This window comes from Phascolarctos cinereus, unplaced genomic scaffold, assembly GCF_003287225.1.
Source record: "Phascolarctos cinereus isolate Bilbo 61053 unplaced genomic scaffold, phaCin_HiC Scaffold_3;HRSCAF=262, whole genome shotgun sequence".
Classification (NCBI taxonomy): domain Eukaryota; kingdom Metazoa; phylum Chordata; class Mammalia; order Diprotodontia; family Phascolarctidae; genus Phascolarctos; species Phascolarctos cinereus.
Genome location: NW_027555736.1, coordinates 134,098,316 through 134,170,404, shown reverse-complemented (window position 1 = coordinate 134,170,404; position 72,089 = coordinate 134,098,316).

The following is a 72,089-nucleotide window of genomic DNA, read 5'->3' as shown; positions in this document are numbered from 1 at the left end:
TCACTTCCATATGCTTTTGAGTTTAAAATTTTTCTCCTCCTTTCTCCCCACCACCCTCCCCAAGATGGCACACAATCTGATATAGGCTATACATTACATACATATTTTCACATTAGTGGTGTTGTAAGTAAAAATCAAAACCAATAGGAGGAACCATTAGAAAGAGGAAACAAAACTCAGCAGAAGAGAAAAAAATAGCAATTCAGCTTTCATAGTTCTTTCTTTGGATGTGGATAGCATTTTCCATCATGAGGCCTCTGGAGATGTCTTAGATCCTTGTATTGCTGGGAAGGGTTAAGTTTATCAATATTAGTCATCGCACAACGTGGCTGTTATTATGTACAATGTTCTCTTGGTTCTGCTCATTTCACTCAGCATCAGACCATACAAGTCTTTCCAGGTTTTTCTGAAGTCAGCCTGTTCATCATTTCTTATAGCACAATAATATTCCATTACATTCATATACCACAACTTGCTCAGCCATTCCCCAATGGATGGGCATCCTCTCAATTTCCAATTCTTTGCCACCACAGAAAAAGCTGCTATGAATATTTTTGTACATATGGGTTCTTTCCCCATTTGTATGATCTCTTTGGGATATAGCCCTAGAAGTGCTATTGCTGGGTCAGAGGGTATGCACAAAAATTAAGAAGTTTTAACAAAATAATTATGTAATACAACTTTGCTGTACAAACAAATGTAATTTCCAAGTAGTCATTACAGGAGAGCATGCATTTATTTCAGTGATCCTTCCACTGCTCAAAACATGATCATAATCTCCTTTCCAACTCTCCTGCTTTACTCTTCCTTATGTTGTTTATTTATTTTTGTGCTTACTATAACTGCTAATCCTTTCCCCCTACCCCTTCTAGTCAATTGTTCCTGTTATGAACTTAACACACAGCCTAGTCTCTGCAATTGACTAGTTCAATTATATATTGCCTTCTACCTTTCTCTCCCTTAGCCCCTTGTCTGAATTTCCCATCAAGTCTTTCCAAGCCCCAGCCCTGGATTACCACAGAATGGTGTTAAACATTGTGATGACTCAGTGTCTCTTTGTTCTAGCCCTACTAATCAATCAGTGTTGGGGAAGGCTCTGGAGAGGAAGGAGACGCTAAGTCTGCAACTTTTTTGTATTACCTGCTCTTTGTCAGGTACCCCTACCTGCAAATTGTCACATTCTTGCTGCCTTGGGGAGAAGCTGAGATGCAAGGGCCCACCTCTTCTGCTGAGGTGGACCTATTGGAATTGACTTAAAGTTGCCTATAAAAGCTGTCTCCACCTTGACAACATTGCTGATCTTCAGTGATCAGCTGGTCTTGACGCACTTGTAATTCTCTTTGTTCTGAGTTTTGCCTCATTAATCAGAGTGAAACCCAAATGAAGAATTTTCTTTCCAACACTGCAAAGTCAAATGACTGAGCTGACTGATTTTGCTAGGAATTTCTATTATTTAATCACATGTGAGCCCTCAACATTTTAAACCAATTCTTTCTTTCCTGAATGGGTATCTGTCATACTCTCCACAGCAGTTCTTTCAGACTTTCTCTTTTTTCCTCATGCCTTCTACTCAGTCCCTTCCTTTCTTTCTAAATAGGACACTTCATCTCCTACTTTACTGAAAAAATAGATGCCATCTGTCATGAATTCCCTTCTCTCCCCTACTCTACCTTTCACATCTCCTCTGTTTCATTCCCCATTCTTTCTTCCTTTTTTCTACTGTTTGAGGAAGAGGTAGGCCTTCTCCATTGCCAAAGTCAATCACTTTACCTTTGCTTTTGATCTTAATCCCTTCTACCTACTTTGGAAGTTTGTCTCCTCAGTCATTCTCCCTTAATCTTTCTTTATCCACTGACTACTTCTCTATTGTCTACAAATACACTTACATCTCCCCCATCCCCAAAATATCTTGACAGGACTTGGCCATACCCTAGAGCTATCATTCTATATTTCTTCTTTCACACCCATATTCCTAGAAATTATCTGCATTCATGGCCCCCATTTTTCTCACTTTCTACTCCTCACCAATTGCTCTCTCCAAGGAAATGCATTGACCTTTTCTCAGTCTTCATTCTGCTTTATTTTTCTACAGGTGTTACTTATTGACCATCTAGATACTCTCTTTTACCTTGATGGCATTGCTGCCATGGTTCTTCTCTTACTTATCTGACCATTACTTCTCAGTCTTCTTTGATGGATCATCATCATTCATCTCCTACATATGATGTGTAGGTGCTGCCCAAGACTATGCCCCGGGGCCTTTACTACTCATTCTCTCTTCATTCTCATTTGCTGATGTCATCAGCTCTTATGGGTTCAATTATTCTCTTTATGAGCAATGTCATTAGTGGTGGCAGTTTTTTGTCTTTTGAATGACTGTGAATGGATTTGATTTGTGGGAATAGCCAACAGTCATTTGAACCTCTCAAATTAACTCAGGTGAGAGGATTTGGGTTCAAATTCCAGCTTTGATTGTTATTCTCTCTAGGTCTTACTTTCTACATTTGTAAAATGAAGGGATAAGAACAGATTACCTGTCAGGTGCCATCTAGATCTAAAACTCTGCTTCTAAATCTGGTGAATTATATGAGGGGTTCAAGTAGATAATTCTGATTTCTAGTTACCCCTGCCACCATTACCACTATACAAACATATCCTAAGTCATGACTTTAAAATAATAAGACTTGTTTTGTTTCCTCTTTCTTGTGGTTCCTCCTGTTGGTTCTAATTCTTCCTTACAACATGACTAATGTGAAAATATATTTAATAGGAATGTATATGTACAGCCTATATCAGATTGCATGCTGTCTTGGGGAGGGAGGGGGAGAAAAATTTAAAACTGAAAAGCTTATGAAAGTGATTGTTAATAAATCAAAATAAATAAATAAAGTTATTTCAAAAAAATAAAACCGAGTTTCTTAGACTTTTGCTTCTAAAAGGAATTCTAAAACAGAGGTGCTAAAAGTACAGAATGGCAGACATTGAAATAATCATAGTTAATATTCTTCCTGGTTGCTACTTGATTTGATCAGTTTTAGTGTGTTTCTTGAAGAATCTGTTCCATTATTTTGTAGTTGAACCTTCTACTAGTAGGACACACTTGTATTCTGGAAGAGTGACACATGAACTTGTCATTCATTTGATCTCATAAGTTTCTTTACATAAATTTCTTTGCAAATACTGATGAAGTACAGACAAATTCCTTCTCTTTGCAAATCTAAAAGTTATTTTTAATTAGACAAAAGTTTTATGGAATCATAGAAGTTTATCAGTGGAGGGCATCCATCTCATGGATTATTTTAATTTGTGTTAATTATTAATTTTCCTCAATTTGAGGTCACAGAAGTAAAATAGTACTTCTTTCTTCACTAACAGCATCACGGGGTTATGGTGTAGATTAGTGACATTTACTGATTAATTATATAATGAATCATAACTGTAGCCAAAAAATTTCTTCTGGAAAAACAATTTCTTTTACTCCACCTCTTTCACATGAAATCTCCATTGGATTATAATCTAGTGTGCAGATCTACAGCTTAATTCCTCATTGACTTTCTATATCCTCTGGCAGGGAAGTAAAAAGATACCCAGTGATGGAAGTTTTATTTTCTTATTTTCTTGAAGTGGATCTGTCATTTGGAAATGTAGCCAAATGACTGTCCAAATCACCAAATTAAGATGTTTCTGTGTTATGTCTTGTTACCTAGTCAAACTTCCTATCCTAGAGAACTGGGTCAAAATCCATTGGTTGAACAAAGGTGCAATGATGCATTGTTTTAGAAACAGGCTATAGAGGAAGGCCAGCTCTACTACCCAACATGTTTTCAGCATATGGCATGGGTGATAGCTCTAGATTTGTAATGTGTCATATATTTTCTTTTAAGAATAAAGCTTAACTTCTAAAGCATGTTACTCAATCCAGAATTAGTGTGTGTGTGTGTGTGTGTAGGGGAGGAATATTTGGGAGGGAGTTATGGGTGTGTGTTTTTGCATCTTGGCAGCATAGCCAGACCATACCATATTCATGCCATTTCAGAAAAGCACTAACTTGGCTCCTCAGCTCTCCGAGATGCAAGAGGTATGCAAATTGTCCTAGAGAATATAGTAATGATGATGATAGTAAGAGGGGAACAATGGCCCCATCATAGTCTGAAATGAAGAGTTTAATAAAAAAATGTAAATATGCGTGTCAACTAATGCAAAATTACTGAAGTGCTGGTCTAAACCTACTCAGAAGCTATTGGGCTTCACAGAATAGCAGAGGCTTAGGCCCTTCCCTTCTCTGATTTTTATCTGTGGCTTCTGCTGGATCTACTGCTAGTGAATTAATGTTGAAGGTAAAAGCAAATGCTTTGCTCACGCCTGCCAGGATAACATTAATCCCTTTCATAGAAATCCTAGCACTAGCTCCTAGGACAACACTTTCTTTCCCAGAAGAATTTCACTTCTTGCTTTATCTTCGCTACCTATCTCAAGCCTGTCAGGCCTCTTGCATACCTGCAGCTGACAGCCTGGAAATCAGGGACTTTGATGTTGTAAAGGATATTTATCTTGGGTAATTTTCACCAATTCCTACATTATTGTGGGGGATGTTCAAAGATGCAAAGAATGAGCGACGGCTTTGTCTGCTCAGATCAGAGCAATTTGCAAGCTTTACTGGGGAACAAGGCCCTATAAAGGGACTTCAGAGATGAAGTCTGTCAACACCACTGGGAATTGGCATGACATCAAACTCTATGATTATTGATAGCTTAAGCATCAGTGGGTATAGAAAAAAGGTTGAGGGGATGGGAAACCCTTTTCAGCAAGAGAAGCAAGCTTTTCAGTTTACTCCTGAGTTAAAAACAACAACAAACAAACAAACCAAACCCACATTAACTTTCACCTATAATATGATTGTAATTTGTTTCTTCATTAGGGAGGTAAGTGTGAGTAAATATAGGGTATCATTTCTCTTAGGAGACATATATTTATGTGCTAATTAAAAGCAGATACAATATCAACATTTATTCTTTCCCACCTCCTTCCCTATCACTAGAGATATTTCAGATTGCTTTGCAAATTTGTTTGTGTTATGGGAAGAAAAACAATTTTCAGATAGAGGATCTAAAGCTAGAATCTTAGATCTCTTTGGCTTACTACCTGTATGTCTCTGCAAGCCAATTATCTTTCTGAGTCTCCATCTTCTCATCTATAAATTTGCATACAACAAAACTGAATCACAGAGAAGTTAAGTAACTTGTCCAAGGTCACACAGGAATTAAATGAAAGCCAAGATTTGAACTCAGGTCATCTGACTCCAAACTCATAACACTTTCTACTATACCACAGTGTTTGGACAATGGTCAATAAAATCTCTTTCTGCTCTAAATACTATAGTGTTTAGTATGTGGAACTATGCTATTTTATATATAATACATATATATATATATATATATATATATATATATATATATATATATATATATATAAAATTTCAAAGCTTGTCATCTTGAGATATTCAGGATGGAAAGTAGGGTCAGTGAGCATTTAGATAAATTCATATCTAACGATCTATGATAGCCTATAAGGGGTAAAGGAATGTTGGGGATACATCCCTAACCTGTAGAGTCTGATCTCAATGAAGGATAGCTGCCACATTTATCCTAAAAATATTACTTGGTGCCTCTGTCAGAATACTGTACCATCAGGCCACCCGGAAGGACATCATTTATATTCTAAAGCAGATAGCATGCAGTTCCATTTCCATTTTGCAGTTGGTGAAACCAAGAAGCTTCAGTTTAGTGGTTTTCCCAAGGTCAGAATCTCAACAGTAGTCAAGCGGGGCAGCAAACTTCCAGAGACAGCACGATAATCACATGAATAGTACTATATTGGAGTTAGAAAGACCTTTGGCTGAATCTGCCTTTGAAATTAACCAGGTAAGGGATAACCTCATTTTTCGGGGTGGGGGGCAAGGCAATGGTGTGAAGTGACTTGCCCAGGGTCACACAGCTAGTGAATATCATATATATCATATGTCTGAGATCAGATTTGAACTCAGGTCCTCCTGACTCCAGGGCTAGTGCTCTAGGTGGGCATTGCAGCACCTAGCTGCCCCCAAGGTTAACCTCATTTACTCCTAGTTTCCTGATAGTCAAAACGAGGCTAATCTACCTCACAGTATTTGCCATAATAAATTGAGACAATGTATGTGAAGTAAAAGCACTTTGCAAACCTTAAAGTACTATATAAATGTTAATTATTATTATTATCAATTATCCTAAGGCAAGTAGTATCTCTCAAGTTTCTCTTCAATGCCAGGTAAACTTTATCCAGAATGCCATTTTTTTTCCATATTGTTTTCATTGAAAGAGACTGTGGTGGGCCTGCATTCTAAGATGATTTCCTTTTCTGCCAAGTGTCTCAAAGGTAAGGCATAGCCTCCAATCTTTCACAAATGTGAATTATAAAACACAAACTGAAGTATACATATACGCACACACAACCTATAAAACTGTAACTATAGTGGTGACTAGGTTCCGAGTAATGGATTTTGATTTGTTTTCCCAGATCTTCCCACAATGACTCAATTTGATTGAAATGATGCAATTCTAAAGGGATTCATTAGGTTCTATTGCTAGGTTACCATTTGCCCTCTTCCAACTTCGTCTCTATGCAGTTGGTCTTTTAAAAAAGTGTTCTTTCATTTAGATTATTGCTTTCCATATCACAAGTATCAGCTCTTGGGTATACATTATTTCTCTTCATTTCACCAAGTCAGATGACTAGAGTGAGGTTTATTTTTATTTTGGGGGAGTTGGGGGGTTGGCTAGGGCATTCTTCTTATTTAGGTAAAAGAAAAAAAAATCACAATGTGTTTTGTATTACATGCTATCAATTGCAACTGAGTTGCAGTTCCACTGGGCTTATGGATGTTTTCAGTTAAATTCTCTCAATTGCCCTCATGAGCATGGCAGCTGGTGGAATTCCTTCCATTGTTTTATTGAGAGAACAGCTAGGATTCCACTAATAAAGTGAACCCAACAGTACAGAGATTCAGTACCTCCTGTTTCTCTCACACTTTCCCTTTAGGTTTTCCTATCTCTCTTCCTCTTCCCTATTAAGTAACTCAAACTTTTATGGTTTATTAAACCTTTGTTGTAGTCCTAGGAGTATAGATTTGGAATTGGCAAGAGCCTCTGAGGTCATAAGATCTTGGAGTTAGAAGGGATCTCACTGGACAGTCTGACAGATCTCACAGTCTGACCTACTCATTTTACAACTCAGGTAACTGAGGCCCAGATATGAGAGGTGACAATATCTGTCCAAGGTCATACAAGTAGCAAGCGTCAGAGCTGGGATTTAAGTCTGGTTTCTTTGATTCTAGATCTCCAGTACTTCTACTCCCTATACGACATTTTAAAAATCAACTCTTCTAATGCTTAATTATGCTAACAAATTCAGATTTGTATTTATGATAGGTCTTATAATTAAATAGATGGCCAATTAAGGGGTCTATCAAGCACTCAAGGTTCTAAAATTTATTTTTTAAAAAATCAAATAAGAAAAGAAAATGTAATTAAAATACAGCATAATATTCCTTCTCAGGAAGATCAAGAATAATTGGCCTAGTAAGAGAATTACAATTACTAGTGCTTTTCCTAAGGTTGTCCAAATATTTTCCCTTTAGAACTATTAATATTTTACTCATTTCACAGATGGATAAATGGATTCAAAATTAGGTTAACTTGGAACTCAAGCTCAAAGGCTTTTGGTCAAATAATCTAGTTTTCTTGATTATTAAGCCTTGTCTAGGGTCAGCTAGGTGAAACAGTGCACAGCCTGGAGTCAGGAAGACCTCAATTCAAATCCTGCCTCAGACACTTACTAGCTGTATGACCCCAGGCAAGTAACTTAACCCTGTTTGTCTCAGTTTCCTCATCTGTAAAATGAGCTGGAGAAGGAAATGGCAAACCACTCCAGTATCTTTGCCAAGAAAACCCCAAATGGGGTCACAAAGAATTAGACACAACTGAATGACAACAACAAAGCCTTATCTCTTTTTAATTTCTACTGGGATTTCTACTTTGTAAATTATATTTAGAAAACAAAAATGCTTCAATTAAGAAAATACAAAACTAACATTTGAATGCAATTTTTCTTAGAATTATAATTTTCTGAATTTGAAATGTTCCATTTTTTGTCTTGTTTGAAAATGTCTTATTTCATTCATACATTTTCCTTATTAAGTGAAATTATTATAATAAATTTTGGACCTTGTTAGAATTTCCTTACATCTTAGAATTTTTAAATTCTAGAAATTTAAAATTTTGGAATTTTAAAAAGTAAAATTTCATTTCACAGAGCAATTGTAAATTCAAATGCTTAAGGTACTTATGAGACATTTTTCACTTAATGCATAAATAGCAAATCAAAACCAGAGATATTTCTTTATTTCTCTTTTTTCAGGATTTAGACATGAAATTATCTTGAATATAAAATATCCCCTTACTTTGGTATCAGGCATTAGCAATAATGTGCAATTCAAGTTGGAATAATTCTGTCTCTCTGCCACAAAACTTATACAGGGCACATAGTCATCTCTTTTATTTGCTATCCTAAATCACTGAGTGGTGTTTTTATTAGGTGCTAAAGACCTTTTAGTTCACATGTTGCACTTTGGACGGCTGTATTTAGGGATGAGCTCATTGGCTCCTGTTTGTGAAATTCCTTACATATCTACTTTTTTTCCCAAAATGTCAATATGAAAAATGATCCTTTGTAAAATTGGTATTTCAGGTTGTGCTGAGTATTGAACAATAACAGAAAATATTCTCTTTACTGCACCCCCCCCTCTTTTTTAAAGATTGTAGTGGGGGAGGTAAGCATTTTTTAGACTTCTTGGAACAGAAAATCTTGAGAGACAGTGATCTGGAACAACAAGGTGGTGCAAATAATTATTTTAATTGAGAGTAAAGGCATGTAACTAAAATAGAGATGAAAGCATTTTTACTTTGCCAGCTTTAATATGGGCAATATTAGGAGCAGCTGTATTTCAACCCATTTTGCAGTTATTTGGGAGAAGTGCTCTCTGAAACCTTACAGTTTAATTGCATGGGTTACCCTATAATTTAGGGTGCTGAGTGTGATATAAGAGGCTCATTAAATCAGGACATTACCCATGTCAGAAAGTAAATCAGTCCCTTTGTTGGATAGATTTTTGTGGGCCTGAAATCACTGGAGTAAATTGTTCATATGAACTCTGTCTGCTGAGTTGTACACATGGGCACATTTGAAAACACAAGGGTATGTGTACAACTAAAAATATATATATATATATATTTGACAATGTGTATATATGCAAAAAAGTTCAAACTTTAGCTAATGTTAATGCTAGTGAGCTAATCTTAATAATGTGCTAGTCCTGCTGTTAGCCAGAGAGCACTACTTAGCACTAAATCCTCTAAAACTAAGCAGAGAAGGAATTCTCCTTAATTGGTTTGGAGAGCTGTCATTGTGAGATGGTAGTAATTGCTATCTTTAATGATTTTAAATTAATGATGACAATATTGCAAATTCAGTCTGCTGTTTCGAAATTTAACATCAGCAGGGTAATCTTATTGACTAAAACTTAGATTTTAACTGTTATATATGCAGCTCATCTCTAGAAATTTTTCAGTATTTACATTCTATAGAATATTAGTAAAATCAGTGCTCCTTTTCTTATGGACTTTTGGAGTTATTTTCCTCCTAATTAATTTAATACTATATTCTAGTTTCTTTCTTTCTTGCCCCCATCCCCTACCCTGCTACTGTAGAGAGGTTTGTTTTAAGAGAGACAGAATGATTTAATGGATAGGGGACTTACTGACCCTAAAATCAGTAAGACCTGGATTCAAATCTTACCTCTTACACATACTAGCTATATGACCATGGACAAGTCACTTAAACTTTCAGTGTCCTAGACCCTTCCTTAAGACTATAAGTTGTCTGTCTTTATCAGTGGAGAGAATTTCCACAGCAGCAATTACTTTACACTGCTAAAATCACAAGTGTGGATCATTGCCACCAAAAAAAAAAAAAAGAGGGGCATGTTTATATGCCAATCATAATAGCAGGCTGCTAAACCATTGCAAACTTAAAGACTGGCTATGTGGTACAGTTATTTATAGTCTGTTATACTAGAAAGAACATTTGATATGAAGTCAAAAGACCTCAGTTACAGTCCTGGTTCTGGTTCTACACTTAGATAACTTTGTGACCTTGGAAAATCCACTTCTTTGGTCCTTTGTTCCTATTCTATAATATGAAGGATTGATCTGGAGTATTTCTAAGATTTTCTGTTAGTGAGGGGGGAAGCCCTCCTGAGGACAGGCTAGAAGTGAGCCCATGTTATTGGGCCAGTCTACATTCCATCCTGGCTGATTCTCTATATACCCTCCCCAATCCTTCTCCTCCCCCATCTCAGGTAGCCCTAGAGCTTTGTAAGAAGGGAAAAGACAAGCTATCATAGTAATTTTCAGTTGATACCTGTAAGACCAAAGCTTTCTTCTTTATTCCTAACTCTAGGTCAGGTCCTTCAACATTGTGTGTGGGCCTATGTGGACCTAGGAATCTTGCATTTTCCAGAAGGGAAAAGGAGGAATTTTTTTTTTCTTTCAGCCTAAATTCTATATGTGGAACTTGTTTTTGTCCCCTTTTCCTTTGTTGGTTTTTTTTTTAATTTCTCTAATTCTCCCTCCTTGAATTTCTCTTTTAGACTTCTCTGTCTGAATTCCTTTTGTCTCATAGTAATTTATATACCTATTGTATGTCCTTCACTAGACTGTAAAATCCCTGAGGTCAGTGACTTTTGTCTTATTTTATCCTTGCTTCTGACCATGTCTATTACAGTGAAGGAAATCTGAATGTAAAGGATCACAAACTAGACTACAGAACTCAATTAATGAGAACTGAGGGGGGGAAAAGGCTCAGACTTTCAAAGTGTGCTTAATGCATTGTAAAGTGAATTTCATCTCAAAGATTTTGCAGGCACATAGGCATGGTGACTGGTTGAAAAGCAGCCTTTACTCCCATGATTTTTTAGTTTCTTCTTGCCTTTCATGATGAATCAGTGTGGTTTTCATTTTCTCTTCTCTGCCCCTCTTTCTTAGCTACAAAACCTGGCCTTCACTTTACTTATCTCCTTTTATAGAAAAAGAATTGCTGGTTAGCTGGGATCCATAAACAGCCCTGAATGATTAGAGTCTGAGGTTTATGTCCTATGTTTGGAAGAGAAGTAAGTAGGGGACAGCTATCTCATAGTAGTAAAATGATATTCTGGTCTCAGAAAAAAAAAGTATTAAACCCTATTACTGAAATGCATTAAACACAAAGGTCACCTCAGTTCAATAGCAAGTATCATTAGAACTAAACACCTCAGGGTAACTTTTGGAATAATCATCAGGAACTCAAATTGAAGTTCAAGTTAGAAAAAAAAGAAAATTGTCCTTTTGCAGACAGAAAATCAAAAACATTACTCACACAGCCTGTAATTCTTTTCTGCAAAGAGTAGATGAGAGTATTTCATTTGGCAAAAAAAATAAGACTTAGATTTCATAGCCCTTAATGTGATTAGGGAGAAGGTTCTGCAACTGATTTGTACCTCCAGGTGATTTTGCTCTATCTTTTTTGGAGTGGGACCAGACACACAAGTCTCTTCTGCTGGACTTGGAGCCAACCAAACTTGAGGAGAATCAGATGTCTGTAAGCATTTTCCAGTTTCCTTTTTACCCAAGGGTATCTCAGTATGTTCAGTTGATCTCACTGGTTGTTAACCACAGGCCTTCTTTGGTGTTCTGCACGTCTCCCTGTTTAATGTGTGCTCTGATGAGGTGCGTGGAACAGACCCGTGCTTTCACCCGTCACCAAAATTGTGAAGTTGGTGACTGGAGAGAATGTTTCTCCCCTGTGTGTGGAAAATGAAGCACTTTATTTTTTTCCTCTAGTTGAGTCACTGTGGAGAGCTTTAGTACTGCAGCATAATATTAGTAATAATAATAGAATCAACAAAACAATAACATTTACATAGCACTTTAAGATTTACAGAAAGAAAGATATTATCTCATTTTGTGACTTGTCCAGGATCAGATAACTAATTAATTAAACAGCAGGCCGGATTTGAATGTAGGTTTTCCTGGTTCTAAGTGCAGCATTTCATGAACTACACCTGGAGATTTAGATCTGGAAGGTGGTCTCAGAAGTCACTTAATCCAATTTCCTTATTTTACAGATGAGGAAACTGAGGATCAGAGAAATAAAGTGACTTGAACCTTGTATCTATTACACTGATAGCAAGGAGCAGAGCTGGAATTCACTTACTGGGACTCCAAATTTATCACACTTGTTGCAGCTAAGTAACGGTGTTACAAAAAGAGCTAATTTCAAGGCTATGGGTTAAAAAAAGTAGTCACCAGAGACCACCCTCACATTTTATGCGTTAAGGATTATAAGATACAAGTTCTGTTTTACCTGAAGACTTTTAATGAAGTGGATAAAGTACTAATATATAACTTTGGTTTGCTTTATTTATCTTTACAATGAAGGTAAAAGGTGAATGAGGTTATTAGAACAATATGTAGGAGAGGGTGGATTCAATGAGTATATACATAGATTATTAGCCAGGTTGTCAGGTAAGCTGTATTCCAGTATGCATGCCAGATCTGGCTGTTGGGTTAGTTTTTTAGTATCCCAGGTTCCTGACTATGGGTCACTATGCCATCGATTCCAAGTGAGTCATTATTTGCTTTACTTGGGCCCAAGCCAGATCTGAGCAGAGAATTTAAGAAGTTATATTCATAATACTTACCATTTATATGTCACTGGAAGGTTATCATATATAAAGCTCCTCTGCTCATCATTGTAATACAGGGCACATTGTTGTATGTGTTTGTGAACTTGGTAAACCTTACAGCTGGGGCCAGATTCCCAAGTGAAGCTGCAATTTCCTTACATTTCTTTCGTTAGCATTGAGAACAGTAGTGCTGGTTTCCCCTCTTCCCCCACCCCCAAACTTTTTAGTTTCTTTGGAGGCACATTCACTGAGCCCCTTAACATGGGTGTCCTAGTGAAATCAGCAAATTGTATCAGTCTAGTTAAGCCAGTGTTGGCAGCTCTAGCAGGGAATCTAGGTATTATTGTTATCTTACTGTGGTTGATAATAGCACTTAGTAAGTCATATTTAATATAATATTTATTAAATGTAAAACAGTGCTTCTCTTAGGTATTACTTGCTTAGCTGTGATATGATGATCTGACCATAATTTATTAAGAATCATTTGCTTCTCTTTTATGAAGGTCTGATTATTTATATGGATTAGGAAGATATTTGTAAGGGAAATATCTTTAGCCTCCTTAGTTATCCTCTTTACACTGTATTGTTTTTCCCAGAATATTTACAATGGTTCTGTCTCTTCTTCCTTAGGGAAGCAATCCAACTTTACCAACACATGGTTAGTTAGTTTCCTAAGTTATATCTGTCCCCAGGTTTCATTGGTTTTAAATTGTACCCCTCCTATGTTTTATTTTACCCTTAGTAACACCCTCTTTGCTGATCTAAAACAGAATTCAACCTTTTGGAAATTTTTGCTTTCAAATCTTTGTTTTTGCAAATCTCATATCAAACAACATTTCCTGGGCTGCTTTGGGCTTGTCCAAGTTCATTCTTTTCCTTATCTAGAATGCAATATAATCGAATTTCCATACTGTGATGGAATCTTAAGGCATACTTTAATACTTTGATCTGTGACCTCATTAATTTGGGTAGCCCCTCCAAATGATCCAAATTACACCCATCATGCTGCCACATCCTGATTCTTCTTCACAAACTCCCATAAATCCTTTATAATGTATACACTCAGCATGCTGGGGGTCTTCCTCATTTTGATAACTACCAATGGAATGTGCTGGTTGCTTTTATATGTGCTTAATTAAATTAAAAGCAAATCTTATTAACCTCATACTGTTGATTTGTACCTCTTTAGCCTGCTTCCCCTACTTGCTACAGGTGTGATCTTGGGCAAGTCACTGAAATTCTTTGAATTTCCATTTCCTTATTTGTAAAATGGGAATACAAATACTCGTGCTGCCTAATTCACAGAGAGGCTGGGAGGATCTAATTAAATAATCTATGTGAAGCCCTTTGTAACTAAAATGCACCATATAAATATAAGCTGTTATTTTTGTTATGAATGAAGAGGTTGGACCAATGATCATATCTATGGTTCCTTCTGTCTCTAAAATTCTAGAATTTATGATGGCTACCTTTGCATTTCCTATTTGTGAATAACCTTTAGAGGATTTTATCCTAGAGAACCTTTGAAATGGGTGCATCTAGGAAGTTAGCTGTGATAAAAGAAAGAAGGGAAGTAAACTGGATTCCTAAAAGAAGAAACACTGGGCTTGGACTCGTAGGATCTGGCTTCAAATCCGAGATCTGCTATTTATTACCTATATGATGAAAAAGGCTCAAGCCTCTGTGGGCTTGGTTTTCTCATCTATAGATGAATTATAAAGTGCTTATTAAGCACAATTGTGTGCTACATACTGTACTAAGTTCTGGGAATACATATGCAAAAAGCAAGTCAGTTTATTTCTTAAAGGAGTTTACATTCTAAAAAGGAAAGATAATACATAGAGAGGAACAGTGGGCAGGGAGAGGTATTTTTGTAAGGGAAGCTATGGAGATGGTGATTAGAGTCATGGGACAATTCATTGACGCATTTTTTTTCCTATGAATAATAGTGTTGTATTGATTATTGTTTTCAAAGTTAGAGGTAAGAGGGGGGAAGAAAGGTACACATGGGTGAGGCAGTATGGCATGAAGATGATTGGGCACATCATGGTAGGTCTGGGTTGGGGCCAGATATAGTATGCATTCAGCTATCCATAGGCCACGGTCTCAGGGTGGGAGTTGGAGTGTCAGATCAGAGATGGAAGCTGGGCAGGAGCATAACATGAGAGGATGGACAAAATCAGTGGTTCTCAAACATGTGTTCTTAAGATCCCCTTTACATTCTTAAAAAATTAGGGAGGATGCCTTCCTTTTGCTTATGAAGGTTGTATCTATGGCTATTTATCATATTAAAAATAAAACATGTCTTAGTATTATTATGAAAATAGTTTTGACCTTACAGCTTCCCTGAAAGAGTCTCAGGGGCCCTGGAGGTCCTCAAACCCCACTCTGAGAACTGTTGAACTATTTTATTTTAGGCCCCTTCCAGGTACAAAATGCATTATACTATGCGCTGTTTCATTAACTTCAGTTAGGATACTATCTAAAGCTTATTTATATATTTGAAATTTATGTTTATTTAAGTCAGCATGAAATATGCTCGTAGAATTCTTGGAGATTCACAGTAGTTGAGAATTATGAGGCAATACAAATAATGCTACAATGCATTTAGAAAAAAACCCAGCCTCTTATTTGAGGTACATTTTATATATAAGGAAGTTTTCATTTGTTGAGTTGCACCCTGAGAATCTGGAAATAATATTAAACTTCTAGAATATCAGCATTATTACATATCATCTTAGAGCTAATGAAAGAAAAAAATTACAACTATATGTTTACATCTTGATTCATATGGTTGACATATTTATCAGCTTCTAAGAGAAGAAACAGTATAGAGTGGAAATGGTCCAATGTTATTTCACCAGTAGAGACTTCTAGGATGACTCCCCAGGCAATATGGCAGCGTGAGAGAATTAAAGGAAGTCAGGCTCTTACATACTCCTTAAAACACAATAGGAAACACTAACAGCAAGGGGAAAAAAAACACCTAAAATAACACACATAAAAAATAAAAATCAACTCAAATAGAAAATGAGTAAAGAAAAGAAAACTTTTAACATAATAATAAAAAATACTAAGGAGAAACTAAAGCAGCTGAAGTAACAGAAGTGATGCAGATGGAAAAAGAAACAATGCAGGATATCCTGAGAAACATTCTAACGGAACATTACAAAATTAAAGAAATTAAGTAATGATTAACCCTACTAATAAAGTCACAGGAAAAGCATATAGCAATAACTGAAATTAGAATTAAAAGATGCTTTAAAAAAGATCAGGAAAATACTGAAGATTATAAAAAATGAATATATAATAGAAAGATTGAATCAATAGAAACAACAGATTTACACAATGGGAAAAGAAATTTCAGACAATCAAAACCAATTAAAAATGCTAAAATACAGAATAATACAGAGACTGATTCTAAAAACAAAACAAAACAAAACAAAACTTGGAAATGTGTAGGCTCAAGTGACAGAGCTAGAAAGTCAAGATATAGAAACCTCAAGATTACTGTTATCCCAGAAATTTAGAAAAGCAAAATAAACTGAACATTTTATTCTAGGAAATCATTCAAGAAAACTTTTCAGAATTACAAAAAACAAGTGACAGTTTATAAATACAAAGCATACCCAGGCCTCAACAAGAAAAAACCCCCACAAAGATTCCATTTTTCTGAGACAAATTATGATTCAACTCCGAGACTGCAATGACAAGGAAAAATGCTACAAGCAGCTAAATGAACAAGTATTAAGCTCCAATTCTGAACAGGGCACTATACTAGGCCTAGGACCTTAATATAAAGCAAAACAAAAAGTTCATGCTCTTAAGGAACTGAGAGTCTACTGTGGGGATGCATACTGATGGATAGATAGAGACTTTATGATTTGAGAGAGGGTTAGGGAGCATTGACAAGTGAGGAGACTGGAAAGGGCTTCCCATGGGAAAAGGTACTTGATCTGAACCTTCAAGAAGACAGTGCTAAAAAACATACTAAGGAACACCAATCATGATCTCAGCAGATTTCTCACTTCCTATCCCCTGCCCATCATCTCCACAATTTCACCAACCAATGTCTTAGACCGTTATATTATCCAAAAAGGGCATATTCAGAATGAGAACATGCAAATTTTAAATATAAATTCTTAAGTATAAATTCTAATAATTCTACAATGAAATTCATAAAGTTTGCAGACTTATGACAAGAAATAGTTAATAGATCAATAATACTGTGAGATTTTTTTATACCCTCCCATTTAAAATGGTAAATCCAACAAAAACAAAGAAAGAAATTAGAACTAAACAGATTATTAAGCTAAATAGATATAATAGGTGCATGCAAAAAAATCAACAGGGATGGTCAAGAATATATGTTCTTTTCAAGGATGCCTCAAACTTGTTAAAAAATTGATCACATAATGGCTCACAATAAAGATACAGGTAAATGTAGAAAAGAAGAGGTTTCAGACACCACATTAACAGATCATAATGCAATAAAGTTGCTAGTAAAGAATGACACAATGAATAAAATAAAACTTACATGGAAACTTAAAATGATTTATTAAACAACATCTGGGTGAAAGAGGAAATTACAAAAACAATAGAAATATATATCAAATACAGCACATCAAAATCTGTGAGTTATAATAAAAAGAAGCTAATTTGGAGAGTTAAGAAACTGAATAAGTTGAACATGCATTTAAATTCTAGAACACCCATAGAAAACAGGAGTAACAAAAATCCAAAGAGGTTAATAAAACTGAAAGTAAAATCAACCTAATTTATAAAATAAATTTGAGTTGGTTTTTGAAAACCAGTAAAGTTGACAAACACTTGGCAAATCTATTTTTTTTAAAGAGAGGAAGCCCAATTTTTAAGGGGGTATCTCAGTGAATGTGAAAGAAATCAGTAACATTATAAGATATTACTGTAACTCCATGCTAATAAATTTGAGAATCTAAAAGAAATGGAATGGGATTTACAAAAGTATGAAATGCTAAAATTAACAAAATAATATGAACAATAATAGTTAGCATCTATATAGAGCTTGAAGGTTTGTGAAGTACTTTACATATTTTATCCTCACAACAACCCTGGGAGGTAGGTGATATTATATCCCCATCTTACAGATAAGGAAACTGAGATACACAGAGATTAAGTCACTTACTCAGGGTCATAGTCTAGTTAAATGTTTAAGACAGTTTTGAACTCAGCACTTATTGATTCCAGGTACAGTGTTTTAGCCAGTGCAGTACACTGGTGCTCCTTAGCTAGCAACTAAAATAGACCAAACTCAGAAGGAGAAATCAGACATGCTGTTAAGTTTTCTGTAAAAAGACAATAGACTTAGTCAAATTTACCAGCTACCAAAATCCTTCAATGAGAAAAGTATATTTCTATATATTTCTAAAGTAAAGGTTGAGAAAGATAATTATAGGCCAATGCCATTAATAGATATTGATGTAAAAATATTAAGTGAAATACTTCCAAATAGAATACTGTGGCATAGAAAAGAAAAAAAATCCATCATGATCAAGTAGGATTAATACCAAAAATATAAGTAGTAGTTTAATAATATGAAAACAATATTAGTCATTAAAAGAGAAAATAAAGGTGATGATTATATCAGTATATGTACAGAAATCCTTTGATAAAATAGAGCATTCATTTATGTAAGAACATTAAAACATAGGTATGGGGGCATCTAGGTGGCGCAGTGGATAGAGCACTGGCCCTGAAATCAGGAGGACCTGAGTTCAAATCCGACCTTAGACCAAACACTTAACACTTACTAATTATGTAACCCTGGGCAAGTCACTTAACCCCAATTGCCTAAAAGATAAAAAAAAATAGGTATGGAAGGATCTTTCCTTAGTATCATAAAATATTGTTTAAGACCCTGGTGTTAATATACACAATATTAGAGAAACATTAAGAACATTTCCACTCAATGATGGCACAAAGTAATATTTTCTGCTGACCACTTTATTGCACATGATTCTAGAATATTTGTAATGAAGCATGAAAAAGGAGCATGAAAAAAAAATTGGCAATTGAAGAAGTTAAAATATCTGAATTTGCCAATGATATAAAGTCTACAAAGCCTCTGATCATCAATAAGTAAATTAACTGAGGTAATATTAATAACTTAGAGGAATATGAGATAAACTCACACAAACATCAGTTTGACTTCATACTGATAGCAAGAATCAAAGGAAACTGCAAGGAGAAACACTATTTACAACAATGACAAATGGATTAATATAGACTATCCCAATAGTCCTAGTTTAGTATTAAGCTAATTAAAGCTTATTCACTTATGAAGACATATAAGGAACCTATCTAAAAAGTGGGCTTCTAGATAATGCAGTGGGTAGCATGTTGGATCTGGAGTCAGAAAGACCTGTGTTCAAATCTGGCCTCAGACACTCACTAGCTGTGTGACCCTGAGCGAGTCACTTAACCTTGTTTGCCTCTGTTTCCTCATCTGTAAAATGAACTGGAGAAGAAAATGGCAAACCACTCTAGTATTTTTCCAAAGAAAACCCCAAATGGGGTTATGAAAAGTTGGAAATCACTGAAATGACTAATACATAAAAATTACTTCAAAAAGATTTCTACAGAAATTGTGGAAAACCTGAACAAATGGGGAGGTTTCACCTGCTTGTGGTTAGGATCAACATATGTAGCATAACAATGATGGTGCTTCCCAAATTAATTTATAGACTTAATACAATACCAATCAAAATGTCAATAGATTAGTTTATGGATTTAGACAAAATCATAAGAAAATTTATATGGTAAAGTAGAAGAACAATAATAATTTAAAATAATTATCCAAAGGAATAAGCAAAGAGTTGACATCCTACCAGATCTCACAATGTCATATAAAGCAATAAAACTGTAAAAGCTGGTACTAGAAAAAAAAACAAAACAAAAAGGAAACCAGATCAGTAGAACAGAACAGAGAATGCAGATGTAACAACCAAGAAGGATGTTTGACAATACTATATCTAAGAAATACTAGGGAATGAAACCATTATTCAATTTTTTTGGTCTTTTTTTTTTGAGGCAATCAGGGTTAAGTGATTTGCCCAGTGTTATGCAACTAGTATGTGTCTGAGGCCAAATTTGATCTCAGGTCCTCTATCCACTGCACCACCTAGCTGCTCCACTATTCAATTTTTAAAAATCTGTTGGAAAAATCAGATAGCTGTTTTTGAAAAACATGTTTGGATCTATAACATTAAATGATATACATCATTTAAAAAACAAACAGACCTGTATTTGTTTCATCAGTGCAGGGAACTCCTAATGAGCATATACTCTCTTCAAATGTACATCTGAAATTGTTTGGCAAACAATCTTCTTTAAAAAGTGTTTGAGGCATTGAGAGAGGTTGAGAAATATATACACGGCCAACATACTTGACAGGCAGGATTTGAATCCAGGTCTTTAGATTTTCACTCATTATGCTGTGTTGTCTCTTATCTCATACTGTTATAAACTATCTGAATCAATGATCCACATAAAGGAAAAAAATAGTAAAAATGTTGGGAAGAAAAAAATTAATATATTTATTTTGACAGAAAAGAGTAACATTTTTATCCATAATATAATGAAACAGATGGGGAACCTGCATTCAAGTTTTCCTCAGTCACTTACTAGCTCTGTTATTACAGGCAAGTCAATTAACCTCTAAGTTTCTCATCTTTAAAATTAGGATAATAATACTTTCACTGTTTATATGATGGGATTATTGTGGAGACAGTGCTTATGTTTTACGTAAATGTGTTATAATTATTAATAAATGAAAGAAATTATTACAGAGAAAATCAATGAGTTTGATTACACAAATACAAAATGATTCTGTGCAAGAATAACCGAGATCTCTAAAATTATAAGAAAATAAATATTTTTGGTGGAAAGTTGTTTTGGTCAAATCATTGTGGGGCTTCATTGGCAATTCATCTGTGATTCATGTCTATGAGGTGTGCTCTTAGAATATTGCCTCAGAGACTTTGACTTGCTCTTGGTCACCTACAATACAACTAATGTGGGTCAGAGGCAGGAGTAACTATAGATTTTCCTGATGCCATTGCTGGCCCCCTTTCTGCTATGCACTCTCTTCTTATGCGCTAGGTTTGGAATCAGAGAACCTGATTTCAAATTCCCATTCAGACATTGACTGTCTGTAACCTCAAGCAAGTCACTTAACTTTTTTGGGCCTCAGTTTCCTCCTCTTTTAAACTAAGGGGTTGGATTAAATGACCTATGACCTTCCTTCCAGCTCTAAATCTATGATTGGGTGATTAGAAAGACAAATGAACCTGTCAGCAACCATTACTAGATGATTTATTTGTAATAGCAAAAAAACCTAAAAATAAATAAAAACAGCAACAACAACAAAAAAAACCCTAGAAACAACTAATATGTTCAAAGATTCGTGAGTTATTGAGTAAATTATGGTATGTTAATGTATTGGAATATTAGATTGCCATACAAGTGACAAATATAAAGAAATGAATTAAATAAGGAAAGACATGAATTGATGCACAGTGAGCTCAGCAGAAGTAGACTTGTACGTACACTGACTACGATTAAATATTGAAAGAAATAGCAAGGCCACAGATTATCAAACTACAGATGCACTCAGAGGGAGCTCTCAAGAAGGTTACGAAGTAAGGAAGTAAGAGACAAGACTAGAATCCCAGTCTCTTGACTCGTAGGTGTATATTCTTTATACAATACCACACTTCAGGAAAAATGAAGACTTAAGCCTGAAATTTTATTATTAATTTTTCAGTGTCTGTCTTCTTTCTACCCTCCTCTCCTGCTTATTCTGCTTTTTTCCAACTTGGTACTTAAAAATGAGAAAGGGTATTATTTTGAGGAAGCTGAGAATTGGTTTAATCTCCTGTTAGTGTTTTGGGAAGGATAAAAACCAGAACAGGCTAAATTTTACTGAATGATCCTGTTAGAGAGCTTTCTCATATATATTTCTGTTTATGAGATGAGCACCGGTGGTGAATTTCCAGCAATTTTGGAGGATATCTGGGAATTCACATCATTCCAAACTTAGCTATCTAAATCCTTCCTGTTCGGGTTGACTGGTAAAACAGAGGGCCCATGTCACAATTATATTTACACATAACCTTAAAATGGGAAAGAGAAATTTATACTCTTACTTCTACCTAATCTCTCAGATGGAGTCACTCCGTGTTACTTTTCACTACCCTCAATATTATCCAGTGTCTTAGCAACACTGTGCCTTCCCATTAAAAAACAAAAACTATGCCATATCAGAGATTTCTTCTCCATTCCAGACAGCTAAATCCCTCATGTCTTTTAAGATACAGCTAAAATTCCACCCACTCCATAAAGTCTGCTCTGGCTGCTCTAGAGTGAAGTGATATTTCTCTCTGATTTCCTCTAGAAATTCTTACCTATACCCTTCATTTTTCAAATAACCATCTAACTCCTTGTTTCATTTCAATTCTTGTCTTAAGTTGTTATTTATTATTAAACTTTTCATATGTTTATGTCTTATCTCCCCAACTAGATTATAAGCCCCTTGAAAGCCTCTCAGGACCACTTATACTTCTAAATACGCAGCATAGGGATGTATAACACCGTAGGTATTCAGCAAGCATTTGTTCATTCAGTCTCAAATCAACCTATAAATCTGCCCACTTCTGACTATGTACTCGATTCAGAATAGAGCGTACTCAAGGGTATGCTGATAAACATTAACAACTGCCTCTCTAAAAACCCACAACACACTTTTGTTTAATCTGCATTATTAACATTTTTTCCATCTCTTTTTTAAGTCTAGACAACCAACAAAACAACACATCAAGCCTTAATCTGTAGTGTTTGCTGATTTCCGACATGTAAATTCTCACATTGACTTTTTATAGGCCAATATGAACTGACTCTAAAACATCCCTGAGTGTCCTAAGCTATGCCAGAAGGTAATTGAATCAGCATTATCCCAACTAGGATCATACCCTATAGAGATCATAGAAAAAGGCCAAAGTCATCCATTGCATCCTGGAACACAGCACATCCTCTTGACTTTTGTCTTGCCATTGGACTTTAATGACCCTAGAGGAGAGAGTCTGGCTGACATTTTTACCTCACTTAAATCCAATTCACTAGCAAGTCAAGACCTCACCCTTGTGATGTCACTGGTCCTCTTTGAGAATGAAGGACAAACAACAACCCCAGAAAGAGGAAAAAGATCTAGATGTGCAAAAATATTGATAGAAGCTCTTTTTGTAGTGGCAAAGAACTGGAAACCAAGGAGGCATCCATCAATCTTCTTGTGAAAGCTTTCGTGAAGGGGAATAGTGTGGGAGACTGAAATGAGAGGTTAGAACTAGAACGAAGAAGGCCTTGGATGCTAATTTTCCTATTTCTGTTGAGGATATCGACAAGTTTTTAGTCATGTGGCTTTGAAACCTAGAACACATCTTCTACTCTTTACTTTCCCTCAACAAAAATATCCAATCAGATACCAAGCCCTGTCATTCTATTTCTTCTGTGGTATCTGTGCCGAAGCCAACTTGAATCTGCTTGGGAGAGCCAATTGTTAAATTTTCAGTGTGAGCATAATAACTAGGAATTCCACAAGCTACAAATCAAGGCTTGGCTTCTTGTTTTGCTGATTGTCTGGACCACTCATGTAAAACTCATATAGAAGTGGATCCTAGTGCCTGCATATTGACAGAAAATCAAATTAACATTATCTGTGTTGTATCATATTTTTATTTAATTTGTTAAACATTTCCCAATTATATTTTAATCTGGTTCAGGCTGAAGGTAGAGGGCCAACCTATCTTTCCAGGCTAATTATACTTTACTTTCCCCTTCCACAGCTCTACATTCTAACCAAACTGTCCTATTGCCGTTCCTTGAATACAGCAGCGTACTGGTAAATGATCAACGACTGGCTCTCCGGAAAAAAACCAAACCAAACCAAACCAAACCAAATGTGCCCACTATGTACTTTTAAATTTAATCTGTGTTATTAACATTTTCTCCATCACTTTCTTAAGTGTAGGCAGTTAACAAAACAATATATCAAGTCCTGATTTGTAGAGTTTTCCAGTTTTCAAGCTGTAAATGCTTGCATTGACAATTTAACAATTGGCTTTCACAAGCTGGTCTGAACTGGCTCTGTCCGTCACGTCCCTGCCTTTACGAGCCATTTAATTTTCTGCATTCTTGGCTTTGCTGGGGTAGTCCCCCAGGCCTGGAATGTTCTTTTTCATATCCTCTTCTTAGAAGTCCTTGTGCCTTGAAAGCATAGCTTAGGTATACGGGATTCCTTTCCTGAGTTCCCTAAATTAGTTGTTAGTACTCTTCCCCTTCTGTTCCCTTAGAATTACTTTGCATTTATTTATTCTGTATAAATCTTGCATGTACTTACATGTGCACATGGTATCTTCCCTCAGTGGATTATAAGCTTAATGAGGGCAGAAACTGTTTAATTTTTTGTCTTTGTAGCTCTAGTGCTTAACGCAGTGTCTAAACGCTTAATAAATGCTTGTCAAATTGAATTTACTTTATTCTATAGGCAATGGGGAGCTCCTGAAGGATTTTTTTGTTTGTTTTTTTATAGAAGAGTGACTTGATTAGCTCATTAAAGAGTTACTTGGACAGGTGTATTGGTGATGATTTGGAGAAAGGCTAGACACGAGATTGCTTAGGAGGCTATCACAATAGTCTAGATGAGAAGTGATGAGGCCTTAAACTAGGGTGGTTGTAGTAGGAGTGAGCAGGGGGAGCCAGATGTGAACAGGTACATAACCAGGAAAACAATGTATACAATGACTACAATTATGTAAATGATTGAATTTTTCCCCCTGAAATTTTAATTTACTAAACAGGATATAAATGGCATAGTTTTTGTTACCATTAGAAAACAAAACAAAACAAAACAAAACCTGGAGCTGCTCATAAGTCAGAGGGTGGGGAGTGAAAGTAAAAATTTCCAAATAGAAATTAACTTCCAAGTTACAGCAGAAGAACACAACATTTACTGATTCTTAATAAAAATAAGATAAACATTAAGTCATACTTATGCAGGTTTCTTTCAAGAAAAGGGAAAAGAAAAAAGGCAAGCATAAAGCATTAAAAACCGGCTGAATTCAGAGGAAATGCAATGACTGAGGGTATTGGAGAAAAGTTGATAAAATGTGAACTTCCTTCTTGGTAAGAAGGTGGTAGTCTTCTAGATATCGAATGACATACAATGTCAAGTGGGTTTGCTGGGTTATCATATTCTGCTTGACTGTTTTTCTTTGTTACAAGGAAGATTCTGAATGGTGAAGGGACATGCATGTGGAGAAATGATGATGATGTAAATAAAAGGCATCAATAAAACTTTAAAAAGCCATTGGATTTGGAGATAAGATTGATCAGGACCTTGATGAAGCAATTTCAAATTTGTAAATTAAAGAGTAAATAGTAGTTGTTATGATACATCATAGTGTACAGTAAGCTACTTGAGAGCAGTCCCTATGTCATATCTATTTTGGCATACCTAGTGCCTGAAACCATGCCTTGCACACACTAGGTTTTTAATAAATTTTTGCTGAATTGAATAGACATCCTTAGCTGAATGACCTTGCTAATGACAAATAAAGTCCAAGTAATAAGGGATATAGGATTTTATCCTAGAGGGTGTTCGGATTTCTCTTATGGCTCATTTTATTGAATTAGTGACCCTAAATCCAATGTCCCCTTCTTCCCACTCTTCCTTTCCCCCATTGATAATTCAGCAAGTTATCCTACTTGCTTGTGGAAAATTAATTATTTAATATTAAAAATTTTTTTAAAAATCCGTTTTAGTGATTTTCCTTTACAATTTAAAACCTCTTCACTTTGAGAGTGTGATTTATCTTTAAGGTAAATCAGATGCTGAAGTCAAAGGTGGAGGTTAGAGAACTTCTCTAATGGGATCAGTTTATGCACCTGCATTTGGGAGGAGTTAGTTGTGCCCTGTTTTTCAGTTTTTGACTCAGTTAGCAACTGCTTGGGGATTGAAATGGCAGCTTTGGGACTGATTTGTTTTTCCTCTCATCGATTTTTTCAGTCTTCAGGTATGGAGGAAGTTCTGTCTAACAGCTGTGGAGTTCAAAGGACAGAAGTCCCCCAGTGAGAATACAGTTGTTAATGCAACGCCTTAACCTTTCACTCTTCCCCTTCCCCGTGCACTTTTTGAGAGCAGACAATGTGCAGAGGAGTGAGCTAATAAGGTTTTTTTAATGGATGGAGTGATTTTTAGCCATGATTCTAGAAGGTAATGTTCTATCATTGTTCCAAACCTCTTAGGGAGCCTCGAACTATCAAAAATAGTTTCCTCAAACCATCAAGTAACAGATGTAAACTGGAAAAGCAAAGGAAATGATTAATTCAGAGTAAGAGGTAAAGCATCGTCTTGGACTCATAGCCTGCCAGACTAGGCACTGAAGGACATTCTTGCCAGGAAACAGTATTCATCAAACGTTTATATATACTCAATGCTTACAGTTGTCTCTAAAGAGGAGACTGCACCAGGGCAAATCTCACTCCATTCGTTTTCATTGCCACCGTTTTTTGACAGGTAAAATCTGGTTAAAATGAACACCAAGCTGTAGCCTTGAAAGGAAAAAAGGAAAATAACTCCGTAGAGGTGTATTTGGAACGGGGAGAAGATAACTACTCTGCTCTATTTTCTCTGCTTAGGTGGTCAACAAGTATTTATTAAGCACTTACTATGTCAGACATTCAGGTGGGTGGTGCAGTGGATAGAAGTGCCAGGCCTGGAGTTAGGAAGACTCAACTTCATGAGTTCAAATCCTGCCTCAGACACTTCCTAGCTGTGTGACCCTGGGCAAGTCACTTAACCCTGTTTGCCTCAGTTTCTTCATCTGTAAAATGAACTGGAGAAGAAAACAGCAAACCACTCCAGTATTTTTTCCAAGAAAACCCCAAATTGGGTCATGAAGAGTCAGACATGACTGAGACGAATGATCAACAAAACTATGTCAGAGTGCTAGGCCCTGGTGATACAAAGAAAGGCAAAAATAGTCTCTTCCCTCAAGGAGCTCACAATGTAACGGGGGAAACAATGAGCAAAAGACTATGTTTGAACAAGATATTTGCAGGGTAAGTTGGAGGTAATTTCAGCATTAAGTAGGATCAGGAAAGGCTTCTTCCAGAAGGGGAGATTTTAGTTGAGACTTGGAACCCTGGGAAGCCAGGAGGTAAAGGTAAGGAGGATTAGAATATGGAGGAAGAGTGGTTTTGGGGTTGATAGTATCATAGGATAATTAGCTTTTATGTTTTTTTTCTAACACAAATTGCTGAAACATCCTCCTCACCCTTACCCCACCCTCAATCTACTTTTCTCATTAAGTCACTGACTGATAGTCATTAGGAATCATTTGAACTAAGGGCTAAGGTGATTGTCAGATTGAAGGGAACTACAAAGGAAAGTCCAAAGGGACTTTCCATCTAGAAGCTTGCAATCCAGCCATCAGGAATGGAATGATAACAAAATAGATGGCTCAAGGAAGAAGTTGATAAAGCTCAAAATAAAATTTAAAATTTTATTTTCTTTATTTTCTTCTTTAAAGCCCTTAGGATCATAAGTTTTAAGCTGGAAAGGACCTCAGATGCCATACAGTCTAACCCTTCATTTTACCACCATTGACCCTCAGACTCCAAAGACCTATTTGTTAAGTCCCTTGCCCTGGGTCACATGGGTAATGGAGGCAGGATTTGAGCCCAGGTCCTCTGACTCCAAGGCCAGGGCCCTTTCCAATGCAATAATGAACTAGGAAGAGACACAGCATGGTGTAGTTGGAAAATTATGAGATTTGGAATCAGAAAAACAGGATTTGAATTCCATTCTGTTTCTATATGACCTTAGGCAAGCCACTTATTTTCTCTAGGCCTTGGGGATTGTATCCAATGATTTCTTAGATCCCTTTCCACTCTAAAGCTAAGATCTTGGTTCTTCTTCCTCCCTATCCAACCCTATAACTTCTCCTAGGCACATTTAAACAAGAACCCTTACTTATCTTCATCCCATTCTGGTGATGTATGCCCTGAGAATGGAATGAGCTCCCTAAGTTTTTTCCTCTTTATCTAAATTGTTCCTGAGAGGCACTTTGAAGAAACTTTCCTTAATTGATTGGAAAAAGGATAATAATTTTCCTTAAACATGATGCATCTCTCCTGTCTTTTTCTTCACGGCACCAGTCCCACTAAATACATTGACCCATTTGCTAGCATTTAATGTAAATTATTCATTTACACATTATGGCTATTCTCTAGCCAGTTTCCCACCACAATTTTTAACTCAGGATGCCAAAGATCTCAAGCTTGGTATCTTTCCTGCTCTGTTATCAAAACTTATTGGTTTGTGTCCCAAATAAATGAGTGATCAGCTAATCCAAAAAGCATTTTTGAAGTCCCTGTGATCCATTTTATATCACTCTTTTCCCATCCTCTAGCCTGTCAACTACTGACCTTCAGATTTTTCATCTAACTTTCATAATAACTTTTGTGCTCCTTTTATCTCATCCTCTACCATCATCCTTAGTGATTTTAACATTTGTGCTGACAAATCCTCTACATCCCTGATCATACACTTCCTTTATTTTTCAACTCCAATGATCTACTCTCCACCATTAAATCAGTGACCAATACCATAGAGTTCAACATAGAATGGAATTGGACAATCTCCAAGAACCAAAATTGTGAAGTCTTCTCTCCAATTGTAACCAATTGTCTTATTCATTTTACTCACTCCTAATCTGATCCCTCCCCCCATTATGATTTCTGGTTCGTTGATACCTCCCTATTTATTCTCCCCATCTATTTTCCTAACTTTTGCTTCACTTGCCCCACTTAGATTTAACCTCACAATCTGTCACTTAGTGACTCACTGGCTACCATCTCATAATCTTTTGCCTCCTTGATTTTCTTCCATTTGTTGTTGTCCTGTCTGACTCTCTGTGACCTCATTTGGGGTTTTCTTGGCAGAGATCTAGAGTGCTTTGTCATTTCCTTCTTTACCTATTTTACAAATGAGAAGCTGAGGCAAATAGGGTTAAGTGACTTGGCCAGGGTCACACTGGTAGTAAGTATCTGGGGCCAGATTTGAACTCAGGAAGATGAGTCTTCCAGACTTCAGGCCTGCTACTTTATCCATTGTGCCACCTAGCTGCCATTGGCATTCTTCCATTACCAACCTGCTAATCCTCATACCTGGGTAACCCTCCTATCACAAAATTCTTCTGCTTTCTGACTACCGAGCATCACTGAAGAAAGTCACAAAAATTGATCTGAATTCACCTATTATACATTTATGGTATAAAAACTCAACCAGGCCCTCATTTCAAATCTATAGCTCTTACCCTGCTACTCCCAAACTTTTCTTTTCTCAAGCCTCCAACAACACTCCCAGTCTCCACAGAGCAGACAACTGAAGCTCCTACCACAAAGAAGACTGAGATAATGAAACCAGAGTTCCCTCAATTGGCTTTCTCTGATCCTTGAAACTTTCCAGCATCATTTCCTATTTTCTCCTAGTTGCTTCTGATCATAGAGGAAGAATTATGCTTACTCCTCTCCTACTCCAGAACCTTGCCTTGCTGTAGCAATAGCCATTTTCTCTGTCTCTGTCTTTTTGTTTATCTCTGTCCCTCTTTCTGTCTCTCTCATTCGTTATAATATCTTCCTATCCAATGGCTCCTCTCATACACCTACATCAATATTAATAAGTGCTAACAATAGCTAAGGGTTACATGGTATTTTAAGATTTGCAAAATCCTTTACATGTTACTTGATATCAAATAACTGAGGTCTCCCACCCCCCTCTAAAATAGCCTTTCCTTAGTGCCACAACGTCCTCATTCAGCTACTATCTCATTTCTTTCCTCCTTTTCACTTTTAAACTTCTAGGACACACAAAAAAGTTATCTGCACTTGATACCTTCACTATTTTAGTATGTACTCTCACTTTTAGTATAGAATCTCATCCTTGCAATGTGGCCTCCCCAAGCATGTTACTACCTCCTCAAAGGTCATCAACAATGTCCCAGTCCCCTGAATCAATGGCCTCTTTTCAGTCCTTGGTGTCCTTATTTGACACCATTGCTTAGGAGGAATTTCCTCCTATATACTCTCATCTTCCTTGGACTTCTTGTCTCTCCTTTGTTTCCTTTACTGGCTCCTCATCCTCTTCTATTCCCTTAAGGCAGGAGTTCTTAACTTGGGGTTCTTGAACTTTAAAAAAATTGATAACTGTATCTCAATATAATTGGTTTCGTTTGCAATGCTATGCATTTTATCTTATGTATTTTAAAACATTATTCTGAGAAGTGGTCCATGGGCTTCATCAGCTTACCAAAAGGGTCCAAGGCACAAAAAGGGTTAAGAACCCTTGCCTTAATGTGTATGTCACCCAAAGTTCTGTACTGAACCCTTTCTACTTCTTTAAATTACTGTAGAAATTTAATTTACTTCTCTAGCTTTGGTTATCACCTCTGTATAGTCATTCAGTCAATAAACATTTATTAAGTACCTACTATGTGCCAGGCACTGTGCTAAACATTGGAAATACAAAGAAAGGTAAAAGTCTGTACTCTTAAGGAGCTCAGAGTTTAACAGGACAGACAACTCTCAAATCAAATCTCCAGCCCTGACTTTTCTTCTGAGTTCCAGACTGTCATCTTTAGTTGCATACAAGGCTGAATGTTCTATCAGTACTTCAAAATTACCATGACTAAAACTGAACTTATTTCTTTGTATTTGTCCTTCTGAAGCAGTTGAGAGCCCACTGGATAGAATTCTGGGTCTGGAGTCAGGAAAACCCTGGCCTATATCTGGCCTTGGATACTTAGCTGTGTGAGCCTGGCCAATTCATTTAACTTCGGTTCGTTTCAATTACCTCAACTGTAAAATGGGGATAATAACAGCATCTATATTGCAGGGTTGTTGTGAGGATCAAATGAGTTAATATTTGTAGAGTTCTTAGCACAGTGCCTGGTGCATAGCAGGCTCTGTATAAGTGCTTGTTTCTTTTCTTCCCCTTCTTATCTACCCTCAGACTCAATATTTCTTAGTGATATTACCATTTACCTAGTCTTTCATTTGTAACTTTGGTGTTATCTGTGATTTTTCCCAGTTCTTTATCTTTCATAACCAATTAGTTCCTAAGTTTTGTTGATGGTAACTCCATGTCATCTCTCTCATCCATCCTCTCCTTTTTATTTCCATCACCATCACCCTAGGATAGCTTGCACTTCCCACCAGCTTGGACGACTGCAGTAGTTTCTAATAGACCATCCTAACACTTCTCTTTCCCCTGTCCCAATCTGGCCTGCACACTGCTACCAGTCTAATTTTCATGCAAAAATCTGGTCATGTCCCTCCTGCTCAGAAATCATCAATGTGTTCCTATTGGCTACTGAGCATAAGTCAAAGGCCTTCTGTAATATGGCACAACTCTGCCTTTCTAGCCTTGTCTCAGGACCACTGAAAGCTCCACCTAAACTGGACTATTCTCAGTTCCCTGTATTTCTGACCTCTGCTTCTTAAGAATTTATTCATTCCCAGTTTGCCTTTGTTTACTTCCCATCTATTCAATTAAAATTCCACCTCCTCCCAAAGCTTTCCAGTGGGTAGAGTGAACTTATCCACCCACCAACCTCAAATAACACTTTGTTTTGTATCTTTCTAACACACTTACCATGTATTATCTTGTATTATCATGTATTCTAGTTATCTCTGAATGTGTTGTTAAGCTAAACTTCAAGCTCCTTGTGTAAGGCCCCTCTATCTTATGTCCGTATCTGTCTCTCCTCCCACAATAAATCACTAATGAATCCATTATCTCATCATCATTATCAGTATAAATCTAACTCCTTTGGGGCAGATAACCATCCATCTATACCTTCTCATCCAGTGTTGTTTGTGTTCCTGTCTTTCCGTGAATCCTCCTTAGAATGCTGCAGACTTTGCTCTAAATTTTTCAATGTATCATGATCATCAGTATAATACTGGGATGGCCTATCTATTATCCCTTTTCTTTGCTACAAGACCAGCCCACCTCTTTTTTTTTTTTTGGCGCATAAGTGTTTAGGGATTTGTTTTACCTATATTTTATGCACATCATCATAAATATGTGTAGCCAATTCACATCTACCATACAGGTTTCATGTTGTGTTTTTGCTTACCTGCTATTCAGATTTTTCTGAATATAAATAAGCTTCAAGAGGGCAGGGACTTTTTTTTGTCTTTGCATCTCCCAGTGTCAAGTATAGTGCCCTGAACATAATAGGTGCTAAATAAATGTTTTCAAATTGAACTTGGATTTTGATGTTCCATAATTGCCATAATTTCACAGATCTAGAGCTTGAAGGGACCTAAGAGGCTAATAGTCCAGCCCCTTAATTGAGCAATGAGCAGATTGAGGCCCAGGAAGTTCATTGATTTGTACAAACTCACACTGGTTAATGTGAGCTCTTAACTCAGGTCTTCTAACCTGAAGGCAGTGCTCTTTCCACTGTACCCAGCTAGTTTCTACATCTCCAGATCACTAGGAGAATATTAGTGTTCAAAGGATGAGCTTTGGTGGCAGGAACCACTAAAATCACTGCTTAGTTGAGCATTCTGCTTTCCTCTTATGATTCACTCTGGCCCTATCTTCAATGCCTCTCCTGGCTATACGCATGGATGCACTAATTCAATGGACTTCCCACCCAACTGACTATCTGATTATGGGTAATAAGAATTATTAAAAAATACAATTTTACTTATTCATTTAACAAAACCTATTTTCTCTTCTTCCCACCTCCTCTTCTGCCATGGAAAAGAAACCAAAAGTCTTGTATGCATAATCAAGCAAAACAAATCCCCACTGTGGCCATGTCCAAAGTATATGTCTCACTCTGTATCATGAGTCCATCATTTCTCTGTCAGGAGGTGGGTAGCATTATTTATCACTGGGCCTTTGGAGTTTTGGTTGACCATTGCAATGATCAGAGTTCTTGAAATTTTTCAAAGTTGTGTGTCTTTACAGTATTATTATAGTATACATTATTGTCCTGGTTCTGCTCACTTCAATCTACATTAGTATATACAAGTCTTCCCAGGTTTTTTTTTTGGAAAATTTTCCTTTTGTCATTTCTTAAAGGCACAATAATATTCCATTACATTCATATTGACAATAAGTGTTTTTGGTTTTTGGTTTTTCCTTGTAGATTACTAGGCCATTTTCTTTTGACTGGCCATACATCAATCCAATGTCTTTCATATCTTGAGAATCTCATAATCTATAAGGAAGTCCTTTTCCATTTAACCTTTGTGCAGGAAACTAACTGGATCCATTGGAAATGATCCTTTCCAACTCTAAATCTATGAATTTGTAACATACTATGTTGAGTATACCTTTTTTAATATCTTCTCTTCCCTTACCCAGGTGCAAGAGAAGCCTCCTTGTGGGGCACTGCCCAAACTGTGGTCCTCTGATCTTCAACCCATTTCCTACACTAAAGTCTACAAACTACATGCCACAACTAGACCCAATTGGTTAAAAATTAAGACTATTGAATGAATAGATAATTTCCCCTGCAGAAAGGAAGAAATAATTACTAGCACCTTAAGGTTTGCAAAGTGCTTTACAAATATTATCTCATTTTATCCTCCCAACAACCCTGGGAGGGAGGAGACTGAGGCAGACAGAGATTAAATGACTTGCCCAAGATCACACAGCTATTAAGTGTTTGAGAGTGGATTTGAACTCAGATCTTCTTGACTTCAGACCTAGGCCTCTATCCACTGTACAACACAGCTCTAACTGTGTAGGAATGTACATGATTATAGATTATAGAATTATCATATTTCTCACAGCTCTAAAATTCTTGCTTTTATGATGGGACTTACCCTATCCAAAGTAAGTATTAGTATGGCTGATTCGGTATCCTATTCAAGATCATCCTGGGATTATGTTTAAAAATGAAAATTCTTTCCATGAAAGGATGACCTGTACTTTTTAGATTTAAATAATGTCTCGGAAAAGAGCCAATAGTTCCATGTAACTCTTTCTAAAAAGTCACAGATCTTTGATATAATACATCACAGAGATTTATCTCACTGATGTCAATGAAAACTTTGCCCACTTAAGGACCCTGGGCTTGAGCCCAAGATGTATTATTGTAGATAGCCCCAACCTGAAGCTTGATTGCACAGATAATTGGACAATCTGGAACAAAATGCCAGTTTCCAAAACCAAACTGATTTCTGCACAGCTTGACCTATCATTTAAGCCAGACAAAAAAGCTTTGACATTTCACTTCTCTTTTAAACAACATAAATGCCCTTCAATGTTTAATTATACCAAAGTAATGTGACAACTATAATTTTAGGCACTGAATGTTCACAAAATATTTATAAGGTTATAGACTATGTTCGATGATAAATCATGTGCAATTAAAATATGTCAAATGTGATTGCATTTTTTAAGAGACTGGGTTGCCTTATCTTGCCCAGGGTGGAAAAGCAATGGCCATTCATGGGCCTGACCCCATTGCTGATTGGCCCAGAGAGAACCTGCTCAGTTTCTGATCTGCGGCAGCTTATCCTCCCTTAGGCACTCTCAAACTCAGGGGTTCACCATCTTGGTGCCAGATTTAGTTCAGATATCCAGTCGGCTTTAAAGCTCCTAAAACTCAGAAGTCCCAAACTCAAGTGATAACTAGCCCCAGCTTTCTCTTATAGCAGGCATGACAAGCATTAGCTACCATAACTACATGATTACATTATTTTTCAAATTTTTATTTCAAGCCCATTGGTGAATTCTCTTATAAGAAAGTCTACTTTCTTTTAGTGTTTTAAAAATCTTATTTTTTTAAAAAATAGAAAGCATGTTAATTGTTTTATAAAGCTATATATACATATTTTTTTAATGTGGGGCCATTACATTATGATCTGATAGTTATTTATTAGTATCCCTATCTTCTATCATTTTAGTCATACTGGCTACTCCAAATATCCATCCTCAAAAAACAAAAACATTGCTTACTTGGAATCAGGGAAAAAATGGACTAGGTCTTACATAATTTTCTTGATATGATTAATCTCTCTTAAACCTTGTCCTTTTTTCTTTGTCATACCAGCTGATCCCAGCTTATTAATATTTTGGCAAATCTAATTGCTAAAAATGGAGGGAAAGTTATTTCTCAGTTACAATTCATGGGATCCTAGATCTCAGAGTTGGAAGGGGTCTTAAAGGTCATTTGGTCCAAATCCCTCATTTTACAGGTGAGAAAACTGAGGCCCAGGTAGGTTAAATAACTTGTTCAAGGTCACATAGGTAGCAAAGGGCAGAGCTAGGATTTGAACCCAGATTCTTTGACTCCAAATCCAACACAACTTGTACCATTTAAAAAACAAAGCCAAAACTACTTTTATATTGAAAAGCATTAGAGCTGCATTTTCTTTCCTTAGTTATTTCTAAATAAGACCAGCTAGGGAAGGAGGGGTATTGTGGAGATGGTGGCAAACAAGCACTACAAAATTATGAAAAATATGTACCACCAGAAGTTATGTTTTTATTCATAACCTTATCCTCTGTTTGCTTTTATCTGGTTATTGGAAGAATATATGAGTTGGTTATTTCCTAGAAAGCTGAATGAGAAGATAGTATTGGTAGTGGTGCTAAGTATTGATGGGATAGAAGAGGAGAAAGTCTACTTTGTAAGCATCTGGCTTTAGTCTCTGAAAATTGAAGGTTAGAGAAGGAACTGAAGAACTTTCTCCAGAGGGTCCTTGGGTTCAAAAACTACATGATTATTATAATTCCTGATTTTTTTTTCATGTTATCCAGACCAATCAGTTTCCCAAAGCATTGAATTGTTGAGGACCATAGCTTATGTTTCTGAATGGATGTTTGGGGGTTTTGTGCTCCCAGATCAGCCCTCCAAGAATTTGCTAGTGGAAGATTTCTTTAGTTCTTTTCCTCCACATCTCACATTTTTTTTAGCTTTCAGCTTTGCAGGAGCACCCAAAGCCAGCCCAGTGAGTTTCACTCCACGTGAAATATCTGCCTTCTGGACAACTTTAGTGGAACAAATCTACAGAGTATCAGTTCAGCATGTCCCCTCTGGATGATGAAATGAACATCTGATACCTAATCATTATGAAGAAAAAATTCATTTCACATGAAAGTTAAGCACTTAACAGTTCCCCATGTACTAATAGCATTTCTGGTTATTGGACTCATGTTTAAATTTGACAGGAAACAGTATTTTCCAGTACTAATCTTAAGTTAATCAAAATTACTCAGGACCAAATTATGGGATGAAATTTTCTATCTGTTTATGCTTCTTATAAATAAATGGAACAATTTTATTCATAAAATACCCACTATTTCCAAATAGCTAAGGATTTATCTTATTTCCTTGATAAAACTCAGTTGTAATAGCTTAAACTTACTGTCATGCTAGGCACTAGTGGCTGTTAATAGCCTTTGGATGAAGAGATTGGATTCCATCAAAATGTACTCAGACACAAGGGACCCAATATTCACAATAGGTCCCTTAACTGCATACACAGGAGCCAACAGGATGCTGTTGGCCCAAAAATATTTTTGCACATGTAATTAACCTGCTGAATGCTGCATGTGCACATTTAACAGCCAACTTAATTAACAATGCTAGAGAACTTGGCCTGAATGCTTAAATTAGAGTTCAGGGTGTTAGCTGTCTAATGAAATAAATTGCCCTTTTGTCTGGGGGAATCATAGGAAAGGGAGCTGGAAAGGATCTCAGGTCACCTCTCCCCACTCTTCCCCATTCCCTCATCTCCCTTTTCCCTACCTCAATAAAGGAGATATTTAATGGTAAGATTTCATTGGTATAAGCTTCCAAGGCATGCTTCCTAGTCCAAAAGAGGAGTAGTATACAAACACAAACACATATAGTCAGAGCATGCCCAACTAGTATAGATAGACTAAGTGCTTTACTGAAGTGGTCTTATTTCAGAGGTGCTGGAAATCATCCCTCCCCCCCCCACACCAAAATTCTGCCAAATACCTCTCCTATTAATTGGCTAATCTCTGGAATACTGAATCTATGTGTGTATTTCTTTGTCTTAAACTCTTTTCTTAAATTAGAATATAAATAGTCCCAGAAGCCAAAACTATAAGCCTTATCATTCATTTGTACCTTTGTGTAATTGAGTTCGTTATATTCTCTACATAGTTTAATGTATGCATATATAAGAATATAAGAATGTATATGTATATAATGTTCTTATATTTCTCAGAAGGAGTTGTAGAGACTGAACCTTTGTTACTAAGCAAACTTCCGCAAGGATAGGCTGCCCCATTTTTCTCCTTTCACTTTATGCCAGGCACAGTTAGTCCACTCCCTTCATCTTTTCTTCTCTCCGTCTTGGAGTAGTAAACAAGTTAGCTACTCTGAGTGGTAGATTTGGCACAGAGATTTATGTAGCCTTTGTGCAAATCCATGCTCTCATATAGTTTGGGGAATTCTAAAACAAGGGTGGGGAGCCTGTGGCCTGAAGGCCACGTGTGGCCTGAACCCAGTCAAAGGGCTGCATGTAAGGACCTAGCGGACCATATGTGGCCTCGAGGCTGCAAGTTCCCCACTCCTGTTCTAAAGACAGCCAACCAGGGAAGATGTTTTGTAACTCTTGATCTAGAAGGTTCAAGCGGAACCTCAGAAAAGAGTTACAAGATTCTTCTTAATAGTCCTCATTCTGAATGAAATAGTACCACATAGCCTCATTGGCAAAAGAACATGAATGGTGCAGCGCAAGCCATCACTATTTTAGATATATAACCATGTTAGATCATGAGATGTAGAGGAAAGCCAACAGTGTACTGTGTAGGTCCTTTATAAGAGATTTATGGGAGGAGTTCTTTACTTTTTTTGTATCATCCTTTCCTTTGGCAGTTTGATGAAGCCCAGACCATGGAACCTATTGTAGAATAATGTTTTCATTAATTAAAATTATTAGTAAAAAAAAAAGTAATTGTTTTTCACATTCAGGTTCATAGGCCCCTTAAAATCTCCTCAGGTTAAGAACCCCTAATTTATGGGAAATCAGGGACAAGAATAAAATGGGAGGAAAAGTTGTTGGTTAGTTTCTATAAATACCACTGGAGGAGTACTCTCATGGATGGGGTCATTGAATCACTGAAACATTAAAATACAAAAGTGGGAACAAATCTAGCGTAGGAAATAATGGCATTTATATCCTTTTGGGGTCATAAGATTGTAGATCCAAAACTGGAAAGAACTTCAGAGGTCAATTAGTACAATCCCCTTCATTTTAAAAATGAGGAAAACAAGGTCCAAAGAAGTTGAGTCACATAGGTAGTAAGCAGTGATGGGCGTAGGGCTGGGGAATTGTCTTTTATTCTATCTTTTCACACACATATTTCAAACTCTTTAAAAATAGGAACTGAGCCTTCTGTTTCATTCAATGCTCAGCACACTATGAATTCCCAACATGTATAAATACGAAAATGATGGAACGGAAATGATGGACTTATTGTTTGAAAACTGAGATTGAAGAAATAAGACTTTATTCCATAGTCACATCCTGTGTTAGACTCATCTGTTTTCAGGTTGCTTTTTTTTTTTTTAAATGTGTATACACATCAAGATTAAGAGTACCACCTGGGGTCAGCTAAAACCCAGCTGATATAGTTCTGTCAAGTGTGTACAAAATGGTAAATTGCTTTTGGGATGAATGAATCAAAATTTAAACAAAAGAAAACCCAGTGGTATTTCCAGCTGGACTTTTCCACCAGTCAGGAGGGCATGGAAAGATACTTTTAATTTTGGTTAAAAGGTCACTTAGTAGAAAAGTTTTTTCCCCTTCCTAAATCCCCACTACCTATACAAGTGGTTGGTTTCCAAGGCATATCGTGGGTGTTTTGGGGGTTTTTTTGTGCTGGGGTTATTCAACATGTTATCATTGTTGCTCCACCTTTGAAAACATTAAGGGGAGTGAGCACTACAATTTATTTGTAAGTACAAACAAATACAAAAACAAACACACAGAGAACAGGCACCTGAGAATATTTAACTTCTTAGAATGACTAAGGGGAAGTGGGTTCTGACCTGGAGCCTTTTGATGTGGAGTTTATAGGAGGACTCACATAATCACCCTTGGGCTGTTGTGCGTACAAATTCAGCTCTTTCTAATTATACTCAAGAGATGGAGGCCCTGAGAATAAGCTTCAGAGATTCCTACTCTGTTTCTAGAATTGGCCTCTGTAAGACAGGCACCGAGTTACCTACTTCCCTAGTACAGTGGTCAATTGTTTGGTGGAAAACAAACCTGCCAGATTGTGTGTCACTGGAGAAGGATATCAGTGTCTAATCTTGGTAAAAAGGGAACACGGGGCTACGTGGGGCCTTGTCAGAATCAATGCTCTCATGTAGTAAGTTGAATAACAGATCAATGTTTACATTTCTCCCTATGCCCCAGCTAGTATGGAAGTCAGACACCTGAAAAGCCTGAGTGATTTTAAAAGTAGTACCAATATTAGCTCTCCATTACCATACTGGGAGGCCCGGTTTGTCTGCAACATTTTGTATACAGACACACAGATACAGATACAGATACAGATGCCCTTAGGCATTAACATACACACAGAACCCTTGACAAAGCAGCTAAAACCAGAATCTTCATAGGTTCGTGAATTATTTTTGGTCTGACATTGCTTTTCTTATTGATAATAATGGTAACCCTAAGGAAAACATATAACCAAAGGGCATAATGAACCAATGCTATATTTGTCAAAGAAAATTATACTCATCCACATATGTAGCTTCCATACCTGTTGTGATCCTCACCAAGCCAAAAAAAAAAATGGAGGCAGTTTAGTGTGTACTTTTGTACTATGGGAATATTTTAAATATTTCAGTAGCGTCATCAATTAAAGGGAATCCAGCTGTAAAAACCAAAGCACATGCATGAATTCAAGGACATTAATTATAGTACACAATGATTATGTCTCCGGAAAGCCTATGGGATCCAGGGTGTCATCTGAAGGACTCTACCAAAACTCAAACTAATCATATTTCCTATAGCAGAATTGAGGATGGTTACACCTCCAAGTTCAAAGCTAGAGGCTGAGTCCTACTAACCGCAAGGCCGGGTCCTAGGTTAACGAGTAAGTTCTCTTCGTTATAGTAATGTCTTAAAGGTCTTCCCACAAATTGATATTTATTTACTTTGCTCCCGAATTTTGCCCAATGTCTGACTATATAATTCTGTTCCTCCAGAAGCTTCAGTAGCTCCCCATTGCCTCTAGAATAAAAAATAAATTCCTGTTTGACACTTAAAGCCCTTCACAAATTGGCTCTAACCTTCCTCTTCTCGACTGATCATTAATCAAAATGGCCAACTTAATGTTTTCCTTATGTGACGTTTCATCTCTCCTTGTAGAGACTATACTACCTCCCTATGTCTAGAATGCTTTCCCTTCTCAACCCTTCCTTTTGGAGCCCATTGGTCCCATCAAGGCTTACCTCAAGTGCCACCTCCTCCATGAGGCCTTTCCTGCTTCCCCCAGTGTTAGTTAGTGCCCACTCCCAAACGGACTTTGCATTGATTTTGTATTTACTCATCATGACTATGGTGTTTCCTGAAAGTTATTCTAACTTCTTGAAGGTAACTGTTTCATTTTTGTCTTCATATCTCCTAGGGCTTAGCATAGTGTTTAGCACATTGCAAGAGTTTAATGAATGCTTCTTAACTGGGTTAAGTAGTACAGATTATAGGGCTCTTTTATCTTCTCACATAGCTGTCATGTGCAGAAGACCATAGATCTAGGAAGAACTGCAAATGTCATCTAGTACAGTCTTATTTTACAGAGGAGGAAACTGAAGCCCAGATAGGTTAAGCCCACAATTATATAAGTAATAATTGTTAGAAGCAAGATTTGAACCCTGACGCCAGAGCCAGTGCTCTTTCCATTGTATCATGCTGCCTCCTTAAGTTCAGGGACTTATATTCAGTCACTTCTGGGGCCTCTTTTCCCTACTTCTTCAGTCTTCCTACTTTTGTAATACCTTTACCTTTTATCTTGGAATGTATACAGTGGTGGAATGTATACTACTGGTCCTAGCATAATATCAAGTTATTTTATATAAAATTTTATTTTTTAGCTGCATATCAGTGTGCTAAGCACAGACCAACATGGCACGTGGGCAACTCTGCCATTTTTTTGGGGTGAGGCAATTGGGGTTAAGTGATTTGCCTGAGTCACACAACTAGTGAGTGTTATGTGTCTGAGGCTGGATTTGAACTCAGGTCCTCCTGACTCTAGGGCCATTGCTCTGCCCACTGCACCACCTAGCTGCCTCAACTCTTCCATTTTCTGAGGGTAACTCTATAGGTCAGAGGTTCCTAACCTTTTTCATGTCACTAATCCCTTTGGCTCTCTGGTGAAGTCTAGAGACCCCTTCTGAAATAATTGAAGGAAATGCAAAATTTCAGTTACAGATTAGGTAAAATAAACAACTGATTGTTTTAAGATTGGAAAAGGAGTATGATGAGGTTGTATATTGTCCCTTTACTTATTTAACACATATGTAGCATGCAGCATGTGAAATGCCAGACTGGATGAGCAAAAGCTACAATTACGGTAGGTAAGAGAAATATCAACAGTCTCAGATATGCAAATGATACCACTCTGATGGCAAAAAGTGAAGAGGAATTAAGAAGCTTCTTGATGAGGGTGAAAGAGGAGAGTGTAAAAGCTGGCTTTCAGCTTAACATCAAAAAGAAAAAAAAAGAAACCCCCAAACGTAAGATCTTGGTAACTGGTTCCATCACTTCATGGTAAGTAGAGGGAGAAAAAAATGAAAACAGTATCAGATTTTCTATTTTGGGGCTCCAAGATCACTATATAGTGATCTACCGCAGCCATTAAAAGACTACAGCTATTAAAAGACACTTGCTCCTTGGAAGGCTAGCTACGGCAAATCTGGATAGCAGACTAAAAGGCAAAGACATCACCTAGCTGACAAAGGTCCATGAAGTCAAAATTATGCTTTTTCCAGTAGTAATGTATGGCTGTAAGAGTTGGGCTATAAGGAGGGTGAGTGCTGTAGCTTTCAAATTGTGGTGCTGGAGAAAACTTTTGAGAGTCCCTTGGACAGCAAGGAGATCAAATCAGTCAATACTTAAAGGAATTAATTCAGGCTATTCACTGGAAGGTCAAAAACTGAAGCTGAAGCTTAAATACTTTGGCCACATAACGAGAAGATGGAACTCATTGGAAAAGATCCTAATGTTGGGAAAGATTGAAGGCGAAAGGAAAAGGGGATGGCAGAAGATGAGGTAATAGAAAGTGTCATGGAAACAATGAACATGAACTTGGATAGACTTTATTTTTTTTTTATCATCACAAAGGACGGATCATACCTCAATTGATAACAGCTACTGACAATCTTTTACTGGCTAAATTTTAAAACAGATCTGTAAAGTTATGTGACATATATTTTGTCTTACACAATCCTCCAATATGAAATGTATTTTATGGTTGGTGAAAATCAATTCAGATGAGTTTATAGTGAACTTACAAGAAGCCCTGCTGCTCACCCCCGATTGCCCCAGCTTTGGTTGACCTCCTTTTCTACTAAAAATACACTTATAACTTGTACATTACAATTCAGCACTCAGTTGTAATGCTCTTTTGCTATTATTCAGCTTCATGACAGATTCTTATGTTGCCTCATTGTTGGATCTTAGTGGCAGGCAAAATATTATTACATTTTCATCTCCATATTCCACAAAACTCAGGCCAGCTAAGAACAAGTACACGTATAGTTGAGGTTCAAAAAATGTTCAGTGATATAATGGACTTTTCATAGATATGTCTCATAGATATAACAACCCTCTTCAACAGTGGAGATCCTAATCTAGTCATGCTTTTCCATCCTGAGTAGTATTTTTCTATATTTTTCCACTATTTTTTTGTATCAATTATCTATCCAATTGGCTGGAAGCCTTGCTTTAGAATTTTTAGTATTTTGTGACTATCAGGGCAATAGTCTTACTGTTCATTTATAAACTGTCACTCTTGCTACATGCCAGACCCATTCTTTTTCTAGCCATAGACAACAAAGATGTCATAGGATCATAAAGCTGGAGTTAGGAGGGGATTGTAAAAGCCACACATTTGGACAGACTTTAAGAGACAGTAGAGGATAGAGGGGCCTGGTGTGCTGCAATCCATGGGATCACAAAGAGTTGGACGTGACTGAATGATTGAACAATAACAATTGTTTTCCTACCCATGATAGAGACCCCCTGAAATCTATCCATGAGCCCCTTGGGAGTCTGTAGATCCCAAGATAAGAACACCTATTATAGAGAAGGCCTTCTTGTGAGAAAGCTGTTTTTCTCTAGGCTTGAACAGAGCCTATGACATTTCCATCTGAGCATTTCTGAATTCCATCCTTGCCTGAAAGTCATTGCATTTTCTGTTGCTGAATATCTGAATTGTTTGAAGTTGGAATTTTCCCCGCCTCTGGGATGGAAAGTGGTAATGCTTCCATCTTATTCCTATTCTAGAGCAATAGCCAGAAAAATGTCATGTTTTAAATCTAGCACAAACGCTCATGGTTGGGGAGTGCTCTGGATTCCCACATGAAACACTCCCACTGATGTCAATAGACATTGCTCAGATGATTGCGCTCGGCATGGCAAACTTTGGTGTCATCCCCAAGCTGCTGTATTTTACTCACACATTATCCCTTCTTACGTAGTTACCATTTCCACTTCTCCACCCTACCCCCATTTTGTGGGGGGAATGCAATAATTTTTCCCACTTTCTACGTAATTTCTCCTCATTAAGGCATCAGAAATCTGGAATTGCTGAAAACTTGGTGAGCCTAGGGGTTGAGATCTCAGAGCTGAACTTTTAATGCTTTTGTAAAAACTAGGGGAATGATTCTTGGGGATAGAGAGCAATGACAATAACAATATGACAGTTCTTACCCCACCAAAACACACATTTTAGCAGTAAAATATAAAAATAGGGGAGGCTCTTAGAGTAATAAAATTTTGTATTATCTCACTTTATTAATTTCTAACTACCTCCTCATTCTCTTTTATTCCATTTAGTTTGAAATTATGCAATGCCCCCACATTTTGAAAGGGAAAGGATCTAGGGGAAAAGACTGATCAAAAATTATTTATGGATTAATCAAAATCAAAGAAGTTGGACTTATTTAGTCTGTAGAAGAAAAGGCTGAGGGATGAATTAAGTGGCTCCAATTATATGAAAGATTGTAATAAAGATGTTAGCCAGCTGTTTTCCAGGTCCACTGAGGACATGAGAGGCAGAGCAGGGAAAAACTGGCTTAAGTGGTAATATGAGAGATTTAGTTAAGCAAAATAATTTTTTTACACATAAGTCTGTTAAATTTTGTAACAGGGATCAAGGGAAGCTAAGAGATTTCTGATGAAAGTATAAGTGGATGGAGAGGGGTTTCTGTGCCTCTATCATATTCTTTAGACTTGGCCCTGTCTAACATATGTATTACATCTCATTTATCCATCTGGGAGATATTTTACCTTCGTCACCCAGACAGTGGTAAACTTTAAATTCTAAATCTGTATCCCACAACAAACTGCAAAGATCTCATCTTTCACTCCCCTGTCCCCAGAGGTGCCCATATAACATATACACCATGAGGCCCCTGTCACTACAAAGGTAATTGGTGTAATGACTTCTCCTATGCTTAAAGAAAATTTTCTTCCAGAAAATACACACACACACATACACACACACACACAAACACACAAACACACACTGAACTCCTTATGTCAAAGATATCAAACGGCCTGAAAGGTGGTTTAGAATGGTGGATTGAGAGTGGATTTTGCAGTCAGGCAGACCTTTGTTGAAGTCAAGATGCCAACCGGCTGTGGGATTTTGGACAAGTGATTTAGTTTCTCATTGTCTCAATACCTTCTAAGACTACAAGTTGCAGAGCAGATGCCAATCTGCACTGGCGGAAGGAAATTTCTCACCACCCGCCACCAAAAAAACCCAATCCTGATTACTTTAAAATAAATCTGACTTATAAATCCATGTGAAATGTTTAGGCAAAGGAAGATGCCAGCTTGCAACTGGTTATATACTCGATATGTTTTTAAATGTACAAGTTGCCCTGCTTTAAGAAAACCCAATGTCCAAAAATCCAGATTTACCAAAGAGATAACATAGGGATTGGTTATTTGCTTTATGAAATTATTTTTGACAGGATTCCTTTAAATACACAACTCCCCTAGTGAAGCTGAAACATGCTTTGTTGAACAAAAGTTTAATTTATGTATGATTTTTGAAGAGCATATATGCTATCACTATGCTTATATTTCAGATAGAAGAATGAAAGAAAAAGCTTCAGAAAGCAGACATCACCAACCCTGAGAGGTAAAAATATTATAGGTCTGACTTAGCAAGAACTGGGAAAAAAAACAGCAAAAACCAAAAACAATTTGCTTTCACTTTGCCATATCACAGAAACATGCCGATAATCTGGTATCATATGACCTGAGAATCCATAAAAATAATAACTAACATTTATAAATTTGAGATTTGCAAAGTGCTTTACAATTATCTCATTTTATCCTTCCAAAAATCCTGAGGTAATGATGCTGCTGCTACTGCTGATTATTCCCATTTTACAGATGGGGAAACTGAAGCACAGAGCTGCTAAGTTCCCTGTCCAGCATCACACAGCTAATAAGTGTCTGAGGCCAGATTTCAGGTTCAGATTTTCAGGTTCAACACTTTATTCACTGGACTGTACACCTAGTTATCGTATCCCAAATCATGAGGCATTTTCTGTACCACACCTACCTTCCACCTTCAGCCCTAACTAATTTTTAAGCATCAGGATAAGTATTATTGTCATAGACAAGATAGAATATCTTCCTCTAGGTACTTGTAAGAGGCAGCATGGCATAATAGGCAGAATCAGCCTCAGACAGGAAGGTGGACTTAAGCCTCTTCTCTGAAAGTCCTAAACCAGCTGTGTGACTCTGTGGATGCACTTAACCTCTCAGTGCCCTTTTTGAGAAGGAAGGACAAACAACAACAACAATAATGCCCCAGGCATCTCAGTAAGACTGAGTTGAAGAGTAATTTCTGACCTCCAATGGTAAAAGTTTTCTCATTAGGAGTTTCTTCTGCCAATGAAATCATAGGTCTAGTTCCATCCTTTTTGTGCCTCACCTAATCCCCCCAAATTTGCTTTTTTATAGAATCAACAATTTTGAAGAGCATCTTTTTTGGTCTTCTTCCATTTTCTCCCAATTCCAAACTGACTTCCTGCCAGATTTACCTTCTTTATATAAATGCCATTTTATATAAATGCCACTTTTCTCCTTAAAGTCCTTATATGGCTCCTTATTGCCTTTCAAGTAAAGTTCAAACTCTTTTGCCTGGCATTCAAGGCTCTTCATAATCTGGGGTTAGCCCACCTTTATTCTACTCCCCTCTTTGTGCTCTGTGTTCTACCTAAACTGGACTACTCATTGTCTACAATCCATACCCTTCATTTTGCCACTTTTATGTCTTTACTTATACTGTTCTCAAGACTGGGAACACCCCCTGCTTGTTAGATTTCTACCAATCTTTTAAAGCCCAAATCAAAGATTTCAACATAGAGTCTTCCCTGATCCTTTCTGCTAATAGCAATGTTTCTTCCCCTTGGGCTTTACATCACACTTTGACTTATACCTCTCATGAACTTATCATATTTATTTCATGCTATATAGTTCTTTGTATATGTACCATATTATCCCACTGTACCAGCCACTCCACAAGGGCAATCTTTTCTCTTCCGCTAAATTTTGTATCTCTCCCAACTCAACACAATGCTTTGCAAATAGTAAGTGCTTAATAAATGTTTGTTGAATTACTGTCACAATGGTGTGTTTCCCCTTTCATGGGGTACCTCTTTCTTGATTATTTATCTAGTCTATCCATCTTTTGACAGGCAGTTTGCAAATACATTTACCACTGATGCAGTAAGCTCAATGCATTGGAAGGCCATTGCATCATATCTGGATTGGGAAACCAACTAGAATATTTACATGTACTTTTTGCCAAGAATCCGTAAGAAGCAGGAATTTGGAATGCATCCAATTCTCCAAAAGATTAAGAGAAGACCAAGAAGCCTGGAAGAAGAGAAGAATCCAGAAACAATTGTGATGTAATGAATACACAGAATGGAGAAGGTAAATAGCAGGAAAAGACTCATTTTCCCATAATGTTACAGGCCCAAATTTCGGGTGGTAATTAGGGAGGAGCTGAGATTGATGTGAGAAAGGAAATGAGTACACAGGGACTAAAGAGAGCTGATCAAGCTTATAGTGATGAACAAACAATAGTTGAATCTGGCAAGACTAGACCTAAGATAGATGAGGACTTGGCATGCTGAAGCCAGAACTAGGGGACCCAGACTGTAGAGAAAGCAGGCAGGCCTTGAGAAGGAAAGGAGAGGTTCTCTACATCAATGTTCTCCAACTTCACTGGGGCTACTGAGACTTTTCCAATTGGTATATCAACTTGTTTATGCTGGCCTCTTTCTAGAAAGAGGCTTAACAAGGCCCTATTTCCTTGCTGTATAAGGATTTCAGACTTTGACAAATATGTATGATATAAAGGGCAAATAAGAAAGACAATGAATTGTAACAACCCACCTTGTAAAGGGTCAACCCCTTTTCAGACTTCAGTATATTATTTTGGAGTAGCTAGGTGGTGCAGTGGCTAGTGTCTGGTCTGAAGTCAGGAAGACTTACTTTCCTGAGTTGAAACCTGGCCTTAGACACTTACTTAGCTCTGTGATCCTAAGCAAGTCACTTAACCCCATTTGCTTTAGTTCTTATTTGCAAAATGATCTAGAGAAGGAAATGGCAAACCATTCCAGATCTTTGTCAAGTAAACTCCAAATGTGGTCAGATGGATTGAAACAACTGAGCAACCACAAGGAATATGAAACAAAGTAATATATTTGAATATAAAAAGAGCAGGAAAGCACCTGAGCAAAGACAATGAACTTAAAGGCAAAGATTACCTCAGTACTTTTTCCACATGCATTGCAGGAGCTAGCTCAGTATTTGGGAGGCACCAAAGGAAAGTGTGGGAAAGAGGAGGTATTAGACTGGCTACCTAACTGAAGGTCTACAGAGCTTTTATGCTGACCTCATTGTTCTATGCCTGTGAAATCTGGACAGTATACCAGCGTCATGCCAGGAAACAGAATTATTTCCATTTGAATTGTCTTAGGAAGATTCTGAAGATCACCTGGCAGGATAAGGAACCAGACACTAAGGTTCTTTCTCAAACCGAACTGACAAGCATTCAAACTCTATTGCAACTCTAGTACAGCTCTAATGGGCTGGCCTCATTGTTCAAATGCCAAACTTGTGCTTACCTAAAAGACTATTTTATGGAGAACTCACAAGGCAAGCACTCATGTGCTGGTCAGAAAAAGCAATACAAGGACACTCTCAAGGTCTCTCTTAAGAACTTTGGAGCTGATTGCATGACGTAGGAGACATTGGCACAGGACCACCCAGCATGGCGTGCCCTCATTAGAGAAGGTTCTGTGCTCTGTGAGCAAAGCGGAATTGAAGTAGTTCAAAAGACATAAAGATGCACAAATTGGGAGAATCTACCCCCAGATGTTCACATGTACTATTTGTGTCTGACCTATGGTAGAGCATTCTGAGCTCACGATGGTCTGATCAGCCACAGTCGCACACACTGTAAATTGACTTTAACATAGTGATGTCATTTTGGTCCTCTTTGAGAATGAAGGACAACAACCTACCATGGAAAAATGGTATCTGGATCTAGCAGAGAACCTTTTAAAAGTAGGGAAAGGAGGTTGGAAAAGCTGCATATAATTTCCCTAGGTCTATGGCTGTCTAAACATGAGGACTTTAGATCCCATTAGTTAATAACAACCACATATATTCAGCATTCATACAAGTGTGTGAAAGTAAGAAGTAATGACATCCAATTCTGGTATCAAAGCAGAGTCTGACGGTGAAATTCTAAGGTCCTCAAAAGATAGTTTAGACCAGTGGTGATTGATATATATTAACTTTCTTGTACTTTTGGATGGATCCTGGATTAACAAAACTAGGCATTTAACCAGAAGTTTTCCTGTGTCTCATGCTTTCCTTCAGGCATGTGGAGGTACATTGTCATCATCAAGATATAAAAAAAAATGCAAGAAGATTTATGAAAACATGTAGGCAAGAATCATGGAGGATCTGAATCAGTGGATGCAGTATCCACATTGATGAAATTACTTTTGATTTATCAAAAACTGAAACATACGTATGTGTAATTCAAGAGTATCCAAGAAAACAGAGAAGAATAAATTTCCCCAAATCTAAAAGATGTGTTTAATTGGCTTTGCAATACATTGTTCATGTATGTAGGGGTGGCAATTGACAACCTTGTAATTATGTCTTGCTTGTAAAATTAGTTTGCTTTTCCTAAGGCTGTGCTGCTGCTGAAGAAAGATAGCCCAGAAAAGGTGTACTAAGCCAGTTTAGAATCTGAAATCTGATTGCATGACGTAGGAGACATTGGCACAGATTGTTGACAGTGTGGCCAAGAACTGGCCACCTATACCTTCTCTCTGTATATATCTAGTATGCTCCATATCCTTCAGTCATGTTTATTTCAACCCTATGACATGTGAATCTGCTGTGGTCTATCAGAAATGAGAATCAGGAGACTTTTGAGAGGACAGAGAAGGCAGAGGAGAATGGAAAAGGAAGAGAAAGAGGATTCCGCTGTTAGGATAGCCCTTTTGGGGGGTGAGGGTGTAATGTGGGAACAATCTCTAACAAGGAGGAATTGGCATGCATCCTGGGGAAGGAGAGAAATGGTTGGCTCTCTCCCAGAGTAGAACCTTTCCTCTCCTCCTCCTCATCTTCTATTGCATGATCTACAAGAGTAAAAATGTTATAACAGAAAGGACACCAGATTGCTACATTATCTACAAACCAGAAAGGTGTTTTCATTGCAACATCCTGGACTTAACCCAGTAACATTGACTGCCTTAATTGCCAAATGATCATTTAGCAAGGGGACTAAGAAGTAGATCCCAAAGCAGTCTATTTAAACAGTGGCAGAGGTGTGCCACAATGAGAGAGAGAGAGAGAGAGAGAGAGAGAGAGAGAGAGAGAGAGAGAGAGAGAGAGAGAGAGAGAGAGAGGGAGAGAGAGAGAGTTACAATAAAACATACCCTCAGTGTATTCCCCCATTTGGCTCAGTATTGTGAAAGGGCCTGACTGATGGTGTTCCAGCCTTTGACTTGGAACACAGATGAGATCTGCTGTATATGTAATCTTAGCCAGATCGCTTAATTAGCCTATCTAAGCCTCATTTTCTTCATCTGCAAAAGAAAGAATCAGATTAAATGGTCCCTAAGGTCTTTGTGCCATAGTCCCTACACTAATGGGAAATAGAACCTGGCATACAGAAGACTTCTCTATTTCCACTTAAGAAGACAAATTATCGGCCCAGCATGATGCTACAGAAGGCTCCTTGCCATAGATTTATAACACGATGAAGTTTTATTTCTAAAGATTGTAGAAATATGGTCCCTTTTTCTAGAATGCCTCTGTTTCCTTAACACCTACAAGGATCATGTAAAAGTTTACAAGGTTAATTACTGACAGATTGTAATCAATTAAAAGGCATTTATTAAGTATTTACTATGTACCAGACACTTTGATTGAAAAGTCAAAGAAAAACCAAAACTAATCTCTTTCTTCAAGTGTTTACATTCTAACAAGGGAGACACTATCTACCCTACATTCATATACAAGATACATACAAAGTAGGTACAGGTTAATCTAGGCTCTAGCATATGATGAGACTAAGAAAGGCCTCGTGCTGAAGGTGGCATTTAAACTGAGTGTTGAAATAAGACAGGAATTCTGACAGAAAGAGGTGGGGAGGGAAATATTCCAGGCATGGGGAAAAATGAGTAATAAAGGTACAGATCGGGGGTGAGAAATCTGTGGACTCGAGGCCACATGTGGCCCTCTAGGTCCTCAAGTGTGGCCGTTTGATTGAATCCAAACTTCACAGAATAAATCCCTTTATTAAAAGGATTTGTTCTGTAAAACTTGGATTCAGTTAAAAGACTGCACCCAAGGACCTAGAAGGTCACATGTGTCTTTGAGGCCACAGATTCCTCACCACTGGTACAGAGACAGGAGATGGGGCTTGGCATGAGAAGAGCAGCAAATAGGCCAAAATGACTAGACCATGGAAGGAAGAAAGGAGGGAGAAAGGTATGTGCAAGAAGACTGAAGATATAGAAAAGCATCAGGTCATGAATATCTTTAAATGCCAAACAGAGAAGTTTTATATTTCATCCTGGAAGTAATCAGGAGGTGATAGAATACAAAGTACTATCACTTTGTTGGAAGCAGGATACTCTGTTAGCATGTGAGAACACTCTAAAATGGATTTCCCCAACGTATTTGTGAATTGTTGAAACCCTGCTTAAAAAAAATAACATTTTCCCCAAAGTTTCAACACAGGTATTCTGTCTTTTCTCCTGAAACTCTGAAGGTTACTTTCAACAAATTCAATAGTGTTTATCAAATGCCTACTATAAATGAGGACAGCATCTAGGTGCTGGAGTGGATAGAACACCAGGCCTGGAGTCAGGAGGACCTGAGTTCAAATCCAGCCTTGGACACATCCTAATTGTGTGACCCTCAGCAAGTCACTTAAACCTGTTTGTCTCAGTTTCCTCATCTGTCAAATTAGTTGGAGAAGGAAATGACAAATCACTCTAGCATTTTTGCCAAGAAAACACCAAAAGGGGTCATGGAGAGTTGGACACGACTAAACAACAACATGAATTAGACATCATGCTAAGAGTTGAGGATATGAAGACAAAATGAAGCAGTCACTGTCTTTAAGGAACTTGTGCTCAACTGGATTCATACCACATGTACACAGATAAGTAAATACAAAATGCCTGCCACATTAGGTGATTAATAAACGTATACAAAATAATTTCAAGAAGGGAAGAGCACAAACAAGAGGAGGAATCAGGAAAGGCCTCATGTAGAATGTGGTGACTGAACTGCATCTCTTTAAGACAGCTAGAGATTCTCTAAGATGAAAGTAAAGAAAGACTGCATTACAGACATGGTGGACTATCTTTGCAAAGGTGTGGAGAAGAGAGGTGTACTGTCATCTGTGGGAACAGCTTGTAGGTCAGTTTGACTAGAACAGGGTGTTTATAACTTACTTGTTATGTGACCCAGTGAAACTCACTTACCCTCTGTTTGCCTCAGTTTCCACATCAGTAAAATGGAGATAATAATAGCACTTACCTCCCAGGACTGTTGTGAGGATAAAAAGTGAGATAATATGTGTAAAGTGCTTTCTAAACCTTAAGGTGCTATGTAAATGGTAGCAATGATGATGATGATGATGATGATGATGAAGGTGGTGGTGGTGGTAATGGTCGATAATGATGATAAACATGAAATGAAGAGAATAATATGTAATAAGAGTGGAAAGGTAGGTGAGGGCAATGCAGGTTGTACCTCCTCCGCTACTTAGAGTCTTAGAAAGTTGACTAACATACTGAGAGGCAAGTATCACACAGCTGGCATGTGTTAGAGGTGAAATTTGAGCCCAAGTTTTCCTGGTTTTGAGGATTACTGGCAGTGCATTATACCATGCTGCTGTCCATACATAGGGATGATAATTGAACCCCATGGGAACCAAAGAGGTAGCTAAGAGAGAGAAAATATGTGGAGAGGAGAAGATCCTAGGACAGAGAGAAAGAGGATGATAGACTAAAAGAGACTGAGGGGCAGTCAGACAAGTAGATGGAGAAATGAAAAGAGCAATGTCATAGAAGCTGAGGGAAGAATGTCCAGGAGGATGGAGTGATCAGCAATGTCAAAAGCTGCAGAGAAGTCATGTTGAATAAAGACTGAGAAAATGTCACCAGATATATCAATTAAAACATCTTTCAGTGGCGGGACTCAGGTTATAAGGGATGAAGAAGAAAAGAGTGTTAGATGAGGAAATGGGAGCTATCAATGGATGGCAGGAGCAACATCTTCTAGGCTCCCTGCCATGTGGAGGAGGCTAAATTTTTCTTTGTTGTTGTCGTCTTCTTAGATTTTCTTTATTTTTTGAAGTAGGTTTTTATTGATGTCTTCTGCTTCATACATCATCATAATCATCTCCAGGATCCTTCCCCTTTCCTCTCCAAAAGAGTCATTCCATATAACAAGAATATTTTTAAAGAGGTAAAAATATCAGCACAACTGATTTTTGGAAAATTATGGAAACATGTGTAATACATAATACCTGTAGACCTCCCACCTCTAGGCTAATTTTTTCTAGAGGATGAGGAGGCTGTCTCTCAAATTTAACTGATTCAGGGGACTAGGGATGGAGAGATTGACACAACTTCCTGATAACCTGGGGCATATAAAAAAGCAAGCCATGAGAAGTCAGTCTCCTCATACCTGATGAATGTTCCACTTTCATGCATATCAGAACACAATTATGACCAAACTCATCCTTCTGACTAGTTGCATTCCCATAGGGAGATGAGGGGAGTTGTGTCTATGTGAACTGATACTAAAACCTTGCTAAGTATCCTCTCCATAGTAGTATTAAGTAAACTTTTTTCCCCCTAAGTGTTAGTGTCTATAAGTCTTTAAGTCTATAAGTATTTAATTTCATTATATTCCAGAGACTGAATTATGAGATGATCTGAGTCAGGCCTGTCCCAGAACACAGCTTAAACAACTCTTTATAGGAATTTGTCTGTGAAAGGGATATGAGATAGGATCAAGTGAAAGTTTTCTTTTTTAAGTGGGTAATTTCTGTATATGTTTGAAAGGGAGAGGGATGGAACAAATAGATAAGGACAGATTAAAAATTATAGAAAGAGGGAATGATCAGTGGATCAAGCTTCTAGAGGAAATGGGAAAGGGATAGGATCAAGGACACAAGTGAAGAGATTGTCTTTAGCCAGGAGAAGGGCTACCTCTAAAGAAGAAGGACCACTGTTTCAGAAGAAAGACCAATCACTCATCCTTAGTTAAGTGTGAATGTTTTTATTGATATTATAGAAAAAATACTTAGCATCAGGACGTGTCCTTCTCAACAATGTGACATAGAAATGCTGACACTGTTCATTAAGAACAATCAAGTTTCCAAAGGCTAATGTCCATATACAATATGCTCCAGACAACCTAAACTACTAGTTAATAACTAGTTTTCAAAGATTTGCTGAATATTCCCATCAGACAAAGTGTTAAATAGGAGAGGTATATTTCCCAAATTAATTTACCACTGTCAAGAAAGATAGCTTATATAAAGTCCAAATAAAGGAATCCCTAATGACGTTAAGGTTCAAATCTGTGAAGAGGAGGATTATATTAATTGAACTTATCTTATAAACGCTGCACTGGGAAAACCATAGTAATACAAAAGATGGTAACCATCCACCACTGAAAACAAAGCGGATGACAATGCATATTACATGAACCAAGGCATTCAACTATAAAATGAGGACAACAATAGTACTTATTTCCCAGGGCTGTTGTGAGGATCAAATGAGATTATATTTGTAAAGTGCTTAGCACAGGGCCTGGAACACAGTAGGAAATATATAAATGCTGTTATTATTGTTGTTGGTGATGATGACGCTTGTTGTAGTGGTGATTATTACTTATGTATGTATCCATCCATCAGTGCACATGTATTTTATATATGTATGTAAATAGTCCTGGGAGAAAGTCTGGAAACAGGGGCAGCTAGGTGGTGTGGTAGATAGAGCAGCAGCCCTGGAGTCATGAGGACTTGAGTTCAAATCTGCCCTCAGACACATACCACTCACTAGCTGTGCGACTCTGGGCAAGTCACTTAACCCAATTGCCTCACCAAAACAAACAAACAAAAAAAGAAAGTCTGGAAACAATGGTGAGTTTTTCTCCTTACTCTTAAAGCACCCTTGGAGAGAAGCAAAGATTTAATCCCTTGGGCTTAGATACCTGCTCATGGTGTTATGTGGATTTAAAATGAACTTTGTCATAGGTTGCTACTACTACTCTGAACTCTTATTTTGTTGTTCCATTCATTTAGAGCTATATATAATTGGGTCCTTCCCCCTCATTCACCACATTGGCTCTATATAGTTTGTCCTATCTCCTGCCTCTCTCATTTTGAATGTGCTACTCTACACTGACCTGAGAGCTGATCGACTACAGTCGTTACTAATATAAAATCATTCCTAGTGCGAGTCTTGGTTGGCCAGTAGGGCTTGTGGAAGAGCAGTGGCCATTGCTGCTGTCACTGAGTTATTGACTTTTTGTTATGGCATTGGGGTTGGGAAGGAGAGAGAAAGGTCAGGGCCAGGTGAGAAGTATGGTAATTGAGTATCAGGGAGAAGGAGTGGTAGGATAAGAAAATATGAGGTGGAAAGAGGTGGAAGAGGGTTACCAGAGTCAGATCTCCATACTTTAACATTTAGTCCATTAGCATTATTGCATGTTAGTTCCAGAAGAGAATGTAAAAATAACCTAGTCCAATACTTTTATTTTTTAAAATGATTATTAGAACATGTAGTTTCATACCTAGAGTGATAGAAGATTTTATCAGTATAGTTGTCCCACCCACCAATCTAGATCATAATTCCTTCACCTCTACTTATTCTGTATGATTCTTACCCACATCCTCCCATAAATCTGTCACAGATTTTTGATCCATCAAGTTGAAAGCCTTCCTGCTTCTTGTCCTCCTTCAATCTCAGACATGCCACGGGGGTCATCTATCTGCTATCTCTCATTCCATATGACCAACCTCTATCCTTTGCCAGTTGGGCACACCCATGATCCTATGATCTTATGGGTTTCACTCAACTTCTTTCATAAATGTTGTTAGTTGGTAACATGTTACATCCTACCAACACCCACCTGTATCTTTCCATTTTTTTTTCTGAGTGGTTTATAATTTTAATTCTTGTGATACCATAGCATTCCAGGTAGTTGTGTTTTAGAGTTATAAATCCTGTTCATAGTTGCTAAAATGATATTCCTAAAGCCCAGATCTGACCATGTTATTCTCTTACTCAAGAAACCTCACTAGCTATCTATTGCCTCTAGGATAAAATATGAACCCCTCTGCTTTACCTTTAAAGCCCTTCACACTCTGGCTCCAGCCTAAAATTCCACCTCCTCTAAGACGCCTTTTTCCATCACCCTTAATTCTAGCACCTTCCCTCCAAGATAGCCTCCAATTTGTCCTATATTTATCTTCTTTGTATATAGTTGTTTGCATATTGTCTCCCTCGTTCTGATGTGTGGAACAGGGTTAGTTGTTAAATTGATTGGCAGCTAGGTTGCCGAGTGAATAGAGCGCTGAGCCTGGAGTCAGGAAGAAACAAGTTCAAATCCAAACTCTTACTAGCTGAGTGACACTATGTGAATACTAATTATTATTATTAATTTTTCAGTATGAACATTTATTCCTTCAAAATCTGCAAACATTACAAATTGGTGCTGGATGTATCATTTTGTTGATTGGACTTCACAAAATGATGGAGAAAATATTAATTATGTTGATTAAGCTTAAACACATATCATGAGTAAATTTTTTTTTCTTTCCAGAGATCAAGTTAAACACCTACCATCACTTACCCCCGTCCTCATTAAACTGTGATCTCCTTGAAAGTAGGGACAGTTTTCTTGCCTTTCCTTGTATTCCTGGCACAGTGCCTAACATACAACAGACATTTAATAAATGTTTGTTGACTTAATTTGACTTGACTTATATCCCATGACTCTCCTTCGTGCCCTCTATATTTGTGCCAACTGTCTTACTTGCTATTACCCTTTCAAGACTTTTCTTTTTCCCCTCCCTTGCTGGGTCTTCGCATAGGCTTTCCCCATGGCCGGAGCACCATCCTTCCTTATCTCTTGGAATTCCTAGCTCCATTCAAGGCTCAGCTTAAGTGTGGGCTCCTTATTGAAGGCCTCTCATTGGGGGAGACTCTACTCCCCCAATTGTTAGCACTACCTCCTACACCAAACAATTACTCACATTTACTTTGTCTGTGTTCTGTATTTGCTTTTCTGTACACATTTCTTCTCAGTAGAATTGAGGGTAATGGCTATTGTGTTCATTTTTCATTTTTGTATCCTTGGTGCCCAACACAGAGCATACTAAATGCTTGCTAAGTTCTTGTTGAATTGAATTAAGTATAGTATTACTGGGAGAATGTTGTTAAAGAGTCGGGTGTCTGTGGTATCAGTCAGTCAGCAAGTATTTATTAAACACTTACTGTGTGCAATGATATGCATTTTTGTTCTTTTTAAGCTTTTTGTTATTGTGAATTAGACAAATATTAAGAAACCTTAACATTTCCTTATACAAAGAAGACACTGTGAATCTCTATTGCATTCAGCTTTGTTTTTTTTTTAAGTATATATTTAATTTTACATAGCCAGGGCAAGCATTTAAAGATTGTTGAAAGCATTTTGGAATTTACCAAACAAAATTCAGTCCAATCTTTTCTTCTCACTCAATTCTAGACCCAGTTCATGATATAAGAAGCATTTAGTATTTAATTGAAGGCATAGGGAAGAAATAAATTGGTGATAAAATCTGATGGCAGCAGATCTCTCAGATGCTCCTGAGATTCAGCTATGAGACAACTTTCTGGCATCAGCCTCCCAATCTGCTTGGGTCAGCAAATGTAGCATCAGCTCTTCCCTTGGTGTTCCTTACATAACAAGCTGTACTCTGACCAGTGATTTGATATGGAACTAGGGCCAGGATAGAAAGCTGAAAATTGGTGCAGGCCTTTTGGGTGGTCCAGTATGTTAGTGTTTTCTTTCCCATGATCTTGCTCCCTCAAATATACTGTATCCTGTGTTTTGTCTTTGACGAAGGTGTGACTCACTATACCACATCTACATTCATTTCTTTTGCGTTATGTTCTGTGGATTTCATTTAAACTGAGATGATCTGTTCAGAATTACCCTTTCCACTGGTATAGCACAGCAAAATGCTTTCACATTATATACTCTCATTTGGTTTTCACAATAGCTCTATGAAGTTGGTAAGACAGATAATATTATTTCCATTTTCTAGATGTGGAAATTGAAGCTCAGAGAGGTTGAGTGTCTGTCAAGGTCACACAGCTGGCAAATAACTAAGCAGAATTATATCTTTTGCCCACACATCCGGTTCTCTTTCCCTGATGCTACAGCTACCTCTTATGCTGCTTCTGTTCCCACGTGCATTACCCAGTTTGCATCTGAAAACTGATTAAGGTGGTTTAGAACAGCCTCAGTGCTAGCTGGCTTCTTACTACTAGTAGAACATGAGCACCTGTGTGTCTGTGGCATTAGGGAAAATTATGAAGATGCTCGTTTGACTTCTACAGTCCCCAATCCTTCCATCTTTTCCTCTCCAGACTGTTAGTATGCTATGCTCTGACTTCACTTGATTTCCCCACTACAGGGCCTCACTAAAGCTTGTCTGACTTGGAAAACATCCTAATACTTAAAAATTTTCCCACAGCCTTCTCCTTCATCCCGATAATATTTACCTGTTGTGTTTCATTTTCTTATAGCCCTGGTGTCTGCTTTCTGAGGTTACAATGGTGCATTTGATAAACTGATCTGTGCAGATACGTTAAGAAAGGGCTGCTGGTCCCAACCTTTCTTCATTCCCCCACTCCCAAGTAACAGATTTGTATTTTATACCCCTGCTTTAAAAAAAACAAAACAACCTAACAAATGAACAAAAATAAGCAAAAAAACCCTCACAAAATCTTCCAAAACCCTGTAATGGGTTCCTGACTGCCTATAAAATCAAGTACAAAATCCCTCATCTGACATCCTAGACCTGAGCTGGGGAAGTTTGTGCTTTGTTCTATGAAGTTTGTATTTAGTCAAAGGGCCACACTTGAGGATCTAGAGGGCCACATATGGCCTTGAGGCTGCAGGTTCCCCATGCCTGTAATCTAGACCCTCAATAACCTGCTCAAACTCCCTTTGAGCCTTATGTTGTAATGGTGCATTTCATATATTTTGGACTCTACTACTAACCCTTGCTCAAAAGTCTCCAGGGGTTCTTCATTAAGATTCCTTCCCCATGCATTTAATATTAAAGCTCTTTCAATCTTGTTTTAGCCTGCATTTTGAGATTTATTTCTTGGTACGCATGCTATGTTGGAGACAAACTGACCTACTTAGTAAAGATATGGTTAGCTTCTGGTTTCCAGTAAATGTTTGTTAAGCATGTACTACGTGTTAGGCACTGTACTAAACCTGGGGATACAAAGAAAGGCAAAAAGACAGTGGCTGCCCTCCAGGAACTTACAGTCTAATGAGGGAGCTTCCAAGTCTAGTACTCTATTTCTTGAAGTATTTTGTTTCAAACTTCTTTTCTAGACACTTATGATTTATATTTAAACCATCTTTTATCTTCCTTCTTTGATTTTTTTAAGTTGTCAGGGGTAAGGACCATGTATCTATATGCCCACAGTGTCTAGTTACCTAGATGTGTTAGGTACATAGTAAATATTAGTTGGATTTAATTTTACGATACAAGGTTTTTTTGAAGATAATGTCTTTATCTAAAGGAACTATTGGAAAAGGTGGCTGTACTATAATCATTAATAGCTTTTTATTCATAATAATAGGTTGATGGGAGAAAGGCATGACATCCCTCAAATCATGCCACAGATATGACTTCCCAAGTTGTCTCCAAATTAGGTTGTCTCATGGGCGTTCCTTCAGTCCCCTCACCTATTACATGTTCATGAGCAAGGCCTAGCTGCAATTCCCAACTCTAGGTAAGAAACTCCTAAGCTACCGTAGAAATGAAAGGACTGACACATGATCTGTATCACCTCCAAATAAACATTGACTTTTAAAGCTAGACAACCAATCAATAAGTATTTTTCAAGAACCTACTATGGGCACGTTCTGTGAGAGGGCTAGTAGGGACAATGGATTGTTTGCAAAGGAAAATTGAGTGTAGTGGCAAAAAATAATTGTAAAATAATAGATTTAGAGCAGGAGGGGACTTTAACAGCCATTTAGTTCAACCCTTTTGTTTTACAGATAAGGAAACTGAGGCCCAGGAAGCCAAGTGACATGTCCAAGTCATAGATGAATTAAGTGGCAGAGGATGGATTTGGCCCCAGGGCCTCTGACTCCAGAACTAATGCATTTTCCATCATAACATAATCATGAAAATAATTTCTCACTCCTGATAATCCCTTACATTTACATAATAAGCAAAGTAATTTCACTTACACTGTCATTTGATCAACTACAGCTCCATGAAGTGGGTAAGGCAGGTATTATTATTCCCATTTTACAGATGAGGGAATTAAGGTTCAGAGGGAATAAAAGGGTTGTTAGGGTCTAGTAACCAAGGAGAACTCATGCTCTTTGACCACAAGACTTGTACCCTGCCCCTGTTACCACAGCAACCACAGGACTTTGGGTCCCAGTGACATTCAGAAAAGAGAAGGGAGGAAAGCCAGGGTAAAACCTCTCTACCATTTCTGGGTGAAGCAGGGGGTTAAATCAGAACTATCCCTTTGCCTTTCTATCTTCATCCTCCCAACCCCATCCCCACCAACTGTTTTGGGGTTGCTGCCTTCTGCTACTTTCCCTCAGCCCCCTAGTTAAATTTTTGTAAAAATAAAATAAATGCTTTCCCGGACAGTCAGAGTTCATTACTGAGATAAAGTACAGCTTTCCTTTGCTTTGCCCACAGTAACCAGAGTGGAAAGGTTTGCATGGCAGGCAGACCACCCACATTTGGTTTTCTGCCCTTTCTGTGTTCACATGTTCTCTGGGCCACTTTAGTGTAGGGGCGGCAGTGAAGGGGGAGTAGTTCTCAGTAGAATTAGCCTTTTGCAGCTATAAAATTACAGTTTGGTATAAATGTTGTTTATTTTTATTCCTAGTGGACAGCAAGGAAAACCTCTTATCAGTGTTTTACTATTGCCTTTTAGGAAAGACATGATTAGAAAATCCTTATCCCTTAAAAGTCTACATAGTAATAGCTGCCCTTGTCCGTGTCCAACTCCAGGAGAAGTCCTAAGTAGGAAGAAGATAGACTCCGAATTTGTGTCTGCTGAGGGCCTTGCCAAGTCTCTTCGTTTATATATTCGCTGGGTAGGAGGGTTGGGGGAATGGGGATGATAAACATGGGGGGGGGGAGAATCTTTCAAGTTTGGGCCTTCCCCCCCCCCCTTCTTCAATTTAGAGAAGTGCCTATTAAAATGTAGATAACCATAGGAGGGGTCACAGGTCAAGTCTCAGTTAATACCTTAGTTATCAGTTAACACCTTAGCTGAGGTCAGCAGATTGGTTGAATGTGGGCGTGGAGGTTTAAGAAGCCCCCTGGCACCAGGAGAAGGAAAATGAAATGGTGTGGGGATTCAGGGGCTCAGTCCTGTTTTTCAAGAAAAGAAAAGTCACTTTTAATAAGGCTTTGTAAAGGGAACATTATTTGTCAGACAATATATACACTGATTTGGTGGTTGGAAAACACAATAAGCCACTTTAAAAAGGAGTCTAGAGGTTGTTCACAGTTTTGCCTATCAATGGAGGAGGGTCTATGAGTCTCTCCCACAAGTCAATCTTCTTGAAACTACCTTTGGCCAACATATAGAAAGTTGCTCCTCCATAGTCTTACTAGAATAACTCGTTGAAAAAGGAATAATTTATTTTAAAAATCATTTTAGGTGACATAGAAAAACCTACCAGCAAACCCCATATTTTTATTGAATACAGTCATTTTTAAAAATCAGAAAGATGAATTCATCCAGTTTTAATTTGGGGGTACATAGACTAAAAATGAAGACCAAATGAAAACTGAGTTTATTTGGTTTTTCAACTCTGATTTACCCCTTCCTTCTATCACAGAATACTCCCGCCTCTTTTACTCTCATTCATGGACTGCTAAATAGAAACTGAAGAAATCAACTGTGTTGCATGGATCCACTACACATTTAGGTTTCATAATCTCCTCTGGGCTCTCACTGTAGCCAGGCAATTCTCTTACAGCTTCCCTAATTTACTCATGACAGTCACCACAGTCTTTTCCATACTTTATCCAAACCTTTTCCAGATCTTTTGTTCCAAACCTTTTCATGTTTCCTCAAGCTTCTCATGCCACTCACTTTCATCAGGGAAGGGAAGAAAAGGGAATAAGCACTTATATAGTGCCTATGTACTAGGTATTGTGCTAACCTCAACTCATACTTACCTGAAAAAGCTGAGTCCATTTTCTAAGAGTTCTTCCCCCTTTATCTCATGTCACTTAGATGACTTTCCCCACTACACCCTCCTTCGCTGTTGTATAACATGAAGGGGTGGTTCTTCTTGGAAAGGCAAACCCTTCTACATACACCTTTGATCCCATTCCACCTCGTTTTCTGCAGTAGATTATTTCTATCATCTCTACTTTCTTGATAATCTTCAATTTCTTTTTACTGGTTAATTTCCTGTTGCCTGCAAACATACCCATGTCTTTAACAAAAACAAAAAACAAAACCAGAATCTTTACTGGATCCATTCATCTCTACTAGCTATCTTCCTATATTTCTTCTCTTATTTGTGACTAAACTCCTTTTTAGGAATCTGTCTATCCTCAGTGCCTCCATTACTTGCAATTTGACTTCTGATCTCCTTATTCAACTTTGAAAGAAACTGCTTTCTCAAAATTTATACGCAAACTCTTAGTTGCCACACATAATAGCTTTTGAAACAATCTCATAATCTTATTTTATTTCAATTAGTATTTCTCCCCCTTCATACACATATAGAGAAAAGAAAGGGAAAAAAAGAAAAACCAAACCCTCACAACAAATTTACAGTCAAACAAAACTAATTCCCAAATTGGCCATGTCCAAAAATGTATGTCTCATTTTGTATCTTGACTCCATCGCCTCTCTGTCAGAAAGTGGGTAGCATGCTTCCTCATCAATCCTTCGGAATTTTGGTTGATCATTGCATTGAGCAGGGTTCTTGAGTTTTTCAGAATAGTTCATTTTCATAATAATTATATAATTGATACAATATAGTATAAACTATTTTTCTGGTTCTGTTACTTACTCTGCATCAGTTCATACAAACCTTCTTAAGTTTCTCTGTAACTGGCTCTTTCTTAATTTCTTACATCTTAGTAAACTGTTTAGTTTGCTAAACTTAGTAACTTTTTGTTTAGTAACTTTTGGGGCATAATTCCAAATTACCTTCCAGGATAGTTGGATTGATTCACAGCTCCACTAACAATGCATTAATGAGCCTGTGTTCCCATAGTCCCTCCAGCATTTTTCATTTTTCTTTTTTTGTCATTGCCAGTCTGATGGATATGAGGTGTAACCTCAGAGTTATTACTACATTTTGTTTTGTTTTGTTTCGATGGCAATCAGGGTTAAGTAATTTGCTCAGGGTCATACAGCTAGTAACAGAGTTATTTTAATTTACATTTCTCTAATTATTATTGATTGGGAGCATTTTTTCACGTAGCTGTTGACAGGGTTAATGGTCTTTTTTCAATCTTTCCATTTTTCTTACACTTTACTCTTCTCCATGTGTTCTATGATCTAGACAAGACTAACCTACTACACACACAACACTCCATCTTACAATTCAATGTCTTCTTGATAGCTGTCCCCCCCCATGAATGGAATGCTCTTATTCTTCCCCTCTTCCTCCTTGCCTCCCTGTCTTCCTTCAATGCTCAGCTAAAATTTCACCTTCTACAAGAGCCCATTCCTAGTCTCCCTAGCTGCTGGTACATTCCCTCTGAGATTACTTTGTATTGTCTCTAATATTTTGCCAGACTGTCAAAGGGGTCTATAACACACAAAAAAAGGTTAAGAATCCTAGCAAGTAGTCACAAAGAAGAAAGAGTATCCTATGCTCACCCCTAAAAAAGAGTTAACATTGTCTTTTTATTGAAGAGGGTCCAGCAGGATATCTACTGGATAATGATTTATTGTCCTTTGAGTTGGCATTCTGGATTAATCAGATGCTGGGGGGAAAAATGATGAACTAAATTGGAAAGCTTGAGTAAGAAACGATGCCAAGACAATGAAAAGTACATGTTTTGTTGTTGTTTAGTCATTTCAGTTGTGTCCGACTCTTCATGACCCCATTTTGGAGTTTTCTTGGCAAAGATAATGGAGTGGTTTGCCATTTCCTTCTCCAGCTCATTTTACAGATGAGGATCTGAGGCAAACAGGGTTAAGTTATTTGCCCAGAGTCACACAGCTAGCAAGAGTGGGGCCATATTTGAACTCATGAAGATGAATCTTCCTGATTCCAAGCCTCAATACTTTATCCACTGTGCCACCCAGCTGCCCCTGAAAAGTAAGTATGCCACAAGCCTTCTAATATGAAAAGGAGACAAAGAATCCAGAGGGAAGAAACAACTACAGCTTTGGTTCCATATTTTCAACTCCCTCCTGGCTATTGTTACTTAGATGTCTAGCCTCAAACACATTATGCTTAGAACAGAACTCAGAGTCACTGGAAGTGACTTTAGGGATTATCTACTTCAAACTTCTCATGTTGTAGATGAGGAAACTGAGTCAGAGAGGGAAAAAAAGTGACTTGCCTATGTCACAAAGGTAATAAGCAATAGATCTGGGTTTGAACCTAGATTCTAGGACTCCAGATTTTCCACTCTACTTTTCCAGTGAAATCTTCTTCTCCCATGAATCCCTCTATTCATCCTCTTAGTCACATAGCCTCAAACCTTGGAGTCATCTTTAATTCCTGTCTCTCCCTCATCTTGCACATCCAGTTAGTTGCCAAATGTCAACTTTGTAATATCTCTCCTGGCTAGTCCCTCTTCTCCATTCTCATTTTAATCACTCTAATTCAATCCTTCACTTCTTCTTACCTAGCTACTCTTGTTTTCTTGCCTTCAGTATATAACCTCTCCAATTTATTACTCCCTCTGTTACCCAAGTAATCTTAATGGCTGCTACAATAAAGGAACTCTTCTACTAAAAAAACCTTCAGAAGCTTCCCATTACCTAAAAAAGAAAGTATGAACTCCTGATCCTGCCATTAAGGGCTGGTACAGCTTTAGCTAGAAGACCTGGATTTGAACATTTCTCTGCTGGATGACCTTGGACAAATCTTTTAGAATAGGAACCTTTTATTTTGATTTTTTATTCACAAAATGAGGGTATTCCAAAGTCTCTTCCAGTTCTAGCTTCTATGACAAACGAGGTTTGACTGGAGCTAAATAAGTAACATTTCCTCCCAGTTATTATCCAGCTATTTTATGTGTATTAAGGATTTATTTAACCACCATCCCTCTCTTGGCAGACAGTTCTAAAATATTACATATGCAGGTTTATAATGCCTAGAAATATAATCTCTGTGAGAGCTATAGACTAATGATTTATCTACATAGGACCATTGAATCAAATATTTTGGTCAAAAATGGTAAGGAGATTTTGCTGCTTATCAGTAATTATTCATTCCATGAGCATTTATTAAATGATATGATATGTGCCAGGAACTGCTGCTTGTCTGGGATGCAAAGAAAAAAAATTAAACAGCCTCTGTCTTTACCAAGCATACATTCCATAGAAGACAAGCTAAGTGAACACAGATAAGTACATTACATTTTTTTTTATAAATAGTAAACATTAAGTAATTTCATGGGGAGATGAAGGGAGCATAAGCAACTAGAAGGTTCAGGGTTAGGACTCATAGGAGAAGGAGGTGAAACAGAGCAGAGACTGACATTTAGTCTTTGTATCCCTAGAATCTAGCCCAGTGCCTGGCATATAGTAGATACTTGATAGACACTATTGATTGATTGAAAAGACTGAATTTGCAAAGTGCTGTTAAGAGGGGTGGGTATTGTATGCTACTCATTTTAAATCCCTACTTTTTTCCCTCCTTTTCCTACTAGCTAATTAGTTTAACAAACTTTAAGAAAGTTGGGAGCTCATGATACAATGATGAAACCTCAGGCTCTAGTCCTTATTCTCAAGGAACTTCCTATCCAGGCATTAAAGAGGTGTATGGGGGCAAAGGGGACTAAAATGAATACTTTTAATGGTTCAATTGAATCCAATAAGCATTTATTAACCACCTACTGTGTGCATGACTCTGCATTAGTCTCAAAGAGAGATATGATACAATCTCTGCTCTTAAGAAGTACAATATACAGGGGGGCAGCTAAGGGGCACAATAGATAGAGCACCGCCCTGAAGTCAGGAGAACCTGAGTTCAAATCAGGTCTCAGACCAAACACTTAACATTTACTAGCTGTGTGACCCTGGGCAAGTCACTTAACTCCAATTGCCTAAAAAATTTAAAAATTAAAAAAAATAAAAAAAGTACAATATACAGGGGCAGCTAGGTGGTGCAGTGGATAGAGCACCGGCCCTCAAGTCAGGAGGACCTGAGTTCAAATCTGGCCTCAGACCAAACACTTGACACTTACTAGCTGTGTGACCCTGGGCAAGTCAATTAACCCTAATTGCTCCCCCCCCCAAAAAAAGAAGTACACTATGCAGACTAATACAGAGTAGGCCAAGTATCAAAGAACTATGATACAAGGAAGAGTGAAGTAAAGTTTAAAGGAGAGAATCAGGCAAAGTATTTTGAAAAACAAATTGAAGAAGGAGAGGGAAAAGTCGTTTTCACCTAATGGAGTAGTGAGATCACTGAAGGCTTTCTGGAGGAGTTAGGTATCTGGGTCGGTGCTTGATGAAAGTGAGAAACAAACAGATGGAGATAAGAAAGGGGTCCATGCCAAGCTTGGAGAATAGCATGAACCAAGCCATAAGCCACAGTAAAGAGCAATACAAAAAAAGGGGGAGAGAGAAAATGGTCCAAGCTAGAATGTTAAGTCTGTGAAGGGGAGTAATGTTAGATAAGACTGAACAGATAGATTGAAATTATATTGTAGAGGACCTTGCATATCAGGGCTACTAAATTGTTTTTTTTTCTGTATGTAATGTCAACTGCTGAAGGTTGTGGAAAAAAAGCTAATGTTTACATAATGCTTTTAAAGTTTTCAAAACTCTTTCAAGATGTAGTTGCAATTTAACTTCATGACAACTCTGCAAAGAAGGCACTATTAGCCTCATTTTGCAGATGAGGAAACTGAGGTTCATTGAAGTTAGGTGACCCGCCCATGGTCATACAGTTTATAAATCAGAGACAGGAACTGATCCCAGATCTTTCTGATTCACAGTCCAACATAAGTCCACTAGAGCAAAATGTACATCCCAGGGAATTTTTTTTTAAGTGAGGCAATTGGGGTTAAGTGACTTACCCAGAGTCACACAGCTAGGAAGTATTATGTGTCTGAGGCTGGATTTGAACTCAGGTCCTCCTGACTCCAGTGTTGTTGTTCTATCTACTATGCCACCTAGCTGCCTGGAAACTTTTTTTTTTAAGTAGAGGAGTGACATGATCCTAGACTGTGTATTAAGGAGATTACTCTCCATCCATGAGAAGAATGGAATAAAGAAGGCATAGACTTGGGGCAGTGACTCTAGTCAAGAGAGGCAGCTAGGTGGATAGAGCACCGGCCCTCAAGTCAGGAGGACCTGAGTTCAAATCCAGCCTGGGACCAAACACTTGACACTTACTAGCTGTATGACCCTGGGCAAATCACTTAACCCCGGGCAAATCACTTAACCCCATTGTCTAGACAATGAAGAGAGAGAGAGAGAGAGAGAGAGAGAGAGAGAGAGAGAGAGAGAGAGAGAGAGAGAGAGAGAGAGAGAGAGAGTATTACAATAGTTTGGTAAGAGTAATAGAAGGTTTGTACTAGAATGAGTGAGGTGAGAGTAGAGAGGAGACAGCCTAACATGAAATATGTTGGGAAGCCTGAAATGTCAGGACTTGGCAACTGATTGGATGTATCAAGGGGTAAGGAAGGCTGAAAAGAGACTATAAGGTCCCAAAACTAGGTGACCAGGAGGTTGGTGGTACCAATTCCCACTAAGTAGAGAAGTTCAGGGGAGGATCAGTGTTTTGGAGGGTGAGGAAGTACAGGTTTAGACATAGTGAATTTGAGGCATCAAAAAAACATCCAGATAGAGATATCCACTGGCAGTTGGAAACATGATACTCTCCTCTGGGAGAGGTTGAGAGTAGAGATAAACTGAAAGTCACGTGCTTAGATAAGAAGCCCCGTGAGTAGATAAGATCACTGAGAGAAAGAATAGAAGAGGCCCTAGGATGAAACACAAAGAATATCTTGGAATAAAATATTCTGTATATACTCTCATTTTTAGTGAAGAAGAGATGAAATTAGTTCCAGTCAAGGTTGAAAACGAACATTTTGGGCATCTAACCACTGCATCTGCAATTCCATCCAAAGAATTTATCATTTTCAATTAATTTGGGGGTGGTTTACTAATGTTCTTAATTTATCTCATGAGCTGTCTTAGTTTTTTGTATCAAGTATGCTGCATGTTTTTTTCTCCACCATTTTTTTGTAATCTGAAATAGAGAGAGAGATTACACCTGTGATTTCATTGATATAGAGAGCTCTTACGTGAGCAAACTCTCTTTATCAAAGCAGATTGCCACCCTTTGTGCAACTTAGAAAGTTAGGTTAGGCACTGGGGCGTTAGGCTATTTGTCTGTGATCACATAGCTAATTTGGGGAAGACATGGCACTTGAAGCCAGGCCTTTATGGCTTTGAGGCCAGCTCTCTTTAGACACTATACTGACTCCCTTTAGCTTCAAATACTTCAATTTTTACAGTGGTTAGATACTTAACCTTGTCCACTTTTTTCATCTTGCCACAATTTCTTAATCAAGTTCAAGCTTCATAGATTTGCTGCCAGAACCAAAGAAATCTTTCAATCCAAAGATTATTAAAGTGAGTTTCAGGGAGAGTATAATTAGTGACTTACCCAAGGGAATCTGGACTTGAATCAGGTCTTCTAACTAAAGTCCAGTATTCTTTTCACTGCCACCCCAATGTTATCCAATTTTGCTCATTTAATCTTTTCTGGCACTTTATATCTCATTTATTTAAAATAAATTAATCTTATTATTTCACCTCCAAAATTCATATTTAGACATTTTTACACTGAATAAGCTGTCTGCTCAGGGATGTGATCAGTTTTGAAAAGAAGAAATGCAAATGATCAGCAGTCATATGGAAAATTGTACCAAATCACTAACAAGAGAATGGTCATTCAAATAACTGAGATTTTACCTTCCACTTACCAAACTCAAATATGATGGCAACAGTCAGTGTTGAGGAGGCTATGGGAAGACAGGCAGACCAATCTAGACAGTTAGTAGAACTATGGATTGGTCTAAACATTCTGGAAAACAATTTGGAAGTTGACTGTTCCTCAAAAATTACGTTAGGGGCTGGGACACAGGGTAATGGCGCAAGGATTTGGTGTGAGTTATTGTGATCTTTCCATCTACTCCCTCCTTCTTGATTCCTACCAGTGTTCTATGGCTTATGTGAGGAGGTGGAGGTGGGGAAATAATAGCCAGAGGGGAAGGGAGGGAGTACAGCACTCTTCAGGGAAGTTTCACACCAGGATGTTCTCACACTTTCTGGGGTGTTTCTGTGTGTGACTAAAGCCTGTGATACCTCTAGAACAGGAGTAGATAAAAAGAAACACTAGATGCTTCTCTCTCCTCCTCCTCCTCTGCTACTTCCCACATTAAGCCCCATAACTAATGGTGGAGTTTTGAGCTCTGTATTTTCTTCTGTGATTTAACGATCAAATGATCACCTCTCAGTTCCAACTTTTTAAGATATTTTCTGTCTTTGTTTTTTAACAGCTAAACAAAAATCCACTTATATGTTGAGATACTTAGTAAGACAATTCTATAATTCAGATTGATACTGAGTTTTCTTTATAAATATACACTAGGTCAAAGAATATAATGTATTTCTTGAACTTCATTGACTGAAAAGCCAAATGGGAAACAACTGATTCTCTAAATGGGACTTTTATATGCCTCATGGTGAACAATAAGGCTCAACTCTGGGGAGAGGAAGTATACATAGTGTGTGTTTGTGTGTGTTTTAATAGACTAAGCATCTTAAAACACTCATTTAATTCAATTACCTCAGAGCAGACAATCGCCAGCTGCATCATCTATGAGTCACCCTAAGACTGGAGCATGACGCTGCCTATTTCAGTCAATGGGAACTCTAATGTTTGAGATTTAAAAAAAACCCACCTCAATGCAAAAATTATTTTTCTAATCTGGCTCCACATCTCATGGTCCATTGCTTTGTTCTCTTCTGTAGAGTTTGGCATCTAACTGTTATTTATAAACAAGAAGGTAAAGTGTAGTATCCATGGGACCACTAGCTCTAGAGTAAGAACTCCTGGTTTCAAAGCCAGCTTTTAACACTGCAGTTAGGTAAGTCATTTAACCTCTTTGGGCCTCAGTTTCTTCATCTATAAAATGAGAATGGATTAGCCTACATGACCTCAGCAATTACTTATAGTTCTAAATCTACGATCCCATGATCTAAATGCTGGGTTGTAAAAGTGAAGCGAATCTTGAAAACAAAGAATGTTGGAAGAGATTTAAACTCCAAAGAAAATTGGGGTACGGGAAGGATGTGAAATGAAAGGTTTCAAGACTCTTCTACAATAGTTCTGAAAGGCAATGTGGATGAGTGGGAAGGTGCTAGCTTTAGAATCCAAAAGATCTGCATTTAAAGTTGTGGTTTCTATACTTACTAGATGTGTGATTCAGTGGGGTGAGCCACATAGGCACTTTCTGCTTCAGTTTCCTCATCTGTCAAATGGGTACAGTGATTTTTCCAACTACCTAGTTCATAAGGTTTTTTTTTCAGGAAGGTATTTTTCAAACTTTAAGGTGTTATAAAAAGAAAGTGAATGATTGTAAGAAATCAGTCCTTCAGTCAAATGTGGAGGGCTGATTGTTTTTAAAATTAATTTTTTTCAATTAATAGGAAAAAGGAAGGAAGCAGGAAATAAGCATTTACTAAGTGCCTGCTGTGCACCAGGCACTGTTCTAAGCAGTCTACAACTATTGTCTTATTTGATCCTCACAACAATCTTGTGAGGAAGGTGTTATTATCCCCATTTTACAATTGAGGAACTGAGGCTGCAGACAGAAATTAAGTGAGTTGCCCAAGGTCACACAGCTAACAAGTGTCTAAGGCTAGATTTGAACTCAAGTCTTCCTGACTTTAGCTCCAGCTCTATCCATTGCACCTCCCAAGACTTTGTTTCTCTCTCTCTCTCTCTCTCTCTCTCTCTCTCTCTCTCTCTCTCTCTCTCTCTCTCTCTGTTCTCCATTGAAAAGGAAAAAAAAGAAAATCAAAACCCTTGTAAAAAATATTCTTAGTAAAGCAAAACAGACTCATAAATTGACCATGTCCAAAAGTATATATCTCATTCTGCATCTTGTTCCATCATATATTCTATCCATATCAGGAGGTAGGTAGCATTCTTCATTATTAGTCATTGCAACTTAAGTCTTTCTAAGTTACTCATTGTTACAATGTTGTTGTTATTGTATTGTTTTTCTGGTTTTTCACTCTGCATCACTTCATATAAGTCTTTCCAGGTTTCTCTGAAATCATCCCTTTCCTTATTTATTTTAGCACAATAGTATCCTATTACATTCATATACTGTAATGTGTTCAAGCCAGTCCCCAACTGATCGTTAGTAACCCTTTAGTCTTTTTTTCTTGTTGTCAACACAGTTTTTGGTCAACAACATGTGGGTCCTCTTCCTCTTTCTTTGATTTCTTTGAGATATAGACCTACTAGTGGTATCTCTGAGTCAAAGAGCATAACAATCAGTAACTTTGGGGGCATAGTTCCAAATGACTTTCCAAACTGGCTGGACTAATTCCTAGCCACAACAACAGTATAATCCTGGTTTCCCATAGCCCTCCAACAATTGACATTATTATATTTGTCAACTTTGCCAATATGATGAGTGTGAGGTTAAACCTCAGAGCTGCTTTAATTTGTTTTTATGTAAGTATTTGTGATTTGGAGCACTTTTTCATGTGGCTATTGATAACCTGGATTTCTTTCCACTGAGAACTTGCTCCTCATAGTTGACTCATATTATACTACCAAAGGATTACTTTATAGAGCTAGAAAAAAAAATAACAGAATTCATGTGGATGAA